Genomic DNA, 71,859 nt, shown 5'->3' on the forward strand with positions numbered 1-71,859 from the left:
CCCGTTCTACCCAGGGTTTGGGCTGTGGTTACAGTTGTTTAGTAAAAACAGAGCTGTTGGACCCCTTATCCAGATTGGGTTTACTTGTGGTGTGTTTATTTTTTTCGTGAATAATTTATAGGGTCTCTGTTTTAATTGAATGTTCATGTCTCTCTCCCTCTCAGACCCTTAAAATTTTTTTAATGTGAAAAAACATATGAAAAGTCCAGTAAAATCTTCCAGTCTTTTTCTGCACTTGCTCAACTTCAATTTTTTTTTCTTTTACAGTACAATAGCTTATATTTGTTGTCAAAGCTGCATTTTATTTACAGGCTTCTTTTGAATCATTTAAGTGTTTGGTCTTGAAGAAAATCGGCCCTGCAAATGGGGTATTCTAAGTAATGGATATCCTGCTCCTGATATAATGGCTGGTGCAACTGTTTGTCCAGAGTCTAACAGTCGTGAAGTAGCACTTCTGCTGCCACATTTCTATACGGTCAGGGGGAACAGGAGTGTAACTTCAAATTAAAAGAAAAAAATTTGAGTCGTAGAACTTCCGAAGGTTAGAGCATGTGTGCTTAACAAGGGGTGGTTAGAAAGCAACTCTTCCTTTTTATTTTCTCGAAGAACTATATAGAAAAAATCAAAGATATTTCAAAACATATTTGAAAATTGTATTAGTACTGATATTCTTAAAATTATCTTCAAGTAGATACTATTTTTCCGGTTTAAAAAGAAAGGGAGAAAACATGCAAACTTAATTCAGTAAAAATTAGGATGCTGAGTAAACAAGCACATTAATTTTTCTTTTCAACGGGTTTTGGGTTGAAATATAAAACCTCAAACCGCTATCAGAAAAACAACGTGAAAAGTCTGCTTTAATCTAGCCCAATGAAATTATACACAAAGAAGCCAATGCGATTTCATGATTTCCCTGAGATCGCCAATATTGATCGAGGGAAGGGGAGGGGAGGAGGGAGGGAGGAAGGAGCGAGGCAGCGAGAATATGCAACTCACCTTTCAACTCCCCAGCACGTGACTGCTCCCAGGCACACCGAGGTGGAATACCCAGGAGCAGATTTATCCTGGTAGCCTGGGAAATGAGTTTATAATTTTGAAATTTTATTTAAATGGCAATTTATATGCCTAGGTTTCTGAACGGAGGCAGTGCCTACCAGATGTCCCAGCCTGGGGTCACTGGCCACTGCTTGAGCCTGAAGCCAGGGCAGAGGAGGCTGCCTTCGGCACTGGGGCACATCAAACAGATTTTTCCCCTGTCTTGCTCCTCTCCTGCCTTATTTCAGTGTCTGAGCACTCCTGGACCAACGGGATTGCACTCTTGTGAACTTTTGTTCAACTCGGTGTGTATTTCAAACATTAACTTTCAAATTATCCCAAATGTCCAGCTGCCATATACAAGGTGGGGAGGGTGAAGAGAGATGGTAGGAGAGGTGAGGAAGAGAGGAAAGTCAGAGAAACAGAAAACTGAGTGATTTTACCTGTCTAGTACTGTGACATTAAAAGATGTGAGCATCTAGAAAAGTATGTCTAGCAAAGCAGGGGATCATCCACTTTCTTACTCAGGCTTTGATATCACAAGAAGAGGCTATTTGAAAGAATAATTGGCAAGGTATTGGCCAGAATTCAATAAAGTTGATCTAGAAATAGTGTCACTGTACGTTCATGTGACAGCATGATGTGGGAGGGGGTGGATTTTTTTGCTCTGTAGCTAGAAGAGAGAGGAGGGCAGCCGTAAAAGGTCACCAAGACTAAGAACTGTTTTCCAAATGAATAAAACCTTTCTCTAGCGCCAGGGAGGCACATACAGTATTCCAGACTGTGTCCTTGTTTTCTTATCAAGTTTTCTCTAACAGCTGGAAGTTGTTGGAGGGGGCTGTCTTAAGGAGACCCCCTGCTCTTCTTTTGACAGCTGATCAAAAGAAAATAGGTCACGCTTCTCCAACTTACGTCCACCCTGTCCTTAATTACTGTCTCTTTAAACAAAGGCAACATCTGCGCAACCTCAGCTAGCTTGAATCTTCGCAGGCAAACAGAACGCAACCTGCTTCGGAAGAATCTGTTTCTTGTAAGGTTTTCAATGCCGAGTGGCTCTCTGCCTTCAACTACCCCCTCCACCCCAACCCGGGCCGCAGAAATCTCCACCTTCTCTCTACAACCCCGCTCCACTCCCAGTCGCCGACCAGGGGTTACTAAACAACGGCAATCCTGGGTAGATGAAGGTACACTTTTCAAAGCTGCGGCTTGCGAGCGTTCTAGAACTCACCAGGGCTCTGGTCTTTTCAGAAACAAGGTTTGAATATACAGATATGGGCTCCATGTCATCTATCCACAGCCGTAACCCAGGGCGTTCCTCTCCCGGGATTCGAGAGACGTGTGTGTGTGTGTGTGTGTGTGTGTGTGTGTGTGTGTGTGTGTGTGTGTGTGTGTGTGTGTGTGTGTGTGTGTGTGTGTGTTAGGGGGAAGATCCGCGAGTAACGTCCCGGACGTTTACATACTCCCTACCCCCAGGAGAAGTTTGCTAACTAAGGCATCGGCAACAACCCTGCTGTACACTACCCCCCTCCAGCCCCCGCCCCCTCCCACCACTCCTTTCCAACTCGCTCTCGCAGCAAGCATTTGGTCACCTTGAAACCGTAGCTCCTGGTGTTCTAGTTTTGTTTTGCAATCTAGCAGGGGCCCTTCTGAAGGCTCATAACTGAGAGATTTATGGGCTCGCCGGGTAATTAAATGATGTTATTGTGTTAACTTTGCAGGCATTACTGCGGCCCGCGCCGCGGGTGGGCTTGCGTCCGCCGGCCGCAGCTAGCAGGCAGCGAGGGCGCTTGAGTTCCTTCGCCCCGTTGATTCCGCACTCCCCAGTCTCGGGAATTTACCCTACATTAGAATACATTAGCGCCCGCATTTTTAAAGGCTAAACTACTGGCTCCCAGCTAGGGACGCTTGGGAAGTGGCTTGTTAGGAGACGTGGGATTGTTTTTACATCAGCACGTAGCAGGAGTTTTCCCTCCTGGCTTGCCTCGATAAAAGCTTTGGGGTGAAGCAAGGGGAACTGAAGCAAAGCCCTTTAGCCCAGGTCGCAGCAGCTCCGGAGAGACACAGAGCGGCATCTTTAACGTAATTTCTCTCCCTCACTCGCTCTCTCGCCTCTCTCCCCACTACCCTCTCTTCCCCTCCCTCTCTTCCTCTCCTTGACGTTTGATTCCAGTGGCAAAGGAGGAAAAAAAAAAAAAAAAGCACAGAGCCGTCAGCCAAACATGAAACGCGCGGCCCCGCCCGCTCCTCAGCCATTGGCAGCTGTGCGCAGGAGGCCCGCCTCCCGGGGCAGTCGCGGCCACGCAGTGGCTGCTCGCGGCGCCCATCGGGCACTGCCCCGCCCCGGGTCCGGGAAGGTAGGTTGGCTGCCCCGGCGAGCGGCAGAGCCCTTCTGGACAGCTCCCGCTCACCCAAACAGAAGACGTCGGCACCGGAGCGGGCTCGGACATGGCTAGGCAGCGCGCCGCCCCGAGCGGCGGGACTCGGTGATCCCTCCCTCCTTCCCCGCCCCCTCCCGTCTCCCGCACACACGCCCCGTCCGCCCCCACCCCACCCCACCCCCACCCCGGGCGCGCCCGCCCGCCCGCAGCCCGGGGCGCACACCCGCACGCACGCTCCCCTCCACACGCTCACGCACTCCCGCGCCCTCCCTTGCTCCCGCGGCAGAGCTCCGCCACGCGCGCCTTGCCAGCCCGCCGGCCACCCCCGCCGCCCCCGCCGCCCCCGGGCCCCGATGGACTGAATGAAGGCTGCCTACACCGCCTATCGATGCCTCACCAAAGACCTAGAAGGCTGCGCCATGAACCCGGAGCTGACAATGGAAAGTCTGGGCACTTTGCACGGGCCGGCCGGCGGCGGCAGCGGTGGGGGCGGCGGCGGGGGCGGCGGGGGCGGCGGCGGGGGCCCGGGCCATGAGCAGGAGCTGCTGGCCAGCACCAGCCCTCACCACGCGGGCCGCGGCGCCGCTGGCTCGCTGCGGGGCCCGCCGCCGCCGCCGCCGCCGCCGCCAACGGCGCACCAGGAGCTGGGCACGGCGGCAGCGGCGGCAGCAGCGGCGTCGCGCTCGGCCATGGTCACTAGCATGGCCTCGATCCTGGACGGCGGCGACTACCGGCCCGAGCTCTCCATCCCGCTCCATCATGCCATGAGCATGTCCTGCGACTCGTCCCCGCCCGGCATGGGCATGAGCAACACCTACACCACGCTGACGCCTCTCCAGCCGCTGCCGCCCATCTCCACCGTGTCGGACAAGTTCCACCACCCGCACCCGCACCCTCACCACCACCACCACCACCACCACCACCACCACCAGCGCCTGTCGGGCAACGTCAGCGGCAGCTTCACCCTCATGCGCGACGAGCGAGGGCTCCCGACCATGAACAACCTCTACAGCCCCTACAAGGAGATGCCCGGCATGAGCCAGAGCCTGTCCCCGCTGGCCGCCACGCCGCTGGGCAACGGGCTGGGCGGCCTCCACAACGCGCAGCAGAGCCTGCCCAGCTACGGGCCCCCGGGCCACGACAAAATGCTCAGCCCCAACTTCGACGCGCACCACACTGCCATGCTGACCCGCGGTGAGCAACACCTGTCCCGCGGTCTGGGCACCCCGCCCGCGGCCATGATGTCTCACCTCAACGGCCTACACCACCCGGGCCACGCTCAGTCCCATGGGCCGGTGCTGGCGCCTAGCCGTGAGAGGCCACCCTCGTCCTCTTCGGGATCGCAGGTGGCCACATCAGGCCAGCTGGAGGAGATCAACACCAAAGAGGTGGCCCAGCGCATCACCGCCGAGCTGAAGCGCTACAGCATCCCACAGGCGATCTTCGCGCAGAGGGTGTTGTGCCGGTCTCAGGGGACTCTCTCCGACCTGCTCCGGAACCCCAAACCGTGGAGTAAACTCAAATCTGGCAGGGAGACCTTCCGCAGGATGTGGAAGTGGCTGCAGGAGCCCGAGTTCCAGCGCATGTCTGCCTTACGCCTGGCAGGTAAGCCCAGAGGGTCTCCTGGAGCCAGGGTGCTGGGAGAGGGCTCCGGGGTGCCTGTGGCCCCGGGTGAGGGCGCTTAGCCACATCTCTGGTTCTCGCCTCCTCTCCACACTTCCTATTTCTTCTCTACTTTATTTCTTCTTCTGTTTCCTCTTTCTCCTCTCTTCTTTCTGTTCTCCCTTTCTCTTCTCTTCCTTCCGCCCTCCTTGTCTCCTGGGCTTCCTGACCGACCCCCACCCGCATTTTATTCGCGCTTTGGTCAACGTGCCAACTCTGCCCTCTCCTTCCGACCTTACCCAGTTGTGGGAGTCGCGATGGGGGTGCACCGTGTCCGCTAGGAGCCCTCTCTTTCCAGGACTCACAGGAAAGGGGGATTGCCTTTATTGGAAACCCTGTGCACTTGAACTCTTGCTTACACAATACATTTCCAAGCTTGCTTAGGCAATACGTTTCAGTTTTCCAAGCTGCCTGGTCTCCCTGTATGGAGGCAGTTGGTGGGCTGGGGTGGGGGAGCGGGAGGCAAACTTGTTTGGTCACTGACAAGAGTCACAGCCTTGCCCACGCGGAGAACGGGTGGCGCTTCCCGAGCCCGTTTCCAGCCTTGACATTCGCACAGGGACTTTATGATCGAAAGAGCAGGCTGGGGCCAGGTCCCTTGTCACTGCCCACAGTGAGGGGAGGGTACAAGGACGAAGGTTGGGACTGCCACATCCATCTCTCTGGGAGGACGGGAGAGGAGCAACTAAGAGTAGAGAGCGTCCTGCCTCACTCGCCGGCCGCCCTTGCCCGGCTCCCAGCGTCTGCCAGGATTTGCCGAGGTTTGGGGCCTCCGGGAGAGACTGGGAGCTCGCGGGAAGAGGTGCAGAAAAAATTAAGATGCAGGTTAGTTAACGCATCTTGGCCGCGGGCTACAGGCTCCGCCTTTGCATTAAGCGGACGCTGATTGTGCGCGTAGCTCGGCGACGGGGAGGGCTTGCGGCCGGCGGGAGAGGACGGGTCGACGCATTGGTTACATTGTTCTGTAGCCGGCTTGGCTCTTTGTGCCTCCTCTAGCGGCAGAGCCGCGAGGTACAGCCCTCTATTGTTCTAGGAGCGCAGAAACCTCCTGCGTGGGCGGCGGGAACCAGAGAGAAAGGCGCAGCCGTGGCTGCGACTGGCACACAGTTGCGCGCTTTAGTGCGCACAGACCCAGCGCGGTGCGCGTGGCAATTGCGCTGCCCCCAGGACCCTGCCACGGGCCAAGAGGGGCAAAGTGTCCAGGCGCCCCACTGGGGAGGGCGCACGGTACCCGGACGCAGGCCGAGATGGGCAGCGTCTTTTGGATTGAGGCTGTCTCTCCCGATCGTCGGATTATCTGGCGGACAATTCGTGGTGGCAGTGATTTACATAGGTACGGGTAGTGGGTAGCGCGCGGTTCCGAGCCGCACACAACGCGCTTCCGGAGCTGTGAGCTCAGGCTTCCTCTCCGGCTCCCCGGGGCTATCCTCGCACCGCGGAGTCTGGCTTGTACGGTGCACTCTACTTACGCCGGACAGGGCTGGGGGGTGTGACAGGCAACGTGTTCGCCCAGGCTTGGGGAGGGAGCGTTTCCACTCTGACAGCCTCCGCCTTTGCCCGCTGTTGGAGGATTCGGATCTCCAGTCAGTAATCTCCCAGCAGTGTTGATCTGAAAAGGTAAAGAAACTAGACCCGCCGCCAAGGGCTTCCCCACATCGGTGGACTCCAAATAGTTCTGCATGGATTTAGAAACCTACTTTATCTTTCTCCTCATTTAGCTTTTTACTCTTCATCCTCTCCTACAATTTTCTCTGATTGCTCTTGGTTCCTCTCAAAGATTAAGCAGTGAATAGAGATTATCCGTGAAAAACTGGAAGCTTACTGACAATTCCAAACAGTGTGGTACCCCTTTATCTTAGGCCCCTGAAAAGGCCTCTAGTCCCTCACGAGTGAGCTTCAGCAAGGGCTGGCTTCTTGGGCACAGGCAGCCGCAAGAAACTTGGCAGCCGGTCTTGGGGAGGGGGGACCAGGGTAAGGTAAAGGCAGGATGACAGCTATTCTAGTCAGGCTGATCTCAGAGCGCTGCCGCCCCCTCACGCCTGTCCCGAAAAAGACAGAGATTTTTAAAACACGTGCCCTCTGCCAATGTATGTCTGAAAGTGATTTGGAAGGTAATGCTTTCCTGGCTAGCCGGTCTCAAGCATTTTTGCAACAGCATTGCTGGGATGGGGGAGAGTGTGGCATCCCTGGGGGACCCCAGTCCCACCACCCACCACGGGAGAGTCCCGGGGCCACTCCTCAGGGGCTGGCCTCAGGCAGCATCGGGGATTTTCAGAGCAGGAGCAAGAAAGCCCCCTCAGTGGGAGTCTGAAAGCCTCCTTCAGCGACTGGGAATTTCCTGCGAGGGACCCCGCTTTGCTCAGGCATTCAAATGTGTGTCTATTTTATTACCCAGAGTTGAAAAGGGACAAAAGCTTTAGCCTTTTTATCTGGCCATTCGATCAGCAACTACAAGTGTGTTGAGTGGTTATTATTACATAGGAAGCTTTTCAGTTTGGGGTCAGTAGATCAGTCTCTTCAGACACTGATGCAGAAGCTGGGACTGGTATTATGTACTTGGAGCGCTAGGGGACAGGAGCAAATGGAGAAGAAAAGCTGAGCCCTTCTCCTCCAGGAGTATGGATCGGAATCTCGCCAGGACGCTGCCGAGGGCCCACACCGTTGAGCTCTGGGGGTTAAACAATCCCAGTGATTGTACAGGGCGGCTCTGCCTGACTCCCAGGCCCGAACCTCGCCGAGACCGACCAGCCCCCCATCTCATCGAGACCAGCTCTTTCTCTCTCTCTCTCTCTTTTAATTTCGCTTTCTCTTTCTCATTTTGGGTCTTGCCAGAGGTAAGCAGATAGGAGTTTGAGGAACCGCAGAGTTAAGATGCCTGATTTGGGCCAGTGTCGGCAACCGCACCCTTAGGTGAAGTACACCCCCATCACAACAGAAGCGCCGACCGCCTCGGTGTATCCACAGCCCGGGATAGCATTGCAAAAGGGAAGGGAGAAGATGGGGGAGCTCAGATTGCCTCAACAGTAGATTTCAGAGAAATGGGCTCCAAGTGCACGACTTCGTTCATAAAAGGTGGCGAGGGCCGAAACTGTTTGCAACCATGCGGGCTTCGGTCTCTTCCGTGGTCCCCGGATATGGCTCCGGCAGAGCAGTTTTTATTAACCCGGCAAGAGGCGGCGAGGACAAACTCCAGCGTGTTCAAGCACAAATCCTCAAGAGGCCTCTGAACTAAGCACACACGAACCAGGAGGGACCGAGAGAACCCAGGCAAGAAAGTGGATGGGCGCCTCGCGGAGGACGACCGAGGCCCCAGTGGCGGGAGTGGTTTCCTCCAACAACTGGAAGACAGAGCAGAGACCCTCCGACGACACACCCTGCCCAGGTTTCCGCCTTCTGTGAGCCGGGCTCCCGGGGCGGCCCGCCCCGAGCCTGCCTCGCGTCCCCGCGGCGAACAGACGCCCGGCTCTCCCCAGGCAGCAGCTCCCAGCGACCAGTCCGGAGCCACCTCTTGTTGAGGCAGCGGAGGGCCCTTAACCAACCCAACGGGATGTCGCCTGGGCCACCTGACGCCCGCGGCAGCGGAGCGTGGCCAGGGCACAACGCTGCGGCGCCTGCCAGGGGCACCACGTGCGTGCGCGGCTCCTTTTGGCGCCAGGGGACGTCCTCAGGCCACCCTAAGCCTAGGGACGGGGGCGGGGACCTCATCCGCAGAGACCCGCACCCCGACTCCCACCCCTCCCTCTGGTCAGCCTCTCGGCCGGGCTCAGCCGGTCTCTCCCGAAGGTTTAGTTCGGGATCCGAGCCGGAGAGGCCGGATGTACCACGTCGGTACGGAACACAAGATGTTTTCTCCTGCTGGTTGGTCGGATTAATAATTGAAAAGCTCACTACCATCCTTGCTTGGTCAAGTCCCCAGTGCCTCGAGCACACCTTCCCAACTCACATTAGGGTGGGCGGGAGCTGGGCCGAGCCGGCGGGACGCGAGGGGGGTTAGTGAGCGCGCGGGCGAGAAGTAGCCTGAGCCCACGGGCGCCCTCGATGCGAGAGGCTGCGCATTTATTTTTATTCCAGGCTTTCCACCATGTGGTTATGTCACTTTCTCAAACAAATGTGTATATGGAGGGAGATCGATGCTGATAATGTTTAGAAGATTAAAAGAGCATTAATGCTGGCAACAATAATGTTAACGTGTAGACCCAGATTTCATTGATCTGGAACTTGATCCGGCGCGTTTCCAGTAAGCCCGACGGCGCCCTCTTCCCAGCAGAGCGCTCGCCAGCGGCCTGGCTCCCCGGCGCTCCCGCCGCGCTGCTTCCGCAGCTGCAGGCGGGTTCTCGGGTCTGGCCACTGCTTCACCTCGCGCGGCTCCAGCCCGCCGCTTCCTACTCGAGGTTTCCTGCTGTCGCCAGGCTGCCTGCCCTCTCCCCCGGTCCCCGCGCGCGCAACGCCGCTTTCTGCGCTCGCTGCCGCGGGCTCTGCGGGTGGTTCGGCGCCCGAGTCCTCTCGTGCTTAGCGTGCCTTCGCCTCTGCCCCGCGCGGCCCGCATCTGGTCCAGCAGGGCCGGGAGCAACTTCTTTCCTCCACGGAAACCATCCGGGAAATTTGGTCTCCTCTCCATATGCGGGAACGTCCAAGCCGAACTTTAGAAACGACGTCTCTAAAGAGAAAAACAAATATCAAATATTAACGCATATATGTGGGAACCTAGAAAAAATGGTACAGATGAACTTCCTTGCAAAGCAGAGCTAGAGACACAGACGTATAGAAACGACGTCTTTAAAGCTGCCTGCTAACCTCGCAGCTTCCTGTTCCGCGGATTGCTCCATCCTTGTTTTCGTTAAGAAAGAACATTCTCATTAAATGTTCCCATTCGCAGACTTTCTACGCTGGTGCATTAGTTGGACAGTTAAACGAGGCCCCAGTGACAATGGCCTGGGCTTCACCCCTCAGAATGGTCTGCTCTGGGCTAATTGGGTCACAACCAGAGAAGAATCTTGTTTCTTGCCCCGGCTGGTAAGAAACACCAGCCTGGGGAACTGCCCCGCCCCAGCTCCCCTTCCCAGCAGCTGGAGAGATCTTCCCCTCTGAGACGCGGGACTCAGACCTGGCCCTAGTAGAGAGGTTTTCTCTGAGACACCTGCCTTGACGGGAAAAGAAAGAACTTCAGAGCTGTCCCTTCCCTCTGGCAGGAAGACCTCCACATCCTGCCAATGGCTCCTTTCGCCAAATGGCTTATTCTTCCAGAAGGAACACTAAGGTGGATGAAGGAAAGAAAGAGCTGGGACGGTAGTGGGGGTGAGATAAGAACTAAATTGTTCGGGTTTTTTGAAATTATAAATTCTCCAGTTTTAGAACTAAGCTTTTCCTTCAAGAGAAGGTTTCAACCTGGACGAAAAGGAGTGTTTTCCTTCCTTCTCCAACAACGAAATGAGAAAAAGGAGGAAGGAAAGGAGAGAGAAAACCCCCCAAATCTTGCGTTATTCTGCTTTGCCATGTGGCAAAGGGGAAGCAGTCATTTCTTTCTGTCCTCCCCAGAGATAGGGGTCGTCTTCCTTCCAGTGGGTTTCCTTAGAGAAGAGAGCTCTGATACAGCTCCTTGATTCCTAGTCCGAATGAGCCCTACCCCTCTTCTGAAAACCTACATTGAACTAGGTCCGGTGATCAGATACAGAAACCAAAAAGGGTGCCGAGGTTGCCTTTTGGTGAGGAAGACAGCGGGCCCCTCCCCTCCAGCTCCCGGTGAAGGGCTCTTAGGTTCTGGGAGGGGCAGGTGGGGTTTTGGAGGGTGGAATCTTAGAGTCTCCTCCAACCCCATCTTAGAATCCTAAAACAGGGCTGGATTCCTGGTGAATGGTGGGGGTGGGGCAGAGGGGAAACTGAGCCGCCCAGATTCTCTGTGTCTCTGAGAGCGGCCCCACTTCTCTCCAGAGACACGTGTCTGCCCAGAGGTAACAGGGGACCCTGGGCAGGGTTTACCTTCTAGAGCTCCAGGCCTGAACCCTGAGGGGGAAAGAGGCTGCCTCTCCAGCTTTCTTCAATCCAGAATTTCACTTCAGGGTCGCCTCTTGGTTTTCTGGGCTCTAGAACCTGTTTCTAAAGGAAGATCAGACGAAGGGGGTTGAAGAGTTCTCAGGAAGAAGGTACTGGACGCCACCACACTATTGCTGGTGGCTGGTGTGGGTAGAAACTGTCTTGAGGGAAAGTGGTATCCTGTCGGGGGTATCCCTGGAGGAATGAAAACCTCAGAGGAGAAGCAGAGGGATTTAGTTTCTGGGCTCTTGCCAAAGGAAGGAAAATGAGGAGGGAATAAATAGAAATAATTGTCTGGATAAAGGGCCCTGGGGAAAAGGGTGAATATTGAGGAACCCTGGGCCTTAAACTTCATCTACAGATTCTGGATTATCCTTGTCCCCAACCCTCTCAGAGATCCTTGTTTTTCCTGACCTGGGGACAATTGCTTCCTCTGAGGGGATACTTTTCTTGGTGGGGAGAGACCACTATGAGGGAACCCAACAGGGACATTTATACTGTCAGGTACAGAGCCTGCTCAAGGTGGGCTGGGGGCCCATCAGCACCCCCTTTCATCACCCAGTCTGTCCCCCTAATGCACTTCAGTGCCTTTGGGAAAAGCTTGACTTTTGATTTCCAAGTTTCACTCCAGGTGAAGACCCTGAGAAGTGTACACAGGTTTTTGCAGGGGCAGGGCGGTAGCCTGGGTAGCTCAGCCCGTCTGAGGCATGGCAAGGCATGGAAGCAGGCTGCGGGCTGTGCACGCAGAGCTAGTCTCACTGGGGGAGAAGTGGACATTGTGGACATTGTTGTGAAAAACTGTCCAACACAAATTGTCCCAGAGGGAAGGGAGGCTCTGCGTTCCACCTTGGCACCTCTCTCGCCATTTGAAGATCCATTACTCTTCTGTAGAAAGCAGACTTTGTTTGGGTTGGAAACACACCTCCAATGTAATTTAATCAGCATTGGACTTTGGCTCATGTAATCAAATATACATATACTTTCTCCTGCAGGAAGAAAAATAATTTCTCTGTAACTGGTATTGACTTGAAGTCATGTAATCTCTGGAAAGCATCACGTTTTTAAAGGGAAAGGTAAAATTAAGGGGGAAAGAACCCACAGTTTCAGTGGTTTGCCTTGTAATAGCTAAGAGAGCCAGTTACCACCTAAGAAAGGACAGAAGGAGAATTCTAGAGCTGAAATGCATGGGCCGCTCCAATTGTAGGTATCCCACTCCAGCTTCCTCTGTGTAGTCAACCTCCCAGATCTATACTGGTAGGAAACAAGGTTGACTGGCTCACCAGATCCTAGGAATTTGGGCTTTATGTTTATGTTGGGTTGAGGCATCTTTGGAAGAGTCTGGAGCTCCATTGCTCCATTTTTTTCTGTCCTCTTTGGAGAGACCACAGGCGGCAGCAGCAGGATCCCAGTGGGCAGCAAGCCCACTCCACCCCCAGGGCCTTGAGCCTTAAGCTCTGCCCTAGAGCATCCCCCTAGAGCAAGCTTGGACTCCCCACCCCCAGGGCGAGGCTCTGGGCTTTACCCAGGTTGGGTCTGTTAGGGAATCTGTTGTAAACACAGATCCATTGATTTGCATTTGTCAGAGAGTAAAGTTAAACCAGTGAAAAGAGAAGCCCTTACCCTTTTATGCAGGGCCAGGGAAACCTTTCCTATTGATCCTATTGATCCAACCTTTCCCTTTAAGGAAACCACATAGTTAAAGACCCTCATTCAATAGATTTACCCTTTGCGCTTGCGATATTCCTTTAAGTGTTCTCATCTAGGATAGCTGGGCATTAAGCCCACACTCCAGACCAAACAAAAATGAAAAGGGGGAAGGAGGGGAGGAGTCAAGAGGCAGAATTGTGGGAAGTGAAACTGAATCAGACTGAAATGTGTAATGTCTTGGTTGGGGAATGTTTCTCTCATTCTTCTAAGATGACATGCAGGGATAAGGACAAAATAGATGCATTTAGTGATCTCCTCTTTTCTCTTCTCTTCTCTCTCTTTCCCTCCCCCCAAAACAAAATCTGTTTAGATGCTAGAGTAACAACATCACAGGAACATCAGCTACTGTAAAATTATTTCAATCAAGCCACTAGCTTGGTTCATTTACAGTGGTTCACTTAAAGGCAGTGATACTTCCACAAAAATTATTTTGGTTCATTTGTAGCAAATTGGCAATAAAATTGTCCCCAGAAATGCAGTATTTTGGACTCTGTATATGAGCATGAACACTGAAGTCACTTTCAAAGAGAAGGGCTTGGAGTTGTGTGTCCTGATGGAAGTAGGTAGAAACCAGACCAGGAGTAGGGTACAACTTTTTCTTATTGAGCAGTGTAGATGGAACAGGAATTGCTAAATATTGCTCAGTACCCTTTGTGTTTGCAGAAATGAAAATGAAAGTCGCCTTTGTTTCCAGAACTGTTGGCATGATCCGTTTTATTTCTTCCTTGACCCTTTTTGTTCTGTAAATAACATCCATTTGTGATTTTTTTTTTCAACATGTTCCATGTGCTATTCCTAATTGGCTATCTCTTGGGTTGTGTTCAGACATTCATGTTTGTTTTATGTGATTGAAAAATATTAATGATTCCTTAGGTGAGCTAATGTATTTATCTGCAGAGTGAGTTCAAAGGGCAGAGTTCAGCTATGGTTCAGGTTAATTGAACAGGAAGCAGTGAGCTTTCCAGTCTGTGTTGAACAAGGGACCAGTTCCTTAAAAGATCACACTCAGCAAACACACAATTTCAGTGTCTTCATCCTGGAGTCTGATGTAAGAGGCTCAGATCAACCTGGATTGCTTGTTTAAAAACCCAAAGCAAAGCACAGCAACTGCAGCAAAGCCTCCGAGTCCCCCTCAGGGAAGAAGAGTTTTCTCATTGGCTAATTGCTTTATTGGTAGCACTGACCTGCAGAGCAGCTGCAGGGGCCTGGATGAAGGCTTAGGCCTCAGAATAATGTGCTCCATTAGAACAGGGCAAGGCGTTTTTTGTTTACTCAATTGGAGCTCCCTGCAAAGTGCCATTAACGCCGGCCCAACCGCATGTGTGTTGCAAAAGGCAAAGGTCACGCCAGTCAGGCTGTAGGCACAGCCAGCTCTGCCCTGGTGGGAGGGAGGGCATCCTGTTGGCACTGCCCTCTTCAAGCTTCGCCCAGCCCCATGGGCCCCTCCAGGGCTCTGACCAAAGCAAGCACTTGCACAACTTGTTTGCATTTCCCAGTTGCTGAATCATGTTATTGATGATTACCCAGTTTTGATCTGAGCACCGTCAATCACACATGAGAAAAAAATCCTCCTACTGACCCTCTCTTTCTTATTTATGTTCCCTTCATCATTGTGTATTACAGTAAATAGAATTGTGGGAACGGTGCTTTTTAGCAGAGTGCTTGGATCAAGAGGAAGACAGACCTCCAAACCTGGCTAGGGGGTTGTTTAGCAGAAAGGAAGTTTGAGGTGGAACCAGGAGCACAGTCAAGGCTTCTACCCAAAGCACCTTGAGCTAGAGTGCCACCTGCCAGGAGTCTTCTAACTGCAACAAGCCTTGCACCTCGAAGGCCCAGGCTCTTTTCTTCACTTGGTTCCTAGTGTCTGTGTCTCCATTCCCCACCCTACTGACCACTACCCGTATTTTCCTAGAAATTTCTTAGGGGACTTTCTCCTGGTCCTTTGGAACTCTAACCTCTGCCTCTCCGAATTCGTTGCCAAGGAGAAATCAGCGGTTTTGCTGTGATGGGTAAAGGTGTTTCGCCCACCCTGCACAGAGGTAATAGTCTCCTGCTTGAGAGATGAGGGGCAGAGAAGGCAAAAAATATCTGTGGGAGAGAAGAGGAATGGTTATGTATGTAAGAGAAACGGCTCAGTTGGTGGTGCCAGTGAGGGTGGTACAAACTGTAAGGTGCTCTGCAAAGGCAAAGTATTGTACGAAGGAGAGGGGGTGAGAGAATTACTATGGGCAGGGAGGACATCAGGAAAGAGATATGCCAGATCGGTGAGCCAGAGGTGGGCTCTGTGAAACCCCCTGGGAAGAGAAAAGGTGAACCAGCCATTTTGCAGTTCCAAAGAAGTAAACCAATGAGCTACACCTGGAGCCAAACTGTGGCGCTGGCTGTAGCTCTGTGGGCGGCAGCTGTTTCCAGACTTGCCTCACGTGGATCTGGGTCCGGAGCCCCTGACAGCCGGTCGCCTGTGCGTGGGTTGCTGCCTCCACGCCTCGATGCAGGCTTCAGCACCACGAACAGCGCCACGGAGGGCCCTGGCAGCCAGCGCGCCCAGTCCGGGTTCTGAGCAAGTTGGCATCTCACCCCAGAGAAGGGAGGTGGGTCCTCTACCGGGTTAAATCCGGGCAGGACCCCGATCAGTAGCTCCAGCTCTCTAGATCTCGGAGCCCCAGACAGAACAGGGCCTCAGATTTTCCTCCCTCGGCTCGTGGCTTCGTTTCTCTGTGGGAGGTCAGCGATAATAAAGGGAGAGGAGGCGATGGCGGTGAGAGGACAAAAGATGCTAAAGGACCCTTTCCTTTCCAAGAGGAAGAACATTACCTCTGTCGGGGGCGGAGGGATTGAAATGTTTTTCTCCATGTTCCTGGCTTCTGCAGGCGCTGACTGCTACTCTCAGCACGGTATTTCAGATTGAGGGTTTCCTTTCAAGGTTTACGGTCTGGCTGCCCTACACACAAATATACAAAAACGGATTTCCCCTCCCCCCCCACCCCTGCCTCCACGTGAGTTTTGCAAACATGGTTTTCATTAGGTGAAGCAAGATTCTCGCATTATATCAGCAGTAATGTTGCCAGGCTACCTCCAATAAATCTAGAAAGTGGGTTTGATTTCTTTAGAGTTTTCCTTGATGGGGCTGTCTTTAAGAGGAACCTCTCCACCGCTTCTGTGGGCCAAGGGTTGTGTCACTTCCACGAGGCCACACAACGGAGTCACATGGCCCTGGCCACGGTGAGAGCTGACATTAGGCACTGACCCCTGACTCTGGCTGTTTTCATTCAGTAGCTCTGCTTTATTTGTGTTTTTATTACAGAGAAAGGAGGCAGGTGGGTCCTTTGGTCTGTGATTAAGCACAACTCGCATCTCTTTAGGTTTCTAGTAAAATGGCCCTTGACTTCCCAAAGCTAATTAAAATGTAAACCTTTTGCTTTATATCAAGAAACTTTCGTTCAAGCCTAATTTATTGTTAAAGTGGTTCTCGGGGAGGTGGAGCATAGGAACAGACAAGTGTATCCCCTTTAAACAGAAAGTCAAGGGCATGATAGATGAGATTTTCTTCCCTGTGACAATTCATCTTTAAATTCCAAGTGGCTCTTGGATGAAAGGAAGAAAATCCAGCCCCAAATAAAACAAATCTGGTAGAGCATTCACTCTCAATGTTGAAAAAAATCATCTTCTGTGTCTAAATACCTAGACTCTTGCTCTATAAATGAGCAGGAACATATTTGAATTAGATCTAAGAACTGGTTTTAAATCTGTTTGATAAACTCTGATTAAAGCAGTCTCTTCAAGTCCTATGATCTTTGAATTTGCAGGCGTGCATTTCCTAGTAGTTGTTGGGTTACACTATCAAAACCTTTTCCGGTAAAACATGGATTTGACAGTAAGCAAAGCCTTTTTTTTCAAGTCTATTTTATATGCATCACTGCATCTTATTAAAATAAGGCTGTGTACTCTGCAAGGCCTTATACTAAATGCATTTCCTTTCTAGTGAACTCAATGTGGTTTTTAAAAGATATTTTGAGAAGACTGCAGTGTAAACAGTACCTCCCCAATAGTCTTCTTTGACTCCAAATACTAAAAAAAAAAAAAAAAAAAAAGTGTGGATTCAAAGAGCTTTTTGTGTTTCTGAAACAGAGCGACAGATTTCCAAATCTAAAGATTTTTTTTGTTTTTAAGTCTTGGATTCAGATGCCTCCTAACGTATACCAGAGTTTGTATCAGTTCATGTTCAAGGCATGAGAGTGAATTCCTTAGTCACTCTTGATGGTTAACCCCTCTCATCCTTTTTTTTTTTATTATTGTTCTGAAAAGGAAGAGACACTCTTCCTGTTAAACCAATTCTTTGACCTCATTGTGGGCCCCTGCCTCTCCTACCTTCTCAGAACCCAATCCCTTCCTGTGTTTATAACCTCTTCTTAGCATTTTCCCATCTGAATTTTTGTGCTCCAGACACTCCTATATTTTTTTAATGCTCCCCCAACACCTGTTCCAACTTTAGCTCTTCCCTCCCTTCACTTCTAGAAAGAGTTGCTATAACTCAGTCTCCGTTTTTCACCTCCCCTTTCAGTCCCAGGCCTTTGCTGTCTCATTCTGGCCACTCCTGTTTGCTAAATCTGCTCTTACCAATGTCACTGTTGAAGTCTTTGTAGCTAAATCCAATGGATGCTTCTCAGTTCTCACCTTAGCTTGGCCCTTCCACGGCGTGTGACACACTCCTGAGCACGCTTTCTGAAATACCGTACTCTCTAATTTTCCTTTTTGGAATCCTGGCTATTGCCTCTCGGTCTCCTTTCTGGACTCCCTCCATTTAGCTCAGCGTTCAGGCCTAGGCTATTCTATTTATTCATTCATCATACTCACCCTGGAAGATTGCATCTGTTTGCTTGTCATCCTGCTACGCTGAGGACTTCCAGGTCTCTCTCCAGCTCTGATAGCTCTCCTGAGTTCCAGGTCCCTGTTTCCTTCTGCATCTGGACATCTTTGCCTGGGTGTCCTCAAACTCAGTCCATCTCAAAGTGAACTCATTCTTCTTAACCCCCAGCCCCCATCACCACCACCACCAAATATGAGTCTCTTCTTTTATTCTCTCTCTCTCTCAGTAATAGCATCTTGTACACAGAATCTCAAGCCAAAAACCAGGAAGTCAACTCAAACTCTTTCCTTTTCCCCCAGGTCAGCCATAGTAGCCATGTGGACTGTACCTCCTAAACATCTGTCTCTATCCCCTCCACTGCTGCCCTCGTTGGAGGCATCACCAATTTCAACAGCCTCCTGACTGGTCTCCCTATCTCCAGTCTTGCCTTGTCCCATCCATTTTCCAGCCTTAAGCCACAGTGATTTTTCTGGAACCCAAATCTGACCACAGTACACTGTTGTTTAAAACTCTTTGTTAGCTCCCTTTGACCATTGGTGAAGGTACAGATCCCTGAGCAGGATAGACTAACCCCTGCTCACCTCCAGCCTCATCTCACGTCACTCCACCCATTTACTCTGCGCGCAAGACATGCTGTATTCCTAGCTCCTCAAACACATCAGGCCATTCCTTTAGCCTAGAACACTTTTCCCCTCACTCAGCTAACCTCACCTCAAAATCGTGGCTTAAAGTTCCTTGTCTTTAAGAGAAATCTTGGCTTAAAGGTCTAGGAAGTTTTCTCTGGTCTCCTAAATTGGGGTCTCCCTGGACTACCTCTCCCATTTCACATAGAACACAGATAGGTATCACCTGCTTACTTGTCAGTGTCCTTCCCCCGCCCCAGATTGTAGGTTCTGTGAGACCAAAGATTGGATAGAGCATGTGATAGGCAGCCAGTAAATATCCATGAATAAATTAATGAATACCTTTACATGACATTGTTTCTGCCCATTTTACTCCCCCAAGTTAGTGGATGGCATTCGAAAAAGAATCATCAGTGTTGGCGCATCATTTGGAGATAGTATTTCATATTTCATGATATCGGGTTCTCACTGATGTCATTTGCCTCCTAAGCTAAGATACTACATGTATGTATGAGTTTTAAAGGGAATCTTGAAGTGGGGTTAAATCTCCCATCCGAAGTTTCAGACTAGTATCTCCAGTGAGGTGCGGGATGTGAAACGATCACTAAACACTAGACTAGGGTGTTACCAGTTGACTCTAGTCTGCCAAGGTAACCTGCTCGAACAGGTAGTTCTTGCTGTCCTGCCCATACATTGCCCTCTTCGCCACATCAATGTCCCTGCACGCTCTCTTCCTGCTGCCCGAAATGCCTTATCTCATCTGTCCCTCTCCAGATCGTCCCCGGCCACCACCTTAGGTCCTCCATCTCTGAACATTCCCAGCAAACTCTAGCCCATTCTTTTTTCTCCCTTTGCTCAACTCTGGTTGCAGTCATCTGTTCCAAACTGCATAGCAGCTTCTTAGCTGGGGTCTTACACCCCTCTCTAGATCTCTCCTGTATCCCTTCCCTGTGGCTCTGGAGGGCAGATGCCATATCCTTGTGCCTCCCACAGCTGCTGGTCCATGGCTGAGCACAGAATAGGCATTTTTTTTCAACTGAGTCGTTTGATGCATTCCTGCCATTTTTATGGACTCCCCTAATTTCAGTCACTGGGTTGGGGAGGTGTGGGTGTTAGGGTTTTTTTGTTTTGTTTTGTTTTGCGGTACACGGGCCCCTCACTGCTGTGGCCTCTCCCGCCGCGGAGCACAGGCTCCGGACGCGCAGGCCCAGCGGCCATGGCTCACAGGCACAGCCGCTCCGCGGCATGTGGGATCCTCCCGGACCGGGGCACGAACCCGCGTCCCCTGCATCGGCAGGCAGACTCTCAACCACTGTGCCAGCAGGGAAGCCCGGGAGTTAGGTTTTGTATGTCTACGTATAGCTGGCATTCTTTTCTAGACTCTACTCTTTTTCTTTTGTTTTGTTTTGGGTTTTTTTTTACATTTTTAGCCTCTACTCTTCAAATGGGAGTATTCTTTTTTGTAAATATTTTGATCGTTGACAGAAATACTTGCTTACACAGTCAAAAATAGATTCCTGAGTTAACCTGAAATGACACCTAAGCTTAATATGGGGAAAACAGTGCTCATGATGGCTTGGTAAATAACAAAGTTGGTTCTGCTTCCACACACAGCTGAAAATGTTACCATTTTAGAATATTTGAGGCTGCAAACACATCAGCAAATCAGAGGGACTATTTTCCTCTTTTAAGTCATTTTAATTATCAGTAAACCAAATTTGTATTTAAATGGCAGTAACTTGATACGGTACAAATTCCTAGATTTTTATTGACTTAAATTTACCTGTAAAGAAAAAAGCCAGAGGTCAACATTTTTGTAAGTTTACCCTTTTTCTTTCTCATTTCCTTTTATTTTGGCAAATGAGTACGTAAAGTTATTTGAGGTCTTTGAAACCCAGTAGTTCAAAGATTTTCAGGATATACACAGTTCTGCCTACATAGTACTGATCTAAGTAATTACACATGGACAAAAATTAACTAGCGTTTTTCACCTTTGATTTTATTGGAATTTTAAGATTTGAGTGAATAAATCTCACTTATCTTCATAATATCCATACACGATTGAGTGAAAAGAGGTTTTACCATTATCTCAACTTTAGTGAGAAACTGAAACTAAGATAATTTGCAACGTATAATTTAGGTGGAAATTATACGTTGCCTGGAGATTTTTTTTTTACAGTTACGTTTTGACATTCATATTACATGAGTAACAAACTATGAAGACCAGGCATATATGAACAGAATGTTTAAATTAAGACATTCCAGACTTTTTTTTAAAATGCCTTTAACTGAGTGCTTTGCTGTGCTGCATGATAATTAGGTATGCTTGGTAAGCAGTTGGCTTCAGTGACTGTCATCTGTGCGCCTTGTGTAGCCAAAACAAGTTTCCACTGACACAGAGGCAGAGACAGGCAGGGGTGGGCAGAGCAAGAGGCAGCTCTGAAGCCTCTCTCAAGAGCCTTGAGCCCTTATTCAGAGGCCGCCCTCTTCTCTGGCTAGGGTACCATGGCCTGGACATGCCATGTCCAGAAAGACCACACACTCCTGTTTTCCCTTCTTCCTGGTGCCTCATCTTCCATCCTCTGCCATCGTCCAAAGGAATTAGGTGGGACCTGGAGGAGAACTGCTGAGTTCACCCTCCCTGACCAGTTCTCCACCTAGAGCCTCGGACTTGGGCTTCCCTAGACAGATTCTGGAAAGTCAGTTAAAAGGGCAGAGTTGGGGGTAGGTAGGGATTGGATTGGAGGGGAGAGGGAGGAAAATCTACAGTAGAGATAGGTGGGCTTTTCTACTGGAAGCCACACCAACTCAGGAGCCCAAGTATTCTGCCTCCTTAGAGCTCCAGAAGTCCCTAGGGTATGAGCATCCCTATCTGAGATGGGGAAGGAGCCCCAAGCTAAGAAGAGAGGGAGTGTGTGACAGGTCCTGGGAATAGTGTCTGTAGGACCCAGATCCTTCTATCCTAGGCTGTTGGGAAGGGATTGGAGACACCAAGCATTCCTTTCTCCCTGCCTCTTTCAGAGCTGATCTTATAGAAGTAGCAGCAGAGTAGCACAGCAGAACAAACGATCTTTGGCTTTGGAGTCAGACAGGCTTGGATGTTAATTATAACTCTTGCATTTACTAGCTCTGATTTAACCTCTCGGGGTCTCAGTTTCCTCCTTTATAAAATGGGAATAGTATGTCCATCTCGGAGAACGATGTAAGTATGAGAGATGATCTATATAAGATCATTGTTAGGTAACAGGCTGATCAGCTGTCGTCAGGACTTTTCCACAGAATTCCTTGCCTAGAGTGATAATCTGAGGGATAAGACGGCCTTGGATGTTGGGGAGGAGGAGAGAAAGGATATAAGATACAGATTTTATTGAACATCTATTATGTGCTATGTATCAGTTACCTATTGCCATAATAATACTAAGTAGCAAACCACCCCAAAACTCATGGTGTTTAACAATAAGCATTTTCCCTACCCGCCTTCCCCCTTGGTAACCATAAGTTTGTTTTCTACATCTGTGACTCTGTTTTGTAAATAAGTTCATTGTACCATTTTTTAAGATTCCTTATATAAGTGATATCATGTGATATTTGGGGGGGAAGAATAAATTGGGATTGACATATACACACCACTATATATAAAATAGATAACTAACAAGAACCTACTGTATAGCACAGGGAACTCTACTCAATATTGTGTAATGACCTGTATGGGAAAAGAATCTAAAAAAGAGTGGCTATTTGTATATGTATAACTGATTCACTTTGCTATACAGCAGAAACTACCACAACATTGTAAATCAACTATACTCCAATAAAAATTAATTTACAAAAACAATAAACATTTTTTTCTCAGATATCTGCAGGATTCAGCTGATCTAGGCTGATCCCAGCTGGGTTTCCCTTTGTGGTTTGGCTGGCTTGATCATGCGTCTGTGGGTGGCTTTGTTCCATGTTTCCTATCCTGGGACCACTGGAGTAGCCTGGGTATGTCCTCACGACAATGACAAAGGGGAAAGCACAAGCAATAACATTCCATTGGTGAAAGCAAGTCACATGGCTGAGCCTAGAGACAGAGTAGGGGGGGCACTACCAGATTCCGTGGCAAGGAGCCTCGTACAGGAAAGGGTGAATTGGAGTTTGAGGGGTTTGGTATTTTTTGCCATCTACCTCTTACCACATATTTTAGCTCACTTCCATTCTTGCAGGAAGTCATTCCTATGGTTGGGATAGGATAAGGACAGCAGATTTGGCAACAAATAGGAAATAAGTGTGGAAGTATGTCAAAACCCTTTATTACTTTATACTTTATACAAGTAACAAACTATGCCCAGCTTGTTAGAAGCCATGTTTCTTTGTACTAGGCTGATCTGTGGCCATGCCTGACCTTCCCCCTAGATGGTAGCAGGCAGGGAGCCCAGCTTTGCTCTCCTTCATCTTCCCTCTAGTACTGGCCATAGTTGGCACTCAGTAAGTGCAGGTGATCCCCAGGGTCACACAGGTCTGGTGTCCTAACAGGAGGTCCCTTCTAGCCCCACCAGATGACCACATGTACCTCTACATGTATTTTAAAATAAGACTTCATTTTAAACTTTTTTGTTTTTTTTTTCACTGAAATAACCACCAACCATCTGAGGAACAAAAGTCTAAATCTGGGCCTCCCTGGTGGCGCAGTGGTTGAGAGTCCGCCTGCCGACGCAGGGGACACGGGTTCGTGCCCTGGTCCAGGAAGATCCCACATGTCGCGGAGCGGCCGGGCCCGTGAGCCATGGCCGCTGAGCCTGCGCGTCCGGAGCCTGTGCTCCGCAACGCGAGAGGCCACAACAGTGAGAGGCCCGCATACCGCAAAAAAAAAAGTCCAAATCTGTTGCCTATAGAAGTTAAGTCATCCAATCCAGATCTCCATTATTCTGTGCAGACAACATCCAAACAATGCCAGCACTTTATTCATTTTACCAATGAATACAGAAGCAATTTGGAGGTGATATCAAAAAGATCAAGCGATTTACTCATTTGTGACTCTAACAATGTCTAAGGTTTGTTGAGGGTTGTTTTGGGTTTTTTGTTTTTTTAACCTTAGGTTCTATTTCTGGCATGCTTTTATTTTTTTAAATCATAAACAGTGTTAAAAGTACTGGACGGGTTTTGTCTTGATTCTTAATGTGGGTGTTAAGAGATGCCTTCCATTAGTGAGTATGCCTCAGATAATGTGTTTATTTGCATCTTCCTTCCTCTCTGCCTGTCCCCTAATGGTCTGGTACACAGAGGGCTACTTGAGCTGATTTACGTAGACCTCGGTTGCTCTCATTTGCGCATACTTAATTCAGAGAGGTGATCATATTGATTTCCCAAGCCCACTTTTCAAGACACTGTACTAACATAGATATCTTAGCAGCTCTAACTACATTGTCTGAAAAGGAAAACATTTTAAACCTTTGGAAGCAATTTTGATGGACATTTCATTGTGTTCTCCATTACTTACCTAATTAAATTTCCTTCACATCGAGGTCTGTTTAAAATTCAATTGAGAAATATTTTCGAGTTCCATTGGGCAGATAACTTGGTTTAGCTGGATTTGTTCTGCATGCATATGAAATGGCACCCTACGAATCAATGCCCAGTGCTTATACTTCCCATGGATGTGAAGAAATGACACCCTTGTAGGCAAGTGTAGTCTCCTGTTATTCATAACAAGCTGTCCCTGGTTACTGAGCTTGTTCACCCTGTAATTCCAAAAGGTCCTTGTGTTTTTGTGCCTGTGGTTTGGCAGGCTGATTTATTCGAATGCTGAGCATTGTGAACGAAACCTGTAACTTCTTTCATGGATTAGCTGGAGTCCCGGAATTCCTGTTTGCAAGTTCAGAGTCCAGCTCAAGGCCACTTGCCCCCTTTAGGGCATACAAAAGTCTTATTTGCATAGCGGAGGTGGGTAGAATTCCAGATTGAGTTTGAAAGCAGATAAGGTTATCGGTCTGAGGAGTCATCCCCAGTGGAAGAGGTGTGATTCCTGATGTTTTGTATCTTTGGAAGCAAAACCCAGGAGAAAGGCCTTATCTCTCAGTTCCACCCACCTGCCACCGGAAGACAAGAAAAACAGACCCTGCTCATCTTTTATCCTGACTAGCCATCCCATTCAGTTCTGTGGCAAAGGACCCTGCGGTAACAGAGCTGTAATTGGAGAGTTGGCATTCCATAAGCACTGCTTTAATACTAAAAAAAAGAAAAAAAAGTTCCAAAGATGTACTTTTTGTTGCATTGTTAATTAGCCTTTAAACATTTCAGAATTGAGTAGAATCTTCAAAGTCTTCAAGGTTTATCTTGTTTATATCTGTCTTAGTCTACTGTACCAAAATACCACAGACAACTTATTAACAACAGAAATTTATTGCTCATGGTCTGGAGGCTGGAAGAGCTAGATCAGGGTGCCAGCCTGGTTGGGTGAAGGCCCTCTTCAAGGCTGCAGACTTCTCATTGTATCTTCACATGGTGGAAGGGGTTAGGGAGCTCTTTGGAACCTCTTTTATAAGGGCACTAATCATATTCAGAAGGGTTTTCTACCCTCATGACTTAAGCACCTCCCAAAGGCCCCACCTACTACTGTCATCATCTCTGGAAGTTAGAATTTCAACATATGAATTTGGGCGTGACAAATATTCAGTCTATAGCAATCTCTGTGCCTCAGATAATAGTGGGTATATCATAAGGTTATTGTGAGCCTTAAATAAGCTAATGCATATAGATGCTCAGAACAACTGGTCAATTGTGAATACTTGCTAATTTAGTTGAATCATTATTATTACTATTAATCGATTAATATTACCTTTGTAATTTCTCTGTACATAAGCAGGAGACTTGGCCTGAGTCACCAACTCTTCCATATTTTTTATATATCAAGAGTATTGCTTGGGACTTCCCTGGTGGTGCAGTGGTTAAGACTCCAAGCTCCCAATGCAGGGGGCCCGGGTTCAATCCCTGGTCGGGGAACTAGATCCCACATGCATGCCACAACTAAATTAACATGCTGCAACTAAGGAGCCCGCCTGCTGCAACTAAGACCCGGCACAACCAAATAAATAAAATACTTTTTTTAAAAAAAAGAGTATTGCTTGGCATTGTCATCAAGAGCGTGAGCTTCGGGGTTAGACAGATCCAGTTTAGGTCCCAGCTACACCACTTACTAGCTATGTGACCTCATGCAAGTCATTAACCTCAGAGAGCCTCAGTTGCTTCCCCTGTAGAATGGGGATCATGTTGGTGCTGACTAGATAGTTGGTGTGCGGGTTAAATGAGATACCATAGTGTTTAGCGCTGCACCTGGCACTTTTACATCTTATTTCCTTCATACCCAGGATAATCCCCTATTTCACGTGGACAGGTCTATCCTTCAGCATAATTTTTGTCACTTTCACCAGTGGCATTTGTGACGAGAGAGATTGCCAGACACAACATTGGTCTTTGGATGCTCTCCTTGCAAACTGGTCAAACATGCAGCAGTGTTATTCACTCCTGCCACCACTCCCTCTCCCCGCCACCCCCATGTCCTTTTAAGACTCTTAACAATTACAGGCATTTCGCTAAGCTCGTGCTTAGAACACGGAAGTCTGCTGTGCTCACAGTAGGTTCTGACTGCATGCTTACTGACTTATGCTGGGGTAAGGTCCATTTGGAGAGTGTGGTATGTGGTGAGCACAAACTCTACATTTGCTAGAATTGTACAGTTGTACATAGAAAAATTACAGCTCCGCCAGCAAGGCTCAGCTTATCTTATATCTGCATCATGATCGCAGGTTTGGGAGTCATTTCAGAAAGCTGTTTTCTCCCACGTCCAGGTAGCGATGAGGCAAAAAGTGCTGAGTACTGTTCCCTCTTTTCTGGTTTCAGTATGGCTGGACCCTTTCTCTTTCTCCTGTTCCCCAGATCCACCACTCACTGTGCGTTCATTTGGTTCTCATCTCACTCCCTGAAGGTTCCTGTTTTGGTTCATGCTATCATCTTTATTCCCAAAACCAGGAGGCTTAATATGCAAAGGAAGGAAGGAAAGAAGGGAGGAAGGAAAGAAGGGAGGGAGGAAAGAAAACCCACAGACACCTCGCTGTTGCTTTTCCTGAAGTAGCAACTTACCTGCTAATAGAAGATTTTGAAGCCGTGGGCTTCCTCTGAATTCTCAACACACGATTGTTGAGACTATTTAAACAGTCTCTAGAATCCTTTTCTGACCCCAAATTACTCCGAAGCGTTAATTGTCTTAGTGGTTTCATGGCCACATTATTTCATATTCATTAGTGTTTTCATGAAAAATGATAAAACTAATTAGAGCGGCTAGCGGTTAATTCACTTGGTGATTCGTTACTCTTTCCCCTCTTGGTGTTCTGCATGTGGTCATCTTGGAGAAGGCGTCCAAGGAGTAATTGAAGCTCTATTCCCTGAGTGATTGCCTAATGCCATTAGTTCTGATCCACAGGCACATCTTCAGCGGCTCTGATGGGGTCTGGTTACAGCTGCACCCTCGCCCCTGCCCTTTGGATGCAGGGAGAGAGGGGAGCCTGCACTCAGGACTGGTCCTCTGGAGGGGGTCCAGGGCAGCAGAGGGGGCCGAGTTCCCGGTGGGAGGTGAGCATCGCTTTAGCCTCTTCTGGACCGTGAGGTAAGGACAGGACAGTGCTCAGAGAAATCTGCCCTGAGAACTTGTACTCGGGAAGGAATAGGGAAAACAAATTTTCTTCGGTTTTAGCAGACGTGTGGCTAGGCACGGGCTAGACTCTGGAAGTCTGGTTCTCTCTCAGACCTCTGCTGGCCAGTTCTCTTCTTAAAATGTTTATTTGTCCCCACATCCATTGGGATGGCAGCTATCAAAAAGCCCAGGGAGTGTGCCAGCCTATGATAGCATCTGCAGCGACACAGTCTATCTAGGAGCAGAATTTCTGGGTCATAGCGCATGCATATATTCAACTATATCAGATACTGCCAAACCGTCTTCTAACCTGTTAGGCGAATTTACCCTCCCACTGGCAGCCTGGGAGAGTTCCCATATCTTTGCCAGCAGTTGGTATTGAGAGATTTTTACATTTAAGCCATTTAGGTGGATGTATAATGTTGTTGTTTTAAGTTTATAATTCCTGGATTACTAGTAACTTTGAGGGTCTTTTTATATAATTGTTGGAAATTTGGATTTCTTCTCCTGTAAAGTGCCTGTTCAAGTCTTTGCCTGTTTTCCTATTGGGATGTCTTGACTTCTTGTTGATTTCCAAAAGATTTTATATATTCTGAGTTCAGGCCCTTTATCAAACATATGTGCTGCAGATATCCATGGCTGTCCTCTCTCTCTCTCTCCCTCGCTCCACTCTCTTATTTGTGTCCTTTGATATACAGAAATTCTTAATTGTAATGTGCTCTAATATTTCAGTCTTTTTCCTTTGAGTTAGTTTTTTTCTTTTTTTTTTCTTTTTTTTTTGTGGTATGCGGGCCTGTCACTGCTGTGGCCTCTCACGCTGTGGAGCACAGGCTCCGGATGCGCAGGCTCAGCGGCCATGGCTCACGGGCCCAGCCGCTCCGCGGCACGTGGGATCCTCCCGGACCGGGACACGAACCCGCGTCCCCTGCATCAGCAGGCGGACTCTCAACCACTGCGCCACCAGGGAAGCCCCTGAGTTAGTACTTTTTTTAGTCTTGTTTAAAAAACCTTTCTTGAGATTATGAAGATATTACCGTATATTATTTTCTGAAAGCTTTTGTTTTGCCATTTACACTAAGGTCTGTTATCCATACAGAACTTATTTTTTATGTATGACATGAAGTAGGGGGCCAAGAATTAAGCCCTGCCCCAATGCCTATCTAATTCCCCTAGCTCCGTTATTAGAAAGAATACCTTTCCTCGTGTTCTGACGTGCGAATCTTCTCATTAAATCCCATATCCATAGGTGTGTGGATCTGTTTGTAGGCTTTCTCTTCTGTTACACTGGTCTAGTTGTATGTATATCCTTGTCCCAATACTACACAATTAGAGTCTGATTAGAGGTCTTGATAGTTAAGACAGCAAGTCCTTCCATCTGCTCTTCTTCATCAAGAATAGCTTGACTAGGGCTTCCCTGGTGGCACAGTGGTTGAGAGTCTGCCTGCCGATGCAGGGGACGCGGGTTTGTGCCCCGATCCGGGAAGATCCCACATGCCGCAGAGCGGCTGGGCCCGTGAGCCATGGCTGCTGAGCCTGCGCATCCGGAGCCTGTGCTCCACAACAGGAGAGGCCACAACAGTGAGAGTCCCACGTACCGCAAAAAAAAAAGAATAGCTTGACTAGGGAATTCCCTGGCGGTCCAGGGGTCAGGACTCTGCACTTCCACTGCAGGAAACCCAGGTTCCATCCCTGGTTGGGGAACTAGGATCCCACAAGCCATGCGGTGTGGCCAAAACAAACAAACAAAACCCCAAAAAGAATAGCTTGAACGTTCTTTGATTTTTCGCATCCTCACATTGATTGTATTTTTTTTTTTTTAATTTACTTTTGGCTGCTTTGGGTCTCTGTTGCTGTGCGAGGGCTTTCTCTAGTTGTGGCGAGCGGGGGCTACTCTTCATTGCGGTGCGTGAGCTTCTCACTGCGGTGGCTTCTCTTGTTGTGGAGCACGGGCTCTTAACTCACAGGCTTCAGTAGTTGTGGCACATGGGCTCAGTAGTTGTGGCTTGCAGGCTCTAGAGCACAGGCTCAGTAGTTGTGGCGCACGGGCTTAGTTGCTCTGTGGCATGTGGAGTCTTCCCAGACCAGGGCTCGAACCTGTGTCCTCTGCATTGGCAGGCAGATTCTTAACCACTGTGCCACCAGGGAAGTCCTCACATAGATTTTAGAATCAGCTTGTCAAATCCCAAAAACTGAAAGGAAAGAAAGAAGAAAGAAAGGGAAGGAGAGAAATCTGCTGAGATTTTTATTAAAGATTTGGTTGGATCTATAGATCAACATGGAGAGAATTAAACTTTTTACAATATTGAGTCTTCCAATCCATTTATTTAGTACTTTTTAATTTCTCTAACAAAGTTTATAGTTTTCTTTGTCAAAGTTTTACATACCTATTGTTAGATTTATTTCTATGTACTTGATATTTTAATCCTATTATAAATGGTATCGTCTTCGTTTTCTGTTTGTTGTGTTATATAGAAATACAGTTGATTTTTGTCTATGGATCTGGAGTCTAGGAACCTTGCTAAATTCTCATATTCTTATCTGTGTATAATCTTGGATTTTCTATGGATGTTAATCAATATTGATGTTCGTATGTTCATCTTAAAACTGACCACCTTATTGAGCTTTCTTATTAGTTCTAATAATTTGAGTATTGAAGCTTTTGGGTTTTCTAGGTTAAAAAATCATATTAACTTATTTTTATGAGGGTTCTGTTTCTGCCTAGAGAAGCAAGATAGGGTAGCTGTTAGGTACAAGGAGTTTAGAATCTGACTACCTGAGTTTGAAACCCAACTCTATTACTTTCTATGTAATCTTAAGTAATTTGCTTAATCCTCTGTGACTCAGGATAATTAATTGTAAACCACCTCATAGGTTGATTTTAAAAATTGAATGAGTTAGTACAACTTCAAAAATGCCCATCAAATCATGAACACTCAGTTTATGTCAAATTTTGTCATTTTATCAATTAGTTTCATTCCTTTTAAAATTCCCACTTCTTATTGTTTTTTCTTATTTTATTGCATTGGCTACTTTTACAGCATAATACTGAATGATACTGGTGCTTTCAGGCCTCACCTGAAACTTAACACATTGAAATGTTCCTTCTAGGTTTTTTTTTTTAGTTGTTTTGTTTTTCATAATTTGACATATATTTAATCATCTTTAAATGCACTTATGAATCCGGTATTAGATTCTGCAAGGGGGAGATAATTTTCCAGTAGAATTTCCTTTTTTCAAACTATGCTGTTTACATAATGATGAAAATCATTAATAATGGAATTATTTCTTTTTAAATACCATTGAAATCCTGTTGCAAAAGGAGGCACCAAACCTTCTACCTTCCTGAAGATTCATTGGTGTAGCCTTTCCAAAAACGTGCTGATTGTTAATGTAATGATACCCCTTTAGATGTTTGGGATATGTTCAGGAGTACTCATAGCCACACAGAGCTGTTGGCCAGTCCTTTTTTAGGACAGTATCACATTCTTGAGCTTTTAATTTTGCTATGTTCCAAGGAAGCTGGAGTATGTCTTCAGTTTTCTTTTCATAAAGAGTACACAGATATACTTTTTGAGTCATTATATAACTAAGAGTGCTTCCCTGCAGGAAAGACCACCTGAACTGCATAAATTCTAACATTACAACTATGGTATCAGTTTTGCTCTTAATTTCCTCCAATGCTATGTATTTCTCATTTTCCTGCAAGAATTTTTTTTGTCTTTCCCATCTCTTATCTTGTGTTTTCTTTATTACCTACTATTATTTATAGAGTTCTCTCTTGTTTTCTTCTTAATCATTTTCTGTTCCTGTTTCATAGAAGCCATCTCTTTTTGCATTATCTTGAGATACCAAATGACTCTCTAAAATGTTCTTTAAGTGTCTATAAGATATTTTCAGATGAATTTTCTCTGATTTCAGATGGTGGTCTGTTTTTCTGTTTTCCAGTGTTTTCCATCTCTTTCCTTTTGTCCTATGTATTCATACTCAAATGAGAAAAACCCAGTCAGGCCTGATATAATTAATAGGAAGGGTGTGTGTTGTCCTCACAGCCTCCTTTCTGGATGTTGGTGCACTCACCCTTGTAGACCTACACTAAATTGTCAATTGATAACACCTAACCCAGCTCCTACAGTCTAACCAGTTTTCTTGTAATTTGGCCCTGCTGGACTGACATGGATCTCCTGCGTCCATTCCTCAGCTGCTGACAAGCTGGTCAAATGGTGTATGTGCATGAGTCCCCAAGATACCAAGTGCCAAACCTTCCTCTTGTCCTTACGCTCACCTGGAGCACTCTGTGGAAACTATACCTCCCAGGGTTCGATCTGCCACTGGAGTCCCTCTTCTACCCACCCCACCGTCAATTTTTTTGCCCAATTGTTTATTGAGAGTTGCGGTTCTCAATTAGTAGGTAGAAGGGAGTGGACAGCACTCTGGCTATTTCAAAAGGCATCACCTGTCAAGTTGAGTGATGGCTGCTTAATTTGAATTTCTGAACAGCTGGAGGACTCAGGTGTTATTTTTTCAATCCAATTCCATTGGCCTTGTGTTTAGGTGAGAATTCCTCAGAAATGCCGCCGTGCAGGTTGACGGCAGTCCTAGGGTTCAGTTTGGTGAGTTTTCCCTTTTATTCCAGGTCTTCGAGATCATTTTAGTGGGAAGTTAGGAGAGGCTGTACTGGGTTCTCCTAACCGCTTTTAGTGAGATGTTCTATCCAGAATTAAATATTTGTTTTAGCAACTCACAACCTCCTGGATAGCTTGCCGAGTAGAGATATGCAGCAGATCTAAAGGTCTGTCTTTGCCAGGCTTCTTCGTAGGCAGAATAGATGACCAGGAATCGTGATTTCAAAGGCTGAGTGCTCCCTAAAGATTTATTCTAATAGCCAAGGGGGAAATAAAAACACCACTGAACTAGTAATAAGGGAATCTGGGTTCTCAGGGCTCAGTCACTGACTCCCTGTGGTCAGCGTTGGGCAAATCATGACGCCCCTAAGAGCCCCAGACTCCTTATATCTAAAATAAAGGATAGGACCAAATGGTCTCTAACGTCCTGCCCTTCTAGGACTCGGTGGTTTTACCAGCTGTCCTGGAACATCTGCTGTTAGAAACCTGTTCCTTGGGGCTCCCCTTTTACTCCCAGAGTTTCTGCTGAAAGGGAAGCCGAGGAGGAGAACGCACATCCACGCTGGGTGAGCGAGCCCCAGCTACAGGCAGAACCTGCTGGGAGGGACAGTAGGAGGAGTGGGCAAGTCGGGTGCAGAGGACTGGTGACCCTCTTCTGGAGATCCGCCCTCTGGGGCCACACTGGGCCTCTATATAAGCAAGTTTCAGGCATCAAAGGACCCCATTTGATGAGTCCCCTTCAGTGACTTTGTATTGAAGGGAAAATAGGGATAGGAAATTAAACTTGTTTTCTTCAGAGGATATCTTTGAGGCAAGGGAACTGCGAATGGTGACCGGATGGCTGCCTCTCATGCGACAATAAATAGACCTGGGAGGTGCTGGTTTGTCACAACCAACGTGTTTATAACCCAACCCAAGTGAAGTCATGGGCAGCAGGGTTTTGAGGGAGCGGAGAGAGTTAGCACTTACCACCCGTGATTTCCAAATGGGAGGAAGAGGACACCACAGGGATACCCAGATGGGCAGAGACGTGCCCCACGTCAGAAGTGAAGCTTCAGGTGGGGCTCAAGCGTTCCGGGCAATGCCAGGCTTCCTGGGGTTCCTGACTTTTCTGCACTTTGGATGCGACCCCTTCCAGAGCCTCCAGAATGAGGGGTGTGTGCTCACGCATGCGTGGTCCCCTGCTCTCTTGTTTTTTCTCCCTCCTCTCTCCTCTTTCCCTCCTGCTCTGGCATCTCCCGCCCGTGACATTTGCTCTAATAGGCCGGGCAGCAGCTACCTCACTGGCACATGGGTTGTTCAGCCCGGATCCTGTTGCCTTGTCTGTCCAGGATAATTTGCTAAATGGTTTAGAGGTTTTTCTCGCCACGGAAGGCCAGTTAGAAGGGAGTGAAAGGAGGGCTAAAACCCCAGGGACCGGGAATGACTCCAAATCCATTTGCGCAGGCAACTTCCCTGTCTCTGCTCTTGGCCACCCAAATGGACGCTGGTCTGGATGTCACTGGCTCTGCTGCCTGAGCGGATGGGCATCTGGTCTGTGAGAAAAGCCAGCTCCAACCTGGAGACAAAGCCATTAAGTTTCCCGTTTGACTCAGGCCAGGGATGTTTGGAGAAACAAGAGGGAAGTTGGAGTTTAGCTCTCAGGGGCCAAGTTCACCCTACCGGCTCTGTGACCATCTGGACCAAGGTGGCGCTCAGTAATAAGGTCAGGAATCAAAGAGAAGCAGGGAAAACTGTAAAGCATCTAACTGCAAACTACTTATAGTTTCCAAGTTTTAAAGAGCACAAGATAATCAAATGATGATGAAAAGATCTTGTCCTTTGCAGCCCCTCCCCCTTCATCAAGCCCTCCTGCCTCCCCGGTGAGTGATTGGTGCGCCATCTTCTGGCCTTAGTGGCCAGTGCTCAGAGCCTGAGCCCCAAGTCCTGTGTGTCACACCCCTCCTCTCCAGGTCCCTGTAGCAGTGTGCCAGCACCTCTCCCTTTGCTGGCCCGAGGAGCCTGCATTGATGGCATTGTTCAGCACTGATGGCTTCCTGAACATTAAATATGTACTATCAGAGTATGTAACTCTTCTATTCTTGCTTCCCTATTTGAATGCAAGGGATGCTGTTATTATTTTAAAAGCTCTTGAATATGCAAATTAGTTCCAGAGGAAGGGAGCCTTCCTGGACGCCATCACTCCTTCCCATCCTGACAGTAACAAAGGGAAGTAAAAGGAGTTGATTTCCCTCTTCTTACCTCAAAACCCCACAGAATTCTCCGAACAAGGCTGGAGGTACAAATACGACCTTACTTTTGTAATTGATTTTTCCAGCATAACCCAGTTGGTTGCCTCAGTTGATCTTTCCAACCCGACTCCAGCCCCTGTGGGTGTGCCCTTGTTGCTGGAGAAGGTCACTCTCCCACTCTGCATAGCCCTTGGAAGACGGCAGCTTCAGGCTTTCCAGCTGAAAGCTGGAAACGATTCTCCTTCGGCATCGTTTTCAAACCCATATACTCGGAGGTTAAGTGACCACGCTGAAAAATGCACACCCCAATGACTTCCTTCCCCACCCCACCCGGTGCCCTGGCAGGATCACATTGAACAATTCAGGGAAAGTATTCACTGAATGCAAGGAGAGTAGAGCACGTCTGCATTATTTATTAGGGGCTAACAATACCCATCATATGTAGAATGTATTTGGACATAAATTAGTGATGTTAGGAAACACCAGGGGTCCAAAACCTATTAGGATCTCTGACACGTATGTAAAAACACATCACAGTCTTACCTTTTCTGCGAGGCTGGGAATTGGCTCTGAGACTGCTTCACCAGGAAGACAAAAATCTTTAACCTTTTGTTTGCTATAAGCCCTCTGGACACTTCATCTACCGTTGAGTAAGTCTTGGCAAATCATTTCAGACTATGAATTCTTAACCTCACTTTCTCACCCCCCTTCCTCTTTCTTCTTTCTCTATGATGGAAGGAAGGATATTGACATTTACTGAGCACCTACTGTGCACACCAGCATGACAGCTAGCCCCTTGATGTCCAGAGGGGTTTGCAATTAGTATCCCCACTTTATAGATGAGGAAACTGAGGCTCAAGGTCATGCAGCTGATAAGTGGCCAACGTGGAATTTGAAACCAGGTCATGACTTCAAGCTGAGACTTCTTACCCTACATGTGGCTCCCTGCCTGGGCAGGAAGGCAACAGCTGTTCTTTGCTTCTTTGTCAGCTGTATATCACCACAGGAATGCCACGTAACACAGAACCACAAAACCGGTGGCATAAAGCCATGAACGTTTATTTTTGCCCAGGAGTCTACGGGTCAGCTGGGCAGTTCTGCTGGTCCAGGCCACACTTGAGGGGTCTCAGCTGGGCTCACTGCAGTCAGCTGCTGGGGCAGCTGGGGTGGCCCAGGCTGGCCTGGGCTTGTCATGTGGCGGCCAGAGCTCCAAGAGCGTGAACAAAGCCCTCGGCTTCTCGAGGCCTGGGCTGTTCCTTCTGCCACATTCAGTTGGCCAAAGCAAATCACCAGACCAGCCCAGATCCGAGAAAGACAGACGAACTCCATCCCGTGCTGGAGGGGAGCTGCAGAGTGACATTGCAGGAGATAGGGATGGTGGCACGAGAAGGATTGGGGCCAGTTTTGCAATTAGTCAGCCTCCCTTCCCACTGTGGGGCTGCCTTGCTTCCTTGGGGGCACCTGCTTCCTGGAAGCCTCAGCTCCCCCATCTCCAAGCCTGCGCTCAGAGCCGTGTCTCATCTGTACTGAGGACGTTGCACAGAATGACTGCGGAGGGGATTTAAACGGCCCTCTTCCAAAGGGGAAGGGGTGCAGTCAGTCTGGCAGGGGTTAAGCCTTCCACTGACTGGATTAAGCTGAAGCAGGAGGCTTTCAGCATCAGCCAGCACAGGAGGGGAGCCTGGGGGCGGGGCCGCCAGCCTGGGGACAGAAACCACACTGAGAAAGATTCTTCTAGGCCTACACCTGAGACTTTGGCACTTCTTCCAGATACCTCTTGGAGGGTGGCTTTCCGTTGCCCATCCTCGAGCATCTCTGGACATGGTATCATGTTCGTGGAGCCAGAGTTCCCCTCCTCTGCGGGGGCTCGGCCCCTCACCTCCCCAGGGCCTCTGCAAGGACCTCTCTTCGGCCTGTGTGTTTGTGGTTTCCAGGGAGGAGGGTTGGAAGGAAAGGTCCATTTCCACAGGACACCAGGGCTAACCGGTCGACACAGGAGGTGATGCTGGGCTGTGAGGGAGGAGAAGCATGGAGCTGGGGGGCAGGAGGGGGCAGGAAGGGGAGCACGGGGGCAGAAGAGGGAAGGGCTGCTGGATTCCTGGAGGACTGGGACAGGCCAGAAAGCTCATGAGAAGGAGACAACCAGCGGAGAGCAAACAAATCGGCAAGATCAGAGATGAGAGGACAAGCCAAAGGGGGCCGACGATTCCAGACCTCGACACCACGTTGTACCACGACTGCCCAGCTGCTAACTCACACTCGGCACCTACTCAGACCACCTTCACCAGCAGGTCATTCATGACCCCTGCGAGGCGGTCCTGGAGGTTAAAGACACAGAAGCTTCAAGTCCAGAAGGAAAGAAAAGCCCCGATTCCATTTCTCACCAAGGCAGGTGGGGCAAGTATCCCCCAAAGAGGCACCTGCCCAGCATGGGACTTGAGAGGCAGAGTGGGTTGTGTCTAACAGCTCGCAGATTAACAGCCAACGATGTCCTTCATTCTTCTGACCCCTCCGGGAGATGTCACTGAGGAAGACAGCATTTGTGCGGTACCAGGCAGAGGGAGAGGACCGTGGAGGGCAAATCCATCCGAAGGATGGAATGGACCCGTCAGTCATTTCTGGCCCAGTCACCCCAAGGGAGCGGGAGGCCCGGTGATCATACCCAGGTCACACGGCTAGTGAATGGCCGAGCCGAGTTTGAACTTAGGTGGGATGGAAACTGTCCTGCCCTCATCCGTTTTAGTCTTCTCCCCCCATCAGTTGCCTCAAGAAAAATAAAACTACAAAGGCTTTTGTTTCAAGTCTGTAATTCATTTCCATGAGACATTTTCCTTTCCTGTCAGCTTGTTGAAGGAGCCCGAGGGGCCCTTCCGGTACTCGTAACTCTGTAGCAAATCATGAGATGGGGCCGGATTCTCCAAAAACAAATGGGAGCGTTTCAGCCCAATACAGCAGAAGTTGTTCAACAGGGACCTGAATTCTTGGGGCAAAATCCCAGTAGCGTGGGTAGTTTCAGCTCCAGAGCAGGGAGGACCGAGGATTCGGGCCGGTGTTGGGTGCCTCTTACTTCCCCGGCCCCTCAGGACCGGGGGGGGGGGGGTGCTGGGAAGGGGTTTCCAGGCCAACGTCTCAGCCCTGACGCTAGTTGTGTCACCCTAAACAAGTCACTGAACCTTCACCACGTGCAGAATGGGAATCCACACCTCTGCCCCACGTTCCCGTCAAAGAGCCTGTGGAAAGTGCTGGGACTTCCCCGGCGGTCCAGTGGTTAAGACGCGCCAATGCAGGGGGCATGGGTTCGATCCCTGGTCGGGGAACTAAGATCCCGCATGCCACGGGGTACGGCCAAAAATTTAAAAATAAAATAAAAATAAAGAGAGAAAGTGCTCATGGGGGTCCAGACCTTGCCTGCCTCTCAGGCTCACCTCGCTGACCTCTAGCTCCCCACGTGAAACCGACAGCCCCAGATCCGACAGGAGCGCCGACGTTCTGTGACTCACGCGTGAGGATGGAGTTATGGGCGGAGGGAGACGCGCAGAGGCCTTGCAGAGCTGAAGCCCCTGCGGCTGTGGGACCAGGCGTTAAAGCGAAGCGCGGTTCCGATGACCTGGATCTGCCTCGTAGATCCTGGATCTGCCTCGTAGAACTAGCTCCTTACCACCCCCCTTACCCTGCAGACATTTACAGCCGAGGTCGCTCCGCCCTCCCGCGTCTAGGCACGGGCCCTCCCAGAGGAGACCACAGCGAAAACCAGGCGGGCGGCGCAGAGGTGGCGGCCCTCCCCAGCTTTGCTTCTCCCTCTCAGCCTGCCTCCCTTCCCTCCCCGAGGCTCGGGCCCTAGCTTCCCACAGCTCTCCACCCCTAGCAGGCAAATACCAAAGACCTTTGTCCCAAGAAGGAAAATTAGGGGTGGGTGAAAATGAGGCTTTTCCATCAGAGAAACGACACAGTCACTGCCCTCTGGGGTCGGCGCCAGGGCCCTCCCCGGGGTGACGCACTGCTTTCCGTGGCCTCCTTAATATTATTTCTTGAGTCTCTGGTACCGCCCCTCACCCTGCCTCACCTGCCTGTGAGCCGCCTCCTGATGGGAATGACTTCTGGCTTTACAGCCTTGCCACGTGCCTGATGGGGCGCGCCTTCGTGCTGCCCCTGTGCGGGCACTGGACAGCGCTGTGGCCAGTTCCCCTGGGCTCCTGAGAATGCCCAGGAGCAGCCTGACCGTGTGCGGGGCAGAGAGAAAGGGCCAGTGGGAGAGAGAAGTTCTTCTTTCTCTCCTGGTTTAGGAAGATCAGCTCCAGGGAAGTGGCGCATGCTTGGAGATGCACTTTCGTCTCTGACCCTCTGAGGGTGGCCACCTGGGAAAAGGTGAATTGGCATCTCACGGTCTCGGGGAGGGCTTGTGCCTTGAACCAGGGCTTCCCTTCTTATTATTTCACCCTGGGAACCCAGTGGTTTGAAAAATTTGTCTACCCAGGACCCTACTTAGGCCGTAGCTGTCACCTCTGTTACTGATCACAGATACCTCTATCTGTGTATACCTGCGAGTCCCAGGTCCTGGTCCACGGGGGACAGGCAGCCTTTCCCATCTGAGCTGATATCGTTCCTGCCCCCAAAAGGAGGGAAAAGGCACTGTAGCCCCAGTAGGTAGCCTCATTGTGGGCAACAAATGATTTCTCCCTGTCTTTGAAATAGAAATGAGCCCTCAAACCTCCATGACGCACACAGGGACCACTTCCCCAGAAGAGGAAGGGAGATGGAGAATGAGGGATTTCTCTCTCTTCCCGTCAGGCAACACACACATCACCCCATGGTGCGCCCTCCCTGCTTCCTTCCTAGAAGAGGGAGGAGAAGCAGATCCCAGTGCCTGCGGGAGTCTGGGCTAACCTCTCACCCTCCTGGAGCAGAGTTTATCGTGAGTGGCAGGAACTCACTCCATCCACACCACTGATGAACAGTCTGTTGGGTTTCTAACACACATTCCTGGGCCGTAGGGAGCTACTTGACATTTCCCTAGCTGTTTTGAAATGGGCATTTGTAGCGTGTAATGTTCTAACACCAAAACCATTTACACTCTGTGCCTCTGGGCAAAGCTAGCTCCACACCTTGTCTGAGAAATTCTGAGGTTCCCACCTTCCTGCCAGCTTCCAGACATCATTCAATCTGTCTACTTTTTCTTAGACTTTCAAAGCAGGCGTTTGCCCTCTTGTTTGTATTTTCCTTCAGCTCCTGACCAACTGCTTTTGTAAGAATCGTGAGGGGGCAACTGTCAGCTGTGAGGACTTGGGGCAGGTTATGTACCTGCAGCCTCATTATTTTGGGCTTTTGGACTTGCCGTACGTTGGCAGACCACAGGCTGCAGCTTTGCGTTTGTTGGTGTAGAGTCTGTTGTCTTTGGAGAGCTGTTGGGAAGGCATACACAGGATCTGATGATCTGTTCTCTCTCTGCAGGTTGCTGAACGTTAAACTTCTAACATTTGTTTCTTAAATCATATGTAGATATATCTTCAAATATAACCTGACAGGCCAACATGGACCTGAATCAATCTAAACTCCCTATTAAAAGTGCAAATACACCACCACACCAGTCAGAAGGACCATCATTAAAAAGTCTACAAATAATAAATGCCGGAGAGGGTGTGGAGAAAAGGGAACCCTCCTACACTGTTGCCGGGAATGTAAATTGGTACAGCCACTATGGAGAACAGTATGGAGGTTCCTGAGAAAACTAAAAATAGGACTTCCTGGCAGTCCAGTGGTTAAGACTCCACACTTCCAATGCAGGGGGTATGGGTTTGATCCCTGGTCGGGGACCTAGGATCCCCCGTGCCAAAAACGTAAAAAAAAAAAACTAAACTAAAAATAGAGCTACCATATGACCCTGAAACCCCACTCCTGGGCATATATCCAGAGAAAACTCTTAATTTGAAAAGATATATGCACCCCAATGTTCATAGCAGCACTATTTACCATAGCCAAGACGTGGAAGCAACATAAATATCCATTGACAGATTAATGGATAAAGAAGATGTGGTACACACACACACACACACACACACACACACACACATACACACAATGGAATACTACTCAGCCATAAAAAGACCATCTGCAGCAACATGGATGGACCTAGAGATTATTATATTAAGTGAAGTAAGTCAGACAGAGAAAGACAAATATATGATATCACTTGTATGTGGAATCTAAAAAGTGATACAGATGAACTTATTTACAAACAAAAAATGGACTCACAGACGTAGAAAACAAACTTATGGTTACCAAAGGGGATAGCAGGGGATGGGGAGGGAGAAAGAAATTAGGAGTTTGGGATTAACATATGCACACTATATAAAATAAAGAACAAGGACCTACTGTACAGCACAGGGAACTATATTCAATATCTCCCCAGATTCCAGAACACTGCCCCTCCAGGTAAAATTCAGAATCTCGGGGGGGGGGGGTAGAATCTCCGAGGCTGCCGTGCAGATAGAGTCCCTCTAAGGTGCCAATGGCGTGGGATGCCATTTCTATAGGAGAGAAAGATGGACAGACCCAAGGGCTGGATTCTTGCCCTGGGTCTGCAGCCAACTTGGAATGTGACCTCAGGTCAATCGCTTACACCCTCAGGTCTCCATTTATTTCATTTTAAAATGAGAATAATTCTGCTGTTTATCTTCCTCAGGATTGCTGGGGTTATACAGCCAGAGGGGAGGTGGGGAGGGAGCATTCACACACTTTGCCTCACGTAAGCCTCTACAGAGGTGAGCACCTTATTTCCATTATGCAGGTAAGGAAGACGGACATTGAAAGGTTAAGTCATTTACCGAGGTCCCAAGTCTTGTAGGTGAAGGAGCGCAGGTGAGAGAATCCAGGCATCTGGTTCCAGAACATTCCATCCCATCAGGGTGCTCCTCTGAGATTTTAGAAATCAGGTAAATGCTCGCTAGTCAAACCGAGGCATAGGGGCTAGCAGCAGCAGCATGACCTGGGAGCTCGTTAGAAATGCAGGTTCTCAGGCCCCGCCTGGGTTGACTGCCTCAGAATCTGCATTTGAGCAAGCTTCCCAATGATCCCTGTGCACCTTGAACTTTAGAAGCACTGTTGTAGAGGATTGCACTAGAGAGAGGAAGTCTACAGATGAGGTTATGGTAACTATCCAAACATCCAACAGAAGTGTAAGATCCTCCCAGGGATAATCAAAGAAGAAATCATTACCGGGAAATTCCTGTGGGAGAAGGGTGACTGTAAGCCGTTTCAGCCCTTTCTCTCTGAGTTCCCATTTCGGGGGAAATGCCCCTTATCTGAAAACGTGCAAACCTCCCAAGAGAATGGGGTTTGGGATGGAAACATACTGTTTTTATAGGTGTGTATGTGTGTGTTGTGTTTAATTTACAAAGGTAATATGTTTACTTTTAGAAACGAGAGAAGGAAAAGTCAGGAAGAGAGGGTTCCGCAAAGCTGACGTAGCCCAGCAGTGTTCCTTTTTGAGGGTTCTCCTGTTCCTGCCCTTTTTATCATGGCTCTTCACTTATTTCAGGAGTGATCCTTCATGGCGGATAGCATCCACCAGGGAGGATGGCCAGTTGGGTAGGGGGAAGTTCAGCTTCCAGAATATCTTTGCTATGAGTGTTGGTCCTTAGGTTAAATCCGAAGACCCATCCGTTTGAAGGATGTTCCCCTGATACTCAAACTGCAGCCAGCGGCCCCACTATACCAAATGCTCCCTGCAGAATGCAAAGAGTAGAAAATGGCCTGACCCAAAGCTCAGAAGCGAAACTCACAAATCAGGGCTTTGAGAAGTATGAAAAGGCTTCCAGACAGCACTCCAGACGACTGCTAGCCTTAGGGGAATGTCAGTTGAGTACAAAGAAATTCTCAACCTGGAGCCAGAATGTCCAGTAGGATTTGATCCAGGGAAGGATGCTCAAAGCCGGCCCTCTGCTCCCTCCTCGCCTTTCCTGGATTAGCTCTGTTGAGGCGGCACAAAACCCCTGGATGAGCTGTGGTTTCTGTCCAGTGATTTTAACACATGTTCCCATGTTTAAATTTGTGATTTGTATGCACAATATTATTTAGCCCTTAAAAGTTACTTTTCTGGGCTTCCCCGGTGGTGTAGTGGTTGAGAGTCCGCCTGCCGATGCAGGGGACACAGGTTCGTGCCCCGGTCCGGGAAGATCCCGCATGCCGCAGAGCAGCTGGGCCCGTGAGCCATGGCCGCTGAGCCTGCGCGTCCGGAGCCTGTGCTCCGCAACGGGAGAGGCCACAACAGTGAGAGGCCCGCGTACTGCAAAAAAAAAAAAAAAAAAAGTTACTTTTCTGAGACCCAATCTGTCTGTGAAGTGTGCAAATTCCTGAAAGAGTCAAGACACCGCTTGTCATCAGCATCCCAAGCATTCATTTATGTCCGTGGCTCCAGAAAGAGCCAGTCGGAAATATCACACAGACCTGATCCCTGCCTTCTAGAAACTTGTAGGGTAAGGCAGAGGTAGTGACACATAAATTAATGTCCTGGCTGCACGTGGCACCCCAGATGTGGATGCCCATCTACTGAATCAGAGACTCTGCATCTACTAATTGACACATCTAGGGCCCTAAAATAATCCACTGTAAATTTGGGTTCTTTTGCCAACCTCAGCCCTGGTCTTCTTGTACTGGCTTTACTTCCAACCAGCCAAATTGCAACTGGTTAAACCAATTTTTTCACAGTCTTTCCCTCCCTGTTTGATTTTATTTTTTTTATTTTTCAAAAGTCTAGAAGAAGGGGATTTGGGGTCGGGATGATACCATCACTCTGTCACTTCTAATTTCATTCTGTTAACAATTCTTTGAGTCACGAGGGTGGAAGCTTTGATTCTGAGAAATTACGCACTTTTAAGTTTTGACTCCGGAAAGTCACTGTGGCTCATCTGTAAACAATTCCAGAGGGTGACCGTGAAAGAGGAACGTAGTAACCAGGCTTCCCCCTGGGGAAGTCACTGATCCCTTCAGAGCACCTGATTGCACAGGTAAAGAGTTTTAAGGGGGTGGCAGTGGTGGGTAGGGAGTGAAAGAGAAAGCATTTGGTTCAAAACCAGACTGTGTAAACAGCCCTGCTCTTTTCTCCTTTCTCCCTTCCCCCACTAACCGATGCTTTCCATCACCCATAGATGAACTGGGAAGGCTGGTTATTGACAGCTGGGCAATTTGCACAATAAAGTTTAACGGTTTACATCCCCTTTGACTTTCCATCCCCATTGACTTTGTCAATGTTCTCAATGGATCACGTTCTCACGCTCGCACTGACTCTCTCCTTCTTCTCTTCCCCTTCAAGCGTGCAAACGCAAAGAGCAAGAACCAAACAAAGACAGGAACAATTCCCAGAAGAAATCCCGCCTGGTGTTCACCGACCTCCAACGCCGAACGCTCTTCGCCATCTTCAAGGAGAACAAACGCCCATCCAAGGAGATGCAGATCACCATTTCCCAGCAGCTGGGCCTGGAGCTTACGACCGTCAGCAACTTCTTCATGAATGCCCGGCGCCGCAGCCTGGAGAAGTGGCAGGACGATCTGAGCACAGGGGGCCCCTCGTCCGCCTCCGGCACCTGTACCAAAGCGTGATGGAAGGACTCTCAGTTGGGCACAAGTCACCTCCAAATGAGGACAAAAGATACCGGAAGAAAATGCAAAGGAAAAAGACGCTGGATTCTTAGCTGGGGCCCTTCACTGGTGATTTGAAAGCACAATTCTCTTGAAAAGAAAATTCTATTCTAGCTGTAATCATAGGCCAGGTGTTCTTTTTGTTCGTTGGTTTTTAGTGGCTATGGAGTCCAAGTGCAAGCTGAAAACTAATCTCTTTGAACCGGACATTGTCCTCTGAGCGAGTGTGCTGAGCACCTCAGAAACCCAAATGGGGCCTTTCTGCAGCAAGTCAGTTTCAGTGTGGTGTCAGTCAAGCTCAGGATTGCTTAGAATGTCAACGGTCCCACTCTGAGTCCTGTCAACCTCTTGCAGTCGAAGTTCCCATGAGTAATAGTGGGACTTTGGCCTGTGTAAGGACTCTGAGTTTGGGTTCCCAAGATGCTACAATAAGAGAAGAATCTAGCAACAAGAATGACCTCATTTGCTTTCCAAGTGCTTAGCCTCATCATACCATAGTTCACCAACGTTCACAGCCATAACATAAAAAAAAACATCAGAATGACAATTACTGAGCACAAGTTTTAAATATGGAAGTTAAAAAAAAGAATCCGAGGACCTGTTTTTCCAACTCAGGCATCTTTTTCATTGAATGGTTTAGAAAGCTTTAAGTTGATCCAGTTTACAATTTTCTTTTCCTTACCTCCTGGAAATCTCACGTGGTCTTGGATCCATCAAAAAAAAAACCAGATCAGTTCACTTGAGCTCAAAGTATCAAGCACAACGAAGATAAACAGAGAAGTCAGGAAGGTTCTGGATTCACCGCATCTCGATTTTCAAGACACCAGTTAGGAAGTCATGAGGGAATCATTGGGAATATGGCTTCAAGCACATTTTGCAGTTTGCTACAAATTCTGTTTGTACATAATGCAGACGCACACTCAGGAGGCCAATTTAACTGTTACAGTACACGGAGCAAATGCAGCATTTTAAAAGATCTAGATTTTTTTAGATCATAAATGTATCCTTCTTGGTTATCTGTCACCTGGTTCCTCCTATTGTGCATTATGACCACATGATACATTCTCGCTCCTTCAGATTTGGGTTGTTCCCTTGTCCATCCCATCGGTAGGGACGTTTTCAGTGTTTCATAGCAAGGAAAAAATAAATAATTCAAACCACCGTACGTGTTACTCATAACCGTCATCTAGTCCTGAATCTCTTCCATTGTTGAATCATCTAGCAAAACAGCTGAATAAATCTGGAGAAAACACAGCACACCAAAGAAGCAGAATACTGCAAACCAAAGACATTTATTACTTGCCATTTTCTAGCCTGAAAAATACTGTGATTACTTCTTAGAAGTCAGAAAACCTCTGCAACTCCGAATGGCATTCAGCTCTTGCATTTGGTTCATCGTCGGGCTGAGTGGACCGGCTACACCAAGGATGTTAGCCAAGCCACCCAGCGAGTGGCTTTCTGGTTCCTGGCTGTCACCTTCCCACGGCAAATGGAAGAGCGCCCACAGAACCCTGGGAGATTGCAAAGGTCACCATGTGCATATTTACCAGTGAATGGCCCCAGGTGGGCACCAAGGGGGGTGTTCAAAGCAAGCCAAACACTGCAATGATTCTTTACAGACACTTGAGACTGACTTTTTTTATGAATTACTTAATCGAAACCAAAGAAACTTTTTCTGCACCTACTTCTGCAACAAACAAAACTGTCCCATTAAAATGAATAAATAAATAAAAACGTAAATCACCGAACATCACCACCAACGAGAAGGAAGCTCGCCAGAAAAGAAAAAAAAAAAACAAAAACCAGAAACAGAAAAACAGCGAGACACACTGTGTTCAAACAGACCTCTTGGGACATTTTTTGGAAGCAGATTTTAAAGAAAGGGTTGAGACAGGAAGAGAAGGAAGGAAAAGCCTCCGTGGCTGCTGCTTCATTTGACAACTCATGCGGTAATCTAAAAGTTGAAGATTGTCTTTAATTTGTGCCTATGCAGTTTTTCAAAAGAACACGGAACAGAGCAACAGAAACCTCAACAGCTACAATACCAAAGATGAGGATTTCTCACACCTTTGTTTCAGTTCATTATCTCCTCTTGCCTGGCTTAAATACTAATAGCGCCATTGATCTGTGTAAAGGTAATCAATTTTGTTTCTGAGCCACGAAAGGAAAGGGTCATTTGTTTGATTTTATTGTTTCCCTATCATTTTGTTTTATGGCTTTTTCTACCCGACATGGAATCTCTCAAAGGGTTCCATGGAGTCCAAGTTTAAGATGTTGGGATACTGAACAGTTCTCCTCTCTGCTCGGCGGAGCGTGGGGAATAATATTGTCACTTGAATGTTACGCTTAATCCTTAGTCTTGGTTCCTTCTATGTTCAGAGTCTCATCATCAGGGGAGGGAAGGGGAGTGAGGGTCAAGGGTAGGGGTCTCGGTGACACATCCTCTCCCAAGCCACAGAACCAAAGAATTTATAGAGGAATTGACAAGCCTCGTCTTCACGTGATTGCTACATCCTAACAGGGCTTCATTGGGGGTGGGGGAAAGTGTGTAAAAATAATTGTCAGTTTCTACTTTTCTATTAGCTTTTTAAAAATCAGCTGTAAAGGTTGCATTTCTAAAGAAAGAGATATATATAATATATGAATACATATATAGATTCAACTTGACACTGGTGATAACCCAAAGTTATTGCTGTTCAAATTCACATCTTGTTTTTGTCAAGTGCTTCATTTCTTAAGTATTCAGTTCAGAACTTTGCTCATTTCTCATGCCATCCCAGAGTATATTTGCTGCTGTGGATGATTTAGAGTATTCAGATTTCTGTGAAAATTCCTGGGAAAGGTTGAAAGTCAAGTGTAAGCATTTCAACAGTTAACCTGTTGCTAAGTGGATCATGGGACGAATGAGTTTTGTTTGTATTTTGAGTCTTCTCTATTCTATGTCTCAACCATGATCAGGGTGGCGAGTGAGGTCCATCCACCAGTTCTGGGCCGTGGCCAGGGAGTGTTCATCTTCTCTAACTGCTGGGAAAGATCAGTGGTCCATTCCCACCAGTTACAGAGATGAGGCCAGCCCGGAGGTCTGTTCTCCAGGAACTGCCCTGTCCCATCAGGGTGTTCCAGATGCCCCTCAGTAAGTAAATCCACCAAAGGGACTTCTCACAGGGGAAGTCCAACTCCTGCTGCAATGGGTTGATCAGGTTTCCTCAGGGTGGTAATGACCAATTAGTTTAGACAAGCCTGTGTGCAGCCACGGCCGGCACTGGGGTGAGGCAGCGGTGTTGGGGGGTGCGGGTGTCTCAGTCCTAGAGAGAAAACACGAGGCAGGGTTTGGGGAGAACCCCAGAGTCCTGCCCTTGGGAACCCCATTGTCTATTATGCCACCTCCTTCCTCCCACTGTGTGGGTCTCCCTTTGCAGGGGCAGCAGCCATGTAGCCACTAAAGAAGGCGACTTTCCATGGCTTCTATAATTCATCCTACCTGGGGATGTTCCTTGACTTTGCCCTGTGTCACTTTGTCTCTTGCCCATTCTCCATGTCTCCTTTGTCAAATGACCAAGAAAAGAGCATATTTCAGCAGGGGAACTCTCCTATGGGTGGATCAAAATGAATTTCACCTTGGGTATCTCTAAATGAATCCTTGTGACTCATGGCCAATGGAAATGCTTGTTCTTCTGGAGATTGGACTGAGGAACCGAGCCTGCTTGCTTTGGTTAGTGATCCTTCGGCATGCTCATGTCAGCATTTGGGTCTCTGGCATCCTATGAAGATGTCTAAACTGAAAAAGGCTGCCTTTGTGGCCTGAGATTTCAACCCTGGTCAAACCAGGTGTAGTCACATACACCCTCAGCGCTCCTGGTGACCAGAGGAAGATGTCATAATGTAAAAAAAGGCAAGAACTTCCTGCTAGGGACTTTTGATAAATGTCTCGTACCAGATAATGCCATACCAGAGAGAAGTGCTTGCTTCTAAAAAATGATTTACGTACATATATAAATACATGTGTGTATCTATATATCTGTGTATTGAAAAATTAAGCCCTACAGAATTTCAATTTGTTAAAAAGCTGAAAGAAAAAAAAAAAACCCTGCAAACTGGAAGGTAATGGAATTTGACCCAGTAAGTTTCCTCAAACATTTTTAAACCTTATTTTAAGTCAATAATTTCAGAAAAAAATAACTCTTTGGACTTCACCGTTTAACCTGTTGGATTGAGGATCCATTTCCTCAATCCAAGAAAAATTCCAGGCATGCCTCAGCCACCAGCAATGAAAGAGGCAGTGTGAAGGGACAGCTCTGAACCAAAATTCACATTCTCGAAGCAACAGAAATCCAAAGGCTATTGAGTGGAAAATTCTTTATTTCTTTAGGGAAATAGGCTTGCTTACTTTTGTTTTCAATGTGATTTTGGTCCTGGGGATACAATTCTTTCATTCCAAGAAATTTTTATTAAAAAAAAGAGCCAATATATTTCTTTTTAAAAAGAAAACAGCAACAACAATAAAAACTCGTCCACAATATTTAAAGGCTTTTCTAAAATGTAAAGTAGTGTGTAGGTTGTACCACTTAACAGTACAGGCGGGAATGAGGCATGAAGGTACCAACGTGACACTTTGAAGAAATCAAGGCATCACCTCTGCAGTGTCTCTTTTCCTGCAGGCTCTTGGCAATTATGGGCTTTGGAAATTCAAGCTAATTTTTATTACTAGCTAAAATTAAATCAAAATTAGGAATAAATCTGATACACATACATACATTTTTGTAAATCAAACAATGTATTTCAAAGCCAAATATAAGTACCTTTTATTTTTTATTTATTTATTTTTTTACATCTTTATTGGAGTATAACTGCTTCACAGTGTTGTCATAAATACCTTTTAGATGATCACCCATTTTACTTTATCTGTGCTGGGTGCCCACCTAGTCATGCCAATAAATTAAAGTTGAACATATTTTTTTTAAATATCATTACTGGGTGCAGGGGGAACACTTTCCCACTTCTAAAAATGCTGGTAGAATTATAGAAGCGTCTTTTTGATTACCGTTACCGAAATGTCATGACAGTATACCTTTGTGGTGAACTCTGTTTTTCAGGAGGTTGTATAGTAGGAATTTTTAAACATAGAAGAAGAACAGGCTGGGTTCCAGTGTTGTTGAAGAATAATGGAGTATATGAAAAGTAGAGAAAAAGAGGTGATACGTGTGGTCAAGGTTGACCCCAAAGCCCAGACACAGGTACTGTGATGATAACCGTCCCGAATCCTAACAGATCAGAGCTGATTTTTTGTTGCTGTTGCTGCTGATGCCTTGTGATTCAGACTTGTTAGCCTAACCAGGAAGAGAGAGTGAAAGACGGTAGACAGAAAAGGGATAGAGCTGTTATGTCTGTAACGTTCGGATGTTTACCTGTAAGACTGGAGAACTTAATACTTTTGTACGTTTAGTTAAGACCAAGTCACCTCTAAAACAACAGGAGATTCTAGTTTTCAGATAAGGCCACAAAATCCTTACTAAAGGCAGAAGGTGCACCCAAGTTTGCTGTATAAATCTCCTAAGTTAATGACATTGGCTTTAAATATGGATGTCCCAGTGCCTATTTTCTACCTTTGATTTGTTTCTTTCCAAGGGTAGGGGGAAGGGAGGGTTTGTTTGTTTTAGAAAGTCTCAGAATGGGTTATAAAATTATATATATGTGTGTGTGTGTGTGTGTGTGTGTGTGTATATATACATATACATATATATATTAAAATAACATAGGGCTTCACATAGGTAGACACAGAACTTACAGTTGAAGCTGATGGGGTATTCCATGAATCCCATGGGGACCGGAAGTATTCATTGTTCTCAGATACCAAAAAGGTTCTGACAGTCTGAGGCAAGTTGAAGCTTGAGCCTAAGCTTTCCTTACCAGTTTTGAGTTTGGTTGCCTGGGATTAACCAGCTAATTCCCTTTTAGTGGAGAAAATGTGTATAGGAAAAAAAAAGACACATTGCTACAGGTCTGTTCATTCCATGGAAGTCTCCCACTCTCTTCCATCTTTAGCAGAGGCATTTCTCACAGCGTAAACCTTGGTAGATAAGTTTGCCTAAACCTTATACAGTCGGTCAGCTTGGGTGTATACAGATTTAGATGCACCTTTCAACACGTATTCTCATAGACATCCTCACAGCGACACACATTGCCTCTGAGTGTTCAGACTGCACAGACACGTGTGCACAGACACCTTCATATGTACATAGTCATCTGTTACAATAAATACATTTTAAATGATCATTTGACATGTATGTGGTACTTCTACAATGTACATTGTTTTTTATTATTTATTGTAACATTGAAAACTAAAGTGCAGGAAAAAAAAAAGTATCCCAGCATCTTCATTCTGTACACTTGGAATTACCTTCATTTGGGCACGTCCAAGATAAACTCAACTTTCAAGAAAACTTGGATATTATTTAATCATCTGTGTAAGAATGACACATGTGCTTGATAACTTCGGTTGAATAGCTTTATTCTGGATCTCTCATAACTGAAGCTAAATCCAAAGACCTGAAAAAGGACACACACCAAAAAAAGAGAAAAAAAAAAAAGAAAAAGAAGGAAAAAATAGCAAAGTAAAGCATGAACTAATAAGGAGAAAGTGAGTTCTGGTTTCCAGGGTGGAGAAAATGGTGACATGGTCTTGGGGGTGCTGCACTAGCTAGAGCAGGGAACGTGGTGATTGTTTTTTCATGCTTGTCACACTTAAATGGTCTTTTTGAAAGTGAGAAAGTGTAGACGTTAGAATTTCCTGCTTTATTTCCATTTAGACTATGGAAAGAAGCTATACATTTTGTCCATCGAAAAATGAAGACAGTCAAAAGAAACCTTTTTTTTTTCCCCTTCATCTCTTTGGGTTATGACCAACCAGCTAAGTACCATTAATGTAATTAATTTATTTAAATTAGTTTTTAGCACACAAGTGTATAGGATTTTCGTAATTATTTAATCATCTTTCTTTACTTTGGTTTTACTCTTTGTGCTTATTTATGAAAACCTAGACCAATTGTGCGTCAGAGATGCACAGTCCCTTTTAGAATTCCCTTGAAGTTTTGCTTTATAAAGCAGAGAAGTTCTGTTACAGACAGGGAAGAAATACAGGTTACAAAAAAAAATATCGAGGTATTTTTCCTTCTTGAATTAACTTTGAAAATAGTTTAAGTAACAGTGATTAAATTATTTAATTTAAGTTCACAGCCCCACCTGGTACCAGGCGAACTTCACCTTTTAATTATTGGGGCCCTCAGAGCCTTCATATTGTAACTTATTTATTTAACTTATTCAGCATCTGCAAAAGGTGCACGATATAGTTTATATTTTTTATTTAAAACAATAGAGAGCACTGCAGTTTGTTTGCTGTCAGAACAACAGAGCAAAGTTTGTGGACAAGCAATGACTATTCAACCCGAACCTGTGCATTCAGAAAACGTAAGCCGAGACCCTGCTTCACCAGCCTGGATTTTGGGGCTTCTGTACAGAAACTGGAAAAAATAAATTAAAAAAAAAATCAGAACAGCAAAAAGAGGGAAACCCTTAAACTAGCTGCTTCCAAGAATGAACTCTGTGTGCGTGTAAAACAACAAAACAAAAAAGGAAAAAAAAAAAAGCAGAAAAAAGAAAAAAAAAAAAAAGGAAAAACTTTCTATTTCTAGTGAGAACCAAAGAAGGCTACCTCACTGACTTTTTCCATTTGTAATTTTAATCGTGTTGATGACACCAAAGATACCAAAGATTTCTTTCTCTGTGCGGTCTGCATTTTGCTTGTGCTCTTTTATAATTTTAACTATTCTCTCTGACATATGGTATGTACAGCCACAGCTCAGATACCCCAAAGAAATAGTTACGTATGCGACAGTGGCTGCTAATTTGGAAAGGGGTATTTTCTGTGTTTCTCTCATTTGTTCGCTGTCCCCTCCACATGTTCAGGATGCAAGTTCAGATGCTGCTGTAATTGGATTCCTGAAATTCAAACTCCAAATTGGTGAAGAAGACTGGTTGGAAGTGGCCTTCAGTCCCAGCTCTGTTCCCTGCTTTGGAGCTATCGTAGTTGAGATTTCCAATGATTGGACCATAGAAATTCTAATCACTGAATAGTAGAGCTGGAAGGGACCCTAGGAATCTTTTAGTCCAGCCCCTGGAGGCCCGGGGGAGTGAAATAGTTATCCAACACAAGTATCTATGTAGAGGCAAAGCCCAGACAAGCCTCCCGCCTTCTCCTCCAGTCTGTGCCCATTGCTCGGTGCTGCCTCTGCCTGAGATGGGCCACACGTTGGCAAAGAGGAAGGGGGCCTGGGGCTTGTCACTGAACATTTTTACTCTGTGAAAATAGTCACAGGCATTTCAGTATCTGTCTAGTTAGAATCTCAACGTAAAGTCACATATGATCAATTGCTTGTAAAGATGGCCAGCCTTAATGTATTAGAGCTCATAGAGGGGTTTACAGCCTGGAAGCACACACTGATCCAGTGAGATCACTGTACAACCTCCCCATCCCAGAGTGTTGTATATATAAACTTCTAATTAAGGGAGAAGAGAAAGTGCATTCTTGGTCTGTTGAGTTGAATTATTACGCATATTTTTAGGTCAGTATTTATCAGAGAAAGGGAATTTGATCACTGTTTGCACACGTGACATTTAAGCTGTTCAGCTTTTTCCCTTTCCCCTTGACTTGATACATCATTTCTAGGGCAACTTTTTGTATTTATGAGAGAACTTCTTTAAGCCTTATCTCATTGGATGCTGAAAAATTACTCATTGGAAACAAAAGATGACCTCAAAATTTCAGAGAAATCAATATGCCAGTTTAAGACATGATTACTTAAAATTGATTCTCTTTTCCCTTCTTACTCATGAAATGAATTGGTCTTGTTTAAGTTTCTTCCGATTCCATTAAATGATTTACTACTAAGATTCAGTCATCACTGTGATTTGTATGTTAGCCAATGAATCATTCTCAGCTTTTGACCAAATGGGTTTCAGACATATGCAAAGACCGGCCTCTAGCCTGTATGGTTCTTTACTGAGTACTAGTATTTTGCATTTCACATAACGTAGTTCTCTTTTAGCTTTTTAAGAGACAATTTAGACAAAGAAGCTAAGAAGGGAAAAGACCAGTCAACTCATCCGATCCCTGCATCCAGAGTGCATCCCGTGGAAGAAATCAGAGGTTAGGTTGACAGATGTTAAGAAACCCTCACTTACCCCCTTCCTGTAGTTTGCAAGCACCGTACTGACACATGTGAGAGTTCTCTCCTGTCCAAACAGGCTCAAAGCTCCATCTCCCCTCCATACCAGGCAGAGATGTAAGGCCTGCCTTCCAAACAGCAAATTGCTTTGGTTTTCTTCCCAAATTCCTATTGGAAGTAGAATTCTCCAAATACCTGGGAGACACAACAAAGATCTTTTCATTGAGCAGCGAAGTGCTCCTCTATAAGCCAACACCGCCCTCCCCAGCCTTCCGACCACCGAGCCCCTAGAAGAGGGAACCTAGGCAGACCGGTGGCAGCCTGAACACAGAAAACATCCCCGATTGGCAGACCTCTCCTCAGCAATCCCCCCTCAGCCTCATGCTTCACTTGCAAAGTGTGACGTAACCACGGGACGAGTGCCTTGCTTGAACCAAAGCAACGATTTAGCCAGTCTGGACTTCTCTGTGCTTTTTTTAATCCTTCCTGTGAATACCTCAGCTTCCACTGGGCCTCCATACAGTACATTGGTGGGCTTATTGTACTGTGGTGCTTTGCAATGCAACCCTGCAAAGAACGAGATTTGTACTAATACCAAAGGTTTTTTCTCTATCTCTCCTCCTCTGCCTTCCCTGTCCTTCTCCCTTTTCTAGTTCTTCACGGTTCCAAAGCTTTAATATGAACCTGGGCATGTTGGCAATGCAGACCGCGCAATTCCTTACCGAATTTTCTCAGATATACCTCATAGATAATAGTGTTTAGAGTAATGTTATTATAGCGTATGTAATAAATTATTCACTGTTTCTTTTGGTAACTGTGATTTAAAAAAAAAAGAAAAAAAGCTTTATACGTTTTAGGTTGTGCTTTTGTAATAGACGAAAAGGTGCGCTTAAAAAAAAATGTATGTTCTTTTTTTTCCCCTTTGGATTTTATTTATTCTGGATTGGGGAAAGTTGCAGAATGAGCCCAAAGTTTACAGTTTCATATTTTGCTGAAGAAACAATCTGTGTTCATTTGCTCTGTTGAAAAAGAAAATTATTATTTTCTACATTTGTGCTACTTGGTCTGAACAATTAATTGTCCTGTGTTAACAGTGTAGTATTATAATTAGCAACTGCCAATCAGTGCTATAATTTTATGCATGAGGCTAAAAATTTAGCAGTGTGATGCATTGTGGTCTTAATAGCAACATTTTTCATTTTGAACTAGATCTTCCCCTTTGGTTCAATGGACTTTATTTATGCATGGGCGCCAGTTGTTCGTTAGCGGTTGTGGAACAGTTGTGTATACATTAAACTGTGAAAATGTACACAGTTCAGCCTCAGACAGTGGTAATATTGGTTTTATTGGGAGATGTCTCACCTCGAAAATACCTTGACCTCTGTTGGGATTTCAAAATGAGTCAGATTAAATCGAGTTCAAACGTTATAAGAAGGGTCATTCCAAGTTTGAGTTCGCCGACTCACATTCTGCGGTTAGATCCTCAGAACCCAGCTGTCTCACTTCCATGCGAGAGGGGTTTGGAAACAAGCATTGCAAAACAACTCTGCATCTTAAGTTTCCGTGAAAAGGAGTCATTTTGGCTTTATGTTCATGACCTCAGATGTAACTGGCCACGTGTATGGAGAGGCGAATTCATCCAGCTCTAGCCTCTCCTGGATCTTTGTGCTTCGTTTCTTGGAAGAATACTAGAGTATTTTGCTGTCAGGTCAATTCAAACGGCATCAATATCAATAATTATTCTCTGGCTTTTTGTCCTTTCTCCTGGACAGCTCCACGAGCTGTTCCAGTCTTTGGGGCAAAAATAGATGGCCATTCCCCAAAACATAACCTGTGCAGCCGTATCCTGATATTTCCTCCCTAGAGTGAGAGATGATTCTAATTTACTCTTTTCTGCCCAACAATGTTACATCTATCCTAAAGGGGGTATAAGAAGGTTTGAAATCTCGTTTAGGAAAACCGTCTTTGTTTAAACTCCCTAATTATCTGACCCCCCATATCTCAAAAAGTATCTTTCATTTGCAGTGGATTGGGCAAACTCATTCTTCCTTATATTTGGGTTCTGAGACCCATTCTGAAGTTTCATACCTATTCCCCGAATCAGTATGCTTGACATAAAGCCAAATCAATTGCCAAGCCCACTTTATTTTCCGTAGGAGGGCAGCTCAGGAAAGTGGTGGGAAAGCAGCAGCCTGCTCTGCAAAATATTGGAAATCATCAACGGTAGAGCGTTCATATGACCTGTCAATGGGAATATATTGAGAATGCGCTTTCTTTAATAATACAAAGAAACATTTTATTTGGCCTTATAAAGTGGATTGTGATAATGAAAGCTTTGTAAGATACAGTCTTTTTTATTTCTCCCCTTATTAATCTGCCAAAGATGGGAATGGATACAAGAATTTTAAGTTGGCTTTTGTAAGACAGTTAATGATTGTAGTAGTGCTTAATCTTCCGGAAAGCTTTACGTGTTCTTCTGCAATAAACCAAATCGATGTTTGTTTCAGTCAAGTTCTGTTCACACTCACAAACCTACACACGATGCAGATGTTGTAGAATCTATGAAGTTCAAATGTATTTTCGATCCAAAGTAAACAGAGGCGTGTCTGAGACGTGAGTGTGCCCAACAATTTTTATTACGAGAGATGCATGGGTCTGGCTCACTAGGTTTGCCAAGAAGACTTGTCTTATGAAACTCGAGGTATATTTTGTTATGCCATTTTATGTCCTTTTTTTTTTCAAACTTTGTGGAAAGTGATATGTTGAATCAAGTGTAAGCTGAGTTTTCCAGACAACTGAAGTAGCTACGTCGTGAATGTTATTTTGTTATTAAAGGGTTTTTACTCAATGCTTTGTGCCGGTGGATGTCCTTTTCCTTGGAGACACAGAACTATGGAATTACCTCAGCTTGGCCTGGATTTCACTCCTGCTCTTATGGGGACACATGGGCCTGGCCTGGGAAATGAAAGGTCATGGGCTAGAAGGTAGAGTCTGGCTCTAGGAGGAGATCTCCGTAACTATCAGCTTTGAAGAGAGCTGGGTCCAAACTTTCTAACCTCACTTTCTTGACCCCAGCACTTCTCTGAGATACCTTGGCCTTAAGCACATGCCAGCATGAAGGCAGACCCCGATTCCTACAGGAAAGACAAGGAAGAGAACATAGCCATCCTGAATCTTCTGTCGCCCACCAGGCACTCACCTATCCTCAAGCTGGGCTCCACCAGTCAAAGTTGTGGGCGGTCCATCTGGTTGGCTTGACCTGCGCCATCACTTTACTGCAAAGGCTCCAGGTGCCCACAATGCAGTGGGGCTCTTCTAAGTCAGAATCTCCCTCATCACTCTTCCTCTGCATCCTGGTTTAGTGAGTCCATCTATAGCGTTGGCAAATAAGTATTTGGAAAACCAAGAAAGGTGTGAATGGGTTTTTCTGTCATTTTGTTTCTAGTTTATATTTTGGCTCTTCCTAGTTCTTTGATCTGGAAAATAGACAAGAGAAAAGGAGACCCCAGTGCCTCTCTGTGCCTGGCTCCTCTCTCAGGGGGCCATGCACACTGCCCACGTTACTGGTCTTTCTTAGAGGACAGGCTGAACCATAGCTATTGAGCCAATCAAGAACATGGCCCACCAATGCCTCCTTTATCTCTGCTTGAAAAGCCTAGTCTAAAAGCTATACAGCTTGGGGGTTTCCCGTCTCCCTTACTTTGACCCAATTTGGCATTTAGCTTCAGAGTCTGGTTACTGTCTAGGAAAGTTATTTTCAAATTATGACAGGAAACCTGCTACCTGGGAAGCAGGGTTAACTCTTCAATGACTACCTAGTCATACCATTAACAGATACTTCCTTGAAGCTAGAATATTACTTCCTTTCTTTACTATGTCGTTTTGTGTTACACAAGTCTAAACGGGGCCAGCAAACTTCTTACCATGAAAGGTTATAAGACACCTGGCAAGTTGGAATTCCGGAAGCAAGAAGACGACCTTCACGCTGACAAAATGATAAAGAACGTCTGAGTTTGGCAGGCAAGGGCTGAGGTGATACGGACATAATCTTGGTGCTGGTGTCTCTTTTAATCCATATTTCCAATCACCAACTCTTATTTTTTCCCCCTCAATCCTAGAACCATTCAGTCTCTCCTCTCCTGGTCTCAGATGCCAAAGAATTTTATGGGCAAAGATGATTCGGGATTGACCAGCATTCCCATTAGTTCTCTTCTTCATCCTTTGCTTTTCTCCGAGAAGGTGTTTTCCTGGACTGCGGGGAAAGAGCCTGGCCAATTTTTGCATCCTTCCTATTCTAATACTTCTACCCAAATTAATATTTTATTGATACAGGTGCTGTAGATGCTCTCTTGGTCAATGAATTCTTACTAGAGAAACTATCTTCCCACCAAAAGTGAGTGAGAACAAGTTCCGATATCTTTTCTTTCATTGGTTTTTGTTCTCAGGATTGAGTCAGTTTGGGCTATTTTCTCACTTTAGACCCTGATGACCTCAGATGTATTAATTTGGGGTATTAAAAACACCTTTTAATTTCACATGCTGGCCTATGGGGCTTGAATCCTTTCCAACCTGTTGGTTGCTTTATGGTTTTGAAAGTGACTAAAATGAGGGAAGGAAGATGGAAAGTGAGAAGAATTTGCCCCAGCTCTATTTAAAGTTTTAAAAGGGAAAGAAAAGACTCAATAAGCCATGGGAAAATGGCTATACCATGGTTAACCATCCCTGTCGGAGCCCGTGCTCAACCATGGGGCTTCTCAGTAAGCTTTTCCAGAAACCCAGCCCTTTAGTAGAAGTCCAGGCACCTTTCATAGGTCTCTATCCAGATTCCAAGATAAGAGACCAAAGAGTCACATGCATACCTCTTGTTCTATTTCCTTGCTTTTGCAGATATTATCTCCAAGAAAATCATAGGAGAAAACTTCAAACTTTTATTTTTAGTCAATTCCTTTGACATCACCTCTCCTCCTTAAAATCAGGAAAACACACCCCTAAAATTTGTACTCCCGTCTGTTTTGAAAAAGAAAAACCCCACACACTAGTTAATTCACATTCTTATTTTCTTTTTACCCTAAGCTATATTTCCAAACATATAACCCAGATTTTGCCCCACCTCAGACATGTTAAGTCAGACTGTGCTGAAAGATTTTCCAGGGATGGTCAACAGGGTAAATGTTCAGTGGCTGCCCTGAAATCCTGGCGAGGAAGAGGATCACACACCATTCTCTGGGGGCTGCTCACCCCTTGCTAAGCTCCCAGTCCTTCGGAAGATTTCTTTGAATGTTAATTGCATTTTCAATTTCGCTCATTTCCCACCCTGATGTTTTGTCTGCAACATTGCTCACACTGGATTCTTTCTGTTTTTATTCCTCTCATTAAATGGTAGTGCTGTAAATTCTGCAATTAATGTCAAATAAACTGCTTTCATTCATTGACCATGTCTCAGCTGGCTTCTTTCTCTTTCCATGGAAAGGATTAAGCATCCTTCTCCCTACTGCATCCCACTGTGGTTTCATAAAGAACAGCAGTAAAGTTGCTCTGCTTAGCAAGACTGCAACTGCTTACCTCTGACAGGATGCAAGGCACATTTTATCATCACCAGATCTGTCATCCATACCATCGGTTACAAAAGCTTAGGGATGCCCCTGTAAAGAAAGATTACCTTATTCTTAACCCATTAAAACTTTAGAGATAACCCATCCTGACCTTATCCTTATACAGATTCCGTATGAGCATCAGACAACAGGCAACCTCCTAAACCAAAGATGGAACACAGGGTCCTTTAGGGATCAGACCTCCCTTGCATTCCCCAAGGGTTCTGGCAAAAGGTGTCAGAGATTCTTACATTCTGCGCAGACAAGGGAGTGCAGGAGGTATTCTCTCTCCAACCCACCTATCTTAACACCTTTAATCTTGCCGTCACCAAAGTCCATTGGTCACATTTCTCATGGTAATTGATAGGCTACTATTTTCACCATTAAGATGCCACTTCTGGTATTCAGTGTGCTAATTAGCAGAGCCTGGCATTGACTGAGACGTAGATGGCTGAAGCACTAGTGTGAGCGGTGGCTGCCCCGGAGTGAGATCCTTCAGAAACGATGTTCCCTGACCACCCGGGGCTGCACACCCTTGATGAGGACAACTTACTTCCCCCAGATCGAAGCTTGAACAAACCAGCACACACATTCCACCACACTCTCTGTGCTCTAGCCTGTTACAGTAAGTCACGGTCATTACAACAGCAGTTCAGGCTTTATCCACATCCTATGTTAGAAATGATCGGAGAGCATGTGTTAATTTCAATATAAATAATGACACCTTACACTGGGATTTAAAAACTACTTTCCTATTCCTTTATTTATGCATCTCACTTTTCCTGCAACCAGTAGTGCAGGTATTATTATTCCCATGGAATAATTAAGTGCGAAGGGTTTCATAGTCACCTGATAATAACAGCTCACATGGATGGATATTTACCATGTGTGCGGTTTAGCTCATCTTGTTCTACCAACTACTGTATGAGGCAGGTACTATAATTATCTCCACATTACAGATGAAAACACGTGTTGAGAGATGGGGTAACTTGCTGCAGGTCACGCAGGAGGCAGCCTGACTCCAGGGCTAAGCTCTTACTTGTGTAGCGTTTCCTTGGGTTAATGGCAGAGCTTAGACTACCGTGCTCACAGCTGGGACTCCTACTCCTGGGTTCTTCCAACAGCAGGTCCTGATCACTAAGCAGTAGAGGTGGGTGGAAGCGAAGACAAACAGTTCAAATGTCCCTCCAACATCTCCACCAGATGTGTTCGCAGCTGGGATGCTGTAGGTTATGGCTCAGAATTTGCTCATAGCTCCAAGTCTTCATTTCGCCCTTGGGGAACTCCAACCAGGACATGTGCATGGAACTCCACGGAGCTGACAAGCAATGATTTGGGACTTCCCAGACCACAGAGAAGTACATAGAAGTGCAGGTAAGATCTCACTGTTGGCTGTGGGTACTCAAAGTGTCCACAAAAATGAATTTTTAAAGGACACTAAGAGCTGCAAAATTGAAACCACAAAGAAAGTAGCTGGTGTTGGTATGAACCAGTGGCTACAAATACATCTCCTAACAGGATTATTTTTGAGTAACCTCATTTGAGCTTTATGTGGTCCTGGATATCATCATCATCATGTTATTGTCATTATTACTTTCACCTTCAGCACTCTGGCTGGATTTTAAGGAGACCAATAAATAACTCTCCTGTCTTCCCCTTCGAGTGCAGAACTAATTAAGAAACAAGACAATAATTAAACATTAAAATTTTTTAATCTGTTTTATTGGTAGAGCTGAATTGGAGACGTTGGATTGGATTTGTGACCAAAGGCACTTCCTAATATAATCCTCCTGAGTTGAACTTACCCCCGAGACTGCAGGCCAGCATTTCCCTCTGTTCCGTCCTGCTCTCCTGCCGCCTCACAGGGGTTGCTCCCAAGAGCGCTTCCCAATACCTCCTGTGTGTGGATCTTGGGGTCTGCCTCCCAGGGAACCTAACCTACGACACCCACTTATAGGCCTTCTTCCCCTTCACTCTCCCCTCCCATGAAAATGCCAGACACTCACTTGGAGGAGGAGGAAGGAAAGGGGAGGAAATCTATAAGATTCAGCTCTTTCCTAAAAAGATTGTTTCAACAGCAAGAGACTGAGATATTGTGACATAGTAAAACTCGGTTTCTACCCTCTTCCCCCAAACAGCTAGATAGGACTCTCGAAGATCAGAAATAGAAAATTAAGAGGCTCGGGCTTCCCTGGTGGCGCAGTGGTTGAGAGTCCACCTGCCAATGCAGGGGACACGGGTTCGTGCCCCGGTCCGGGAAGATCCCACATGCCGCGGAGCGGCTGGGCCCGTGAGCCATGGCCGCTGAGCCTGCGCGTCCGGAGCCTGTGCTCCGTAACGGGAGAGGCCACAACAGTGAGAGGCCCGCGTACCGCAAATAAACAAACAAAAAAAGTTGTACCTGGGTTTCCCTGGTGGCGCAGTGGTTGAGAGTCCGCCTGCCGATGCAGGGGACACGGATTCGTGCCCCGGTCTGGGAAGATCCCACATGCCGCAGAGCGGCTGGGCCCGTGAGCCATGGCCGCTGAGCCTGCGCGTCCGAAGCCTGTGCTCCGCAACAGGAGAGGCCACAACAGTGAGAGGCCTGCATACAGAAAAAAAAAAAAAAAAAGCCCCTAGTGTTCTATCTTCTCTAAAGAGTCTTCCTGATTGATCTCACCCATATGCTATTTGAGGACTCTCAAAACTCTCAAAACTTTATTTATAGCCCAAATCTTTCTCCTGGGCTTCTTATAAATATATCTAATTGCATATTATATAGATATTCCATAGCTATCTGAAACTCAGAAAACCAACTTAAAACTCAACTCCTCATTTTCCTCCAAATTCATCCCTGTGTTCTCCATCATAGTGAATGGCCACTCCATCGCCCAATCCAGAAACTGGGAGTCATCCTTGGATCCTTTTTCTCCCTTACCTAATTGGTGACAATTCCACTTGCTCATTATCTCTCAGATCTGCCCCTTTCCCTGTCTCACTGCCCTGGTTCAAGGCCTCACACCCATCATTTCATTGTTGGATCGTTACAAAGTGTCTTGACTAATCTTCTTGCCTCCAGGACTGTCTCCCTCAAATTCATTGTCTACACTGCAGCCAGATCTTTTTCTAAATCATAAATCTGATTTTGTCCCTTCCTTACTTAAATAATTTCCGTGGTTCTCCAATGTTCTAGGATAAAGTCCCAAGTCTTTAGCATGTCTTTCAAGGCTTTTCTCGATCTGAAATCTGCCCACATCTCCAGCCTCGCCTGTTACTGAAAACGTGGGTAATTAGTCAAATCTATTTCACCTGCCTTCACTAATCAAGGTCATTTTAAGACTGGCATATCCTCCAAGCAGTATGTAGCCTAAACAATAAGAGTTGTTTTCCAGGAACTTGAAATCAGCTGTGTCTAGTTGAAGCTGAGCTGGTGGAGATTGGATAGGACCACCGTCGCTTCAACCGGGCATGCGCGAGTGTCCGCTCAGTGACCTTTTGACGTCAGAGGCCTGTAACTTCGTTACACCTGCGCAGAACGATGACTATCACACCTTTTTCCAATCGCCTTTCCCCACGTTCCCCATACTTCCCACGCTCCCCACGCCTCAGACAGCCCTGCCTCTTTGTTCGTTTTCCTATAAATACCCCCGGCCCATTGCCCTGGGGAGGTGGATTTGCGGTTTGTTCTTCTGTTTCTTTGTTCAGCTACCTTTGCTCAGAAAGGCCTCTCTGCAGCAGACCTCTGTGTCTCAGCATTTGGGCTTGCTGTGCGTCAGGAAAAATGAACTTGGTTCGGCAGCGTTGCCATCCAGCCTCCCACCTTAGATCCTAATTTTAGAGTGCCAGTCATAGGTACCTAAAAGGCTCCGTCTACTTCTTGCCCCTTGCCCTCTCTTTCCTCTTTCTAGAACACCTTTTTTTGGGCTGATGAACTCCTATTTAGCTTTTAAGGCACATATCTGGATTAGTGGTCTCTGCCGTGCACGTCCCTGCAGCCCTGTGTTTCTACCAGCCTGAGACTCGCCACTCATGACTCGCCATCACGCGCCACCTTCCTTACCGCCCTGTGAGCTGCTTGGAAGCAGGGCTGAACTTTACTCATTTCTGCGTCACCGGTCTCTTATCTTCACAAAGGGGGATGGGAGATTTAGAGGCAAGTGGGCAACAATGAAAACGGGAAAGGTCAGTCCCGGGGGAGAGGAGCCAGGAGCCCCCCAACAAAGCAAGAGAAGTGCAGTCAGGAACCGGCCAAGTGTTAGCAGCCCTTTCCTCGGCAGAGAACTGACGAAAGCAGGGAGCAGGGGTCAGCAGAGCTCTGTTGGGAAGAGGGGTCCTGAGCCCCAGGTTGGAGCCGGGGAGAGATGGCTTCCGGTGGAGGCTACCATTCCCTGGCTGGGGCAAGTCCTGGTGTCAGCTGGAGTAGAATGGCGGGGGCTTTACTTTCCGTGGGAAGGCTCTGAAAAGCGCCCAGACACTGTGTTCTCTGGGTGACCGTGCAGCTGACAACACGCAGGGGCTGCAAACCAAATGGAAGAAACAGATTAACGTACTTGGGGCCAGGAGATGAGCCCTGAGCAGTCTAGAAAGCGCTTGGCTTTTCTCCCGTTCCTGAGGAAATGTATAAAGACACTAAGTTTCTCCATCCAGTTTTCCAAAACCTCAGTGAAAATGTTTCCTTTTTGTGTGCATCTCTTTGACAAATATATACACAATGGCCCTGATAAGAAAAGTCCGTGTCTCATGAGCTCCCACCTCTTTTCATACCATCTCCTGCAAATGTTGATACAATATTTATTAAGGCTGAAATAGCACTGTTAAGTGCACATGTTGATTTAGAATGATGGAGTGTGTCAACACAAAGAACAAGAACTTAGCCGCAGAGCAGTGACCCCCCAAAGGACAAGTAGATGCATCATTAGCTGAAGACCGAAGCTAGCAAATGTCACCAGCAGGGAAGAATTACTCTTTAATTAGAGCTTTCTTTATACCTATCAACACCAATTTTTTATAAATGTATTTTCAAAAACATTTTAAAACGTGTGCACAGTTTCAGAATTCAAACAGCATGTACTGTACTGTTATTAAATAAAAACTCCGTATCACCTCGCCTACCGAAGTCCCACACTTCATTGGCAGCCCCTTCAAACATTTTGTTTTTAATTCTTCTGATAAGTTACCACCATAATTCTAAATGATATGCTAAGATCTCAGTTTCTTAATTTACCAGCAGTAGAAATCAAGTCATTTCCATCCTCTTTGATAGACAAGAAATTCAGCTCACATCTCCACTTGTCCCTCTCTCTCCCCTGAGTTTTGCTAGTTGTATTAGTGTGTGTGGTTTTTCTATCAGTTGTCTTTATACTTTTAAGTGATGTATACATAATCCTGTATTTTCATTCCGTCTTCTTTACACAGTATCTCTTGTATCATCCCAAAGTAAAATGAGGAAAGTTGCGCCCCTACACTCGCCCTTCCTTCTCCCTGCTCTCAACTTGACTTCTACCAGCTGGAGCGTTACCTTAACAATGTCTTTTATGACATGCACATTCTATTCTATAACTAAAATTAGGTCTTATGTTTTGATTATAAAAATTGAAACTAGTAACCATCTAATTATAATCATGTAAATGTGATCATTCAAATATTGGTCACTGCAGAAGTAGTGTAGTCCACTGAAAATGAAATGTGATTTGTCACCGATTCTGTCAAAGGAGAAAGTCTCAAGGGTTAAAGTCAAATGACCTCTCTTATATTCCATCAGTGATCAGGCCACAGTTTTGCTCGTCTTGTATTTGAATCAACACTTTCTTCTCTAATTTTTCAATTGTTTTCTTGGCATTTCTGATTTCTTGGGCTTCTTTTTTCTTGTTGAGAGGAAAATAAACCTGTCTTCTTCCACACTGGGCTAAGAGCTCCCAGCTTCTTAATTGTCCTGCCTGTTAAATCTTCCTCTTTCTATTCTTGAAGGAATTCCTTTTAGGGTCTTTTGATCTGGTGTTTTAATCTGAGCTGTGTTTTTCGGGCTGCTGCAGAGGTGTCACCCTTTCCATTTCACACCTAGAATTCCACCACTGTTTCCTGAGCCATAAGCTGCTTCTCTCTCTCCTGTACTCTCGATAGAGTACATCCTCAAATATTGTAAATTTTTTAAAAAGAAAGGTTGTTTGGTAGATAAGGATTCTGAAATCATTCTGAATCCAACATGGCTGGAAAAGTGTTTATTTTACCTTCATATTTATTTTTTTTAGTATTTATTTATTTGGCTGCCCCGGGTCTTAATTGTGGCATACAGGCTCTTAGTTGCAGAATGCAGGATCTAGTTCCCTGACTAGGGATCGAACCTGGGCTCCCTGCATTGGGAGCCCAGAGTCTTAACCACTGGACCACCAGGGAAGTCCCTTTCCCTTCATATTTAATTGATAAGTTTGGCTGGATATTAAATTCTAGATTTAAGATCTTTTTTTTCCCTCAGAAATTTAAAGACCATTATTTCTGTCCTCCAGTGTTTTGCTAAGAAGTCTTATGCCTGTAATACTCATTCTTTTATTAGTAACCCCTCCCTCTCTCTCTCGTTCTCTAGATGCTTCTAGAACAGCAATGTACAATAGAAATATAATGTGAGCCATACATGTAATTTAACATTTTTCTAGCAGCCACTTAAAAGTAAAAAGAAACAGGTGAAATTAATTTTATAGCATATTTTCACTTAATCCAATATATCCAAAGTAGAATCTCAACATGTAGTGAATAATTTACATGTTATTATTTAGATACTTCACATTATTTTTCTCACACTAAACCTTTGAAATCCAGTGTATATTTTACACTGGTAGCACATCTCGGTCTGGACTAGCTACATGTCACAGGCTTAATAGCCACATGTGACAGCTGGCTCTGTTGGACAGTGCAAGTCTAAAATCTTCTTATTTTTGGGTGTATCGCTTCACCTAAAAATATGGGTCGTTTTTCATTTTCCTGCTCAGAAATCGGTGTGCCTGTTGACTTTTAAAATGTGTGTTTTTCTTTTCTTGTTAGACAAATGCTACTACAATTTGTGTCATCATTTTCTCTCCCTTACATCCATTCTTTCCAGACCTCTCATTACTTGAACGCTGAATCTTCTGGACTAAGGATTTATGTCTCTTAATTCTCCTCTCATATTTTTCATCTTTTCATTATTTTGCTCTGTGCTCTGAGAGATTTCATCAAATGCATCTTCAGCCATTTTATTACTTTTATGTTAGCAGTCATGTTTTTAATTTCCAGTGATTCTTTTGGTTTTCCTGGAGATTTTTTTCATAGCCGCCTGTTCCCGCTTTATGGGTATAAGATCTTGGATCTCTCTGAGGATTCTAATCAGATGTATTAAAATTCTCTCCATTCCTGAGGTACCTTTTTCCTTTGGGTTTTGTTTATGTTAGTCTTCTCCTGTGTTGTTGTTTTCTTTATTGTCTGCTGATCTCGGACTACCCATTCATAGTTACGAATGAAAAGCTCAGGTGACTGGTATAGGAAGCCATGATGGGTTTCCTCTAAGAAGATGTGCGTTTCCACACATCACCTGGCTCTTACCTGAATCAGGGCAGTAGTGGTGGCTGATGGGGAACTCAGTTCTTGAGAGCTGGCGCCTCCTTATACCCCCTCCCTAACTCATTGCCAAAAATTTAAAAGAGTTTTACTGTACGGCACCAGCACACACAGGAGAAGCCCTAGCCTTCTCCGGACAGCGTGCTTCCTTCCTGTAGATAACTCTGTTTGGGTTTATTAACTGAATCTCTTACAGAAATCAGAATCTCTGGGCTTCAGAGGGCCTCCCCGGTTCCATGCTTGCTCTGTGATAGATTTATTCTTCACTGTCATTTCACTGGGATTTTGTGTTCATCTGCCATCTTGAACCAAAAGACCACTTGTCTTTAAGGGAAGTATTCCTCCTCTCCTAAAGCCATTGTTTCCCATAAAAAAATGAACAAGGCTATGACTTTTGAATTTGACTTTCATGGCAGAACTTCTATTGGCCATAGTTTTTTTTTCACTGTTAAATAATGATCTGTCTCAATGGAAGTTTAAACAGAGCCCAGTTTTCATCTCCAACAATTTAAGTTGAAACATTTTTAAGGGGTGTATAGAGACTCTGCCAATCATTTCCCCTCTCCTTCTCCCCTAACAGTGAGTGCTTTGGTAGAGGGATAAGGGTTTGTCTATGCTTTGCCATCTGCGATATAGGGGAAAGCACTGACCTAATGGTGAGGGGACATGGATTTTAGTCTCTGTGTACTTGCTCTCGGTTCTGGCGATGGTTCCCTAACACTTCTGAGCCTCAGCTGTCTCAGCCGTAAAGAGGACATAAATACTCTCCCTGCATTTCTCACGGGGCCGTATAGGAGGAGAAGAGCTAATGCACTGACACATATTCACTCAAATTTTTTGGTTGATCCAAGGAAGAGTTTAAGGCACGTGTCTCGTTTTAAGAGCCTGCCTGCTCTGTGGCTAAAGGCCAACAGGGCCCATCAGCCTCCCTGCCAGCATCCAGCTGGGCGTGCAGAGTGGCCCAGGCTCTGCCGTCTCTCCCAGAGGACTTTCCAGAACGACTTCGGGGATCACCACAAAAGCAGAGGAAGCACAGATAGCTCTGCTCGCGGCCTTCCCTGGTTCACTGACCGCTGGCCTTCCCAAGCCAACAGTTTCTCGTGAGCCAGAAGAGGAATCACAGCCTGTGTCTAAGATACTCATTCACCCCCAGGAAGGCTGGGGAGATGACGGGGGGTCCACAGGAAAGGGTTGTGAACTATGAAAGGGCCTGTGGTCATTTAGTCTCACACTCTCCTTTTAGAAATGAGGGCCCAAGTGGCCCTGGGAGGGAAAGAGACTTGCCCAGTTAGCGACAGAGCCAAGACTAGAGTTTCTCAGGCTTGGGTGTGATTGTCACATACGACATCCCCCAACAATGAAAGTCTCACTGCGAAGCATTTCCCAGAGATGAGCGTCTTCTTTAATATTGCCAAGATGGGTTTGCGGACAGTGACCTTAACTTCAAGCCCAGGAAGGCTTTGGACCCCAAATCTGTGCAAACACCTGCTGAAACTCACAGCTTGTAAGAGACCTCTTGGGGGGACATTTCCACTTGCCCCGTCCCGAGGCCACCTCCCTTCCCGGTGACCTCTGAGTCCCCACCTGGCAGCAGCACGCGTGCCCGCACTTTGCACCAAAGTGCCTGGCACGTTGCAGGACCCCACTGTCTCCAAGGGGCCCCAGGGCCCTGCCAGAGAAGGGTAATGGCAGGAAGCCATAATATATTAAAAGGGTAGATTAAAACAAACAACAGCATTTTGGATCACATTACACATCACTTTCCTCACGTCTGACAACAGAAAAAAAAATCAAAGGCAGTAAAAGACAATCGTAGACCATAATGGTCTAATAACTTGGTGATAAAAGTGCTCGTGGGAGCAGCGTGGGAGCCGTCAGCTCCGGGTACAGGGATCAGAGCTCTGCTCCAGACCCCCAGCGGTATACTCAGAGGCATTACTGCTTAAGGGCTCATTTAAGGCTTTCTCCAAAATGCAGCACACTTGCTGGAAAATCGTAATTAGGCCTCAGCTGTGGGCCATCTTCACACATTGTGCATCATCCTTAAAGATGACAGAAAAGGGCTTCCCTGGTGGCGCAGTGGTTGAGCGTCCGCCTGCCGAGGCAGGGGACGCGGGTTCATGCCCCGGTCCGAGAGGATCCCACATGTCGCGGAGCGGCTGGGCCCGGGAGCCATGGCCGCTGAGCCTGCGCGTCGGGAGCCTGTGCTCCGCAACGGGAGGGGCTGCAGCGGTGAGGGGCCTGCGTGCCGCAAGAAAAAAAAAAAAAGGATGACAGAAAAAATTACCAAAGGCCATGTGGAGTGGATAGTAGATCTTTCACCATTGTCCTCCATGAAAAAAAAAAAAACCCTGTCCAGACTCTCAGCTTTCTGAATATGGAACAATATGACTCTGTCTGGTTTTGAAATAGAAGAAGCAAAGTCGGCAATGCAGGAAGGCTGTGAGTACTAGAACGCTGGGATCTGCGTGACTGGGATGGGCCTGGTCAGATCCATAGGAAAGCAAGAGTGAGGGTCTTCTTCTATTCGTGGCACGCTGTCAAATCCCGATGAGACAAACGTTCCAGCAAAGTCACAGATCAAGTCTACCAGGAGTATACCAGCCCAGAGCTGATTAAACACGTGGAGTATGTAATCTTTTGAAAACCACTGTCGTCTAATAGTTTGTATGGTGAAATAAAACGCCACAAAAATGTTCAGCTGTTTCTCCATTACTCCTTTTTCCCCCAGACATCTCCTCTTAAACCCATTCCCACCCCTAAGTTTCTGCTATGGGAAATAGCTTTCTAGCAGCGGACAAACAAATCTGACCATCTCTCACGCTCTTCACACTGACATCATTCTCCCCTTTGGTGCCTATTCTCCATCAGAAGAAGAACTCCTTTCAGGTCGGCTCCCCAACGGAGCAGACCTAAACTCGATTTCAGGTCATCTTTGTTTGTATAGTACTCTGAACTTGCCCACTGCTGTCATGTCTTCGTCTTCTTTTCTAAACTGGTCAGACGCACAAAATGGCATCGATTTATTGGTGGGTGGTTGTTTGTTTTTTCTATTTCCCATCACCAGGAGCATTTATGAGTCACTGGCTCTTCTGTGATCCCATTTGGCCCTTGCCTATATAGGGCCTTAGTTCGGTTGGCTTTTTCATGGGTGACAGTCTTCTCTCCTTGAGCACAAGATAGTCCATTACATTTCAGTGTATTTCTCACCAAGACCCAGTGCAGTGCTCATGGCAGAGCCTCAATAAATCCTTGTTTGGTTGACTGAGCTGTTGAATCCAGCCAGCTCTCATCTGGAGACCTGGGGAATAAGGATAGCAAGAGAGAATGGAAACCTCTAAACAGTGCCCAAATGTCATTTCTGTTGTTAATTTCTCTTGTCCTGTAACCTCCCACTCCCCCCCCCCCCAAATAATTTCCTTCCCATCTTCATAAGACTTGGCTGGAAAACAGTCTATCTTTTCTTCTCTCCTGGCTTTGCAAAATGTGATTACAAGCAAAGAGAGACATCATTACGAAAGAGAAAGATTGAAAAGTCCAACAACCCTCATGGTGGTTCAAACCCAAGGTAATCAACAGTGACTGGATGTTATCACATACGTTTGCTTTAGGAAAACGGTAAACACTTTGGCATCGATGTTCTCTTTCCTTTCTCTTTCCTAGGTTTCATTAGCCACCAAAGCATTTGTAGAATGTTTCAGGATTTGAGAAACCATGTCACATAGATTTATCTCATTCTATTTTCATGACAGCTCTGGGTGCTGAATAACAGATGATTATTTCCACCTTACAGATTTTAAAATCTGCACTTTGATAAGAGCCTCTTAGCTAATAAAGGAGGTATTACGAGTCAGGGAAAAAGGAATTAATTATTCAAACGTGATTTTAGAAAAATTAGCTGTCTTGGTGGTGGGAAATAAAATAAATTGCAGACGTGTTGAAATTATATTACCCTCCCATTATAAAAAAGCTATAAGAAAATGTAGGTAGATATTTATTTCTGATCCCCAAATTGGAAGAATTCTTCAAACATCAAACAATGTGGAAAATCACAAAGGAAAATACTAACAGAGTATACCACACAAAGATGTTGATGTCTAGTTTTAAAAAATTAAAAGCAAAGCAAACAAACTGGAAAAATATTAGCCATATACATGACAGGCAAAAGGTTAATATTCTTACTATTTAAAAGATCTATACAAATCAATAAGGAAAAGAAATAGAAAAATGGGCAAAGGTTATGAATAGACAATTTACAAAAGAGAAAATACATATGTCTGCCTAATACACATAAGAAAAGCTATTCAGCCACAAAAAGTAATCAAAGAAATTAAATACAAAGTCACCAAATAACAGCTTCTTGCTTATCAAATTAGTAAAATATGGAAAGATTTATAGTACTAGACACTACAGAGGTGAAGTGAGAGGAATATAAATTGTATGACCTTTCTGGAAGGCAGTTTGGCAATGAGTATCAAGAACCTTGAAAATAATCATGTTCTCTGACTTGGTAATTCCTCTATAATATCCTAACAAGTGATCAGAAATGTAGGCTGAGATGTATGTAAAAGACATTCTTTCAAGAGTAATTTATACCAATAAAATATGGAAACAATGTCCCCCCAACAGGAGAGTGGTTTGAATTATGGCATAGCTACAGAATGGAATGAAATAAAGACATTAATCTTCTAATAATTTTAGTGGCAAGGGAAAATATTTATGAGATAGTGTTAAGTGAAAAAATGCTGGCTGCAAATGGTCTATAGTATAAGATCTTAAATATATAAACATAGGCCTAAGAAAAAACACTGGAAAGCAATGTCCAGCGTGGTTACCAGTGAGTTGAAAAATGATTACACACTTTCAAAAATATATTTCTAATTTTCTACAATGAAAGGCATTTATTTTTCTAGCCAGGAAAAAAATAGTTGAGAAAAGCACCCACGTTTTTCGTGAAAAACTCTTAAAAAGGTAAACAGCATAATGGAACTTAACGTCCAGTCACATGATTCCACATCCCCCACTCTTTCCACCTTATCACACGTTTTCATTTCACGGGAGGAAAAAAGATCCCTAAGAGCTAAAAAGCTCACAATACTCTCAAATCACTTCCCAGTTGGTGAATCTGCATAGTTGCAATTATATATTTACTAGTAATTAGTCCTAATTGGTGCTTCTGTGTTCTGCTTTTTCTGTTTAATATTATTTAATATTTAAATTTCCACGTGTCAGCATAGTCAACATGCACATCATTTTAAGATGTGGCAGTCGTTGCTGTGTTCACCCAACCCTGTCGCCCTTCCACCCTGGGCACGTAACGATGTAACTTCCTTGCAGTTAAGTGCAGCCAGATGACTGAGTTCTGGCTATGGGAAGAAGTAAGGTTGCCTCCAGACCTCCAGATCCGGTTCATGAAAGCTCCCCTTCTGTCCTCTGTTGCCCTTGTTCCCTCATCCACCTATGCTATGCAGAGAGGAAACAGTGGAGCCATTAATGGCAGGAGCGTGGGTCCCTGAGTGACTATATGGTGTAGAGAAACTCCTTCCTCCAACCAAGCCCCCCGTTGGCTTGTGCTGTGGCAAGAAATAAACTTCTACTGTGATAAGCCAGCAAGGCTTGGTACTGTTTGTTAGAGCAGTTACATCTTAACAGATCATAGTCTGCTGCCCCCTCCTGTCTTGGGTGTTTTCATTGTTGCAAAATAACGCAGCGACTATCTTTTGAACAAATTACACTGTTTCCTTTGTTCCTTCTGGCTTATACTTATTGAGTATATTCTCCAGATGGGATGACCAGGGGCAATACCAATGCATCACCAGGGGTTTAACTATTTCATAGCTCTTGTTTGTTATACTTTTGTCAGTCTGCTCTCTAGAAATCCTGGTGCAAACGAGTGCAGCATCAGCAACGTATTGTGTTTCCGCAGATTCCCAGCAACCCTGGGTTTTACTGTTTCTCGTTTGTTTGTTAATTCCTTAGCACCCATTAGAAAGTGCCTTTCAAGAGATTTTCCTGAGGTCATTTG

General features: G+C 46.1%; 1 protein-coding gene across 1 annotated transcript; it reads left to right on the plus strand.

Moving 5' to 3' along the window:
- The first annotated feature begins 3,775 nt into the window (after positions 1-3,775).
- Positions 3,776-44,021, plus strand: ONECUT2 (one cut homeobox 2). The gene is made up of 2 exons (XM_060029122.1): positions 3,776-5,018; positions 43,131-44,021. The coding sequence occupies exons 1-2, from the start codon at positions 3,776-3,778 to the stop codon at positions 43,415-43,417; spliced, it is 1,530 nt and encodes a 509-aa protein (XP_059885105.1). The 3' UTR covers positions 43,418-44,021.
- Positions 44,022-71,859: the final 27,838 nt, after the last annotated feature.

Source organism: Delphinus delphis, chromosome 13 (assembly GCF_949987515.2).
Source record: "Delphinus delphis chromosome 13, mDelDel1.2, whole genome shotgun sequence".
In the NCBI taxonomy this organism is placed as follows: Eukaryota; Metazoa; Chordata; class Mammalia; order Artiodactyla; family Delphinidae; genus Delphinus; species Delphinus delphis.

Excerpts from the sequence above, each read along its gene's own strand:
- ONECUT2 (XM_060029122.1), top strand. The coding sequence starts at position 3,776 with ATGAAGGCTGCCTACACCGCCTATCGATGCCTCACCAAAGACCTAGAA. Across the intron at positions 5,019-43,130 it reads GTCTGCCTTACGCCTGGCAG|CGTGCAAACGCAAAGAGCAA; the intron begins GTAAGCCCAGAG and ends TTCCCCTTCAAG.